The 70809-nt window shown below is 46.2% G+C and overlaps 2 protein-coding genes across 10 annotated transcripts in view; both read left to right on the top strand.

Moving 5' to 3' along the window:
• Positions 1-2246, top strand: part of TIAL1 (TIA1 cytotoxic granule associated RNA binding protein like 1) — a 21099-nt gene extending 18853 nt beyond the window's left edge. For all 8 annotated transcript variants that reach the window (XM_022568611.3, XM_022568609.3, XM_022568612.2 and 5 more), the window contains 5 exons: positions 1-7; positions 117-201; positions 433-556; positions 894-1033; positions 1869-2246. The exon at positions 1-7 is cut by the window's left edge and continues 89 nt beyond it. In XM_022568611.3, the coding sequence (XP_022424319.1) occupies positions 1-7; positions 117-201; positions 433-556; positions 894-1033; positions 1869-1995 (483 nt within the window). In that variant the 3' untranslated portion in view covers positions 1996-2246. The remainder of the gene's footprint in view (positions 8-116; positions 202-432; positions 557-893; positions 1034-1868) is intronic.
• A 25546-nt stretch (positions 2247-27792) lies between these two features.
• On the top strand, positions 27793-68058 carry RGS10 (regulator of G protein signaling 10). Of its 2 annotated transcripts, none has more exons than XM_022568622.2 (5): positions 27793-27927; positions 38438-38556; positions 39950-40036; positions 49848-49991; positions 63750-68058. In XM_022568622.2, exons 1-5 carry the CDS (start codon positions 27879-27881, stop codon positions 63894-63896), a joined length of 546 nt encoding a protein of 181 aa, XP_022424330.1. In that variant the 5' UTR covers positions 27793-27878; the 3' UTR covers positions 63897-68058. The 2 variants fall into 2 exon arrangements, with proteins under 2 accessions (XP_022424330.1, XP_089754360.1); XM_089898234.1 differs by lacking the exon at positions 27793-27927 and adding an exon at positions 33237-33258.
• Positions 68059-70809: the final 2751 nt, after the last annotated feature.

Genomic DNA, 70809 nt, shown 5'->3' with positions numbered 1-70809 from the left:
TTAACAGGTACAGTGTCTGGTTTTTCTAATCCCCTTCTCTGGAGCTTCATCATTATTAGCAGCAATTTCATGATAACATGAACCTTAAATATTTTATTTGTATGTTTGTTTTTCAGATCAGCTTATGAGACAGACATTCTCACCATTTGGGCAAATTATGGAAATCAGAGTTTTTCCAGAGAAGGGCTATTCATTTGTCAGGTAAAATCCTACCTTACATTTGATCCATTCCTTTCAGTTATATTATTTGATCCCCTCAGGTATCAGAGTTTGTTATTTTAGTACTTCTTTGCAATGTAGAACTTTAAACTCCTACATGATGTACTTTAGGAAAATACCAAGTTGATACTTATAAATTAAGGAGTTTCTGTATTACTTACTAAGTACTTTAAAAAATAAAAAACAAAAAACTTCATTCTCATCTTCTCTTAGATTTTCTACCCATGAAAGTGCGGCCCATGCCATTGTTTCGGTGAATGGTACTACAATTGAAGGACATGTTGTTAAATGCTATTGGGGTAAAGAATCTCCTGATATGACTAAAAACTTCCAACAGGTAATCCAATTTTTCATAGCACTTTTTAAGGTCTCCTTCTTACATATCTACATAAAAGCTTTAGAAATTGTAAAAGAAAGCAAACAAAAAAGTAAAGCATATAGCTGCTTTCAGTTGATTTTATTAATGCTATTTCAAAAGTGATTATTTTGCGGTATTAACTGAATCTTAATACTTTCTTTTCACAGGTGTCACCACCCCAATAAACTTAGACAATGATAAATAACAGAGTCCTATTCACATAAGGGTGCTTAGTTTTTCTCTTCCTTGTCTCCCACTTTCTTCAAATACTGTGTTTCTTACTTGTTCCCTAAAACAGTAATTTGCTTTTTCCTAGGTCGACTATAGTCAGTGGGGCCAGTGGAGCCAAGTTTATGGAAACCCACAACAGTATGGACAGTATATGGCAAATGGGTGGCAAGTACCACCTTATGGAGTATATGGGCAACCGTGGAATCAACAAGGATTTGGAGTAGAGTAAGTTGTTTGAGTTTTTCCAGTATAGAAGCACATATAGTTCCGACAAAAGGAATTAAAAAGTGTGTTTTCCTAGGGAGAATCTATTTAAACTAAATACATTGAACTATGTGGCATTAACTATGTGGCATTATAAGCATTGTAGAAACCTTATGAAAAATGAATTGTAATGCTAAAAATTTGCTTTTTATTCTCTAGGTGGAAAGGGAGTTTGGGGTAACATATGATGTGTCCTCCTATCTCTATGAGCAGTTGGTAGAATTTGATTTACATTTCTAATACACTGTTTTATCTACTTGTTTATTTTTTCATGGAAAAGACCTTTGTCTGGATATGTTCAGCAATTTAATGATTTATGCCTGTTGGCTTGTGTGAGAAGTCTCTGAAATTTATCTAATATAAAGTAGCTCACTTTTTTTCCTTTATTGATAGATTGCGTTGGTCCCTTGTGCTTTTTCTAGCCAGCCCAAACCTTTGTTTTCACCAGTTCTTCCTCCTGTTTACAAAGTAAACTTGTGTTTTTAAAATTGTTTATAAATTGATATACCATGTGTGCAATATATGGTGGGTAGACGATGAGTTGAATCATTTGTCATTTTTAAAAAATCAGTTTTGAGATACTTTTCAGAGAAGTCATATGTTATCTTAGCAAAAATTTAAGACTAATATTGGAATATATATTTTGCATATATGGATATATATGATTTATTTCTTTGCTCTCTGTTTTAAGTATGTTGATTTCTTGTTTATGATTAGGCTCTGCTTGACTTTTGTATAACTGTATAGATAATTTTTTCTTTGCATTTGCTGAAGTTTTTTTTTTTTTTCTTCCAAGTCAATCACCTTCAGCTGCTTGGATGGGTGGATTTGGTGCTCAGCCTCCCCAAGGACAAGCCCCTCCCCCTGTAATACCTCCTCCCAACCAGGCTGGATATGGCATGGCCAGTTACCAAACACAGTGAGCTGGGACTCTAAACAAAATGTAATTCATGATAGCTTCAATTTCCTTGTGACACTCTGAAGACATGAAAGTAGACATCGGAAAATGAAAATATTTATTTTAAAAATTGAAATGTTTGGAACCTTTAGCACAGCTTTGCTTTGGTGAAGGACACATGTCTTCTAGTTCTGCCTTTTTAAGTTTTTGTTCATGATGGATATGAACATGATTTTTCTTTGTGTACAAAAACTACAATAAAGTCAATTAAGACAATTCTGACTACAAATTTTGATATAATAGGAGAAATGGGTAATACATTTTGATTCTTAGATACTATTCCATTTTTATCTTGCTGTTCAGTATTTTAACTCACTGTGTTTTTAAAAGAGCAAAAAAGGGAGGATCATGGAAAACTGGGAATCACAAATAAGTTCATCTTGAACCTTGATACTCCCCTCCCCTCCCCCAAGGTGGACCACATTTGAAGTCAGCAGAAAAAAAGTGTGATATTGAGAAGAAATGCATGATTTTGGAGTCGCTTTGGAGGAAATACTTTCTCTGTGCCTAAAGAAACTGAAGCCAGACTGATAAAAGAAATTTTGCAACCTAAATAAGGAACAGCATTGTCTGACTTACTTGAGCAAATATTGGTGGTCCAGATTAAGACATATTTTTAAAACTTTTAAAAGTGTTGATTATTAAAACTGTAGTAAATTACATTTCATTTTGGGGGGAGAATTCCAAGTATGGTGTTTGTATTAAAGTCAGACAGTCATTCTTATGCTTTTACATGAAGTTTAAATGATATACATTGTAAATATTGAATACAGTGTTTAAAAAGCATGCTTCAACATAGAAGTAGCAGCAATGTAATTATTTGAAGTAACACTTAACACACTCCACTGCATTGAATGCAGTGGATGAATAAGAATGTTTAAGACTGACATTTCCAAGGTTGGCTACTATGTAAAATTAAAATTATACAAATTACTATACAGAAAAAGCCTTAATTTTAATTTCATACAAATCTTTGATGCATTATTAGTACATTTTAAAATGTCATTGGAAATTAGATTTCTTTTTTTTTTTTTCCTTTTTTTGCTTTACATCATTTGGTATGTAAATACCTTGATTAAAACCTTGTAAACCTATTTCAAGGTTTCTATAAGTTGTATAGTACAGTGTTTTTAAAAAATCTTGGGGTGTTTTTTAAAATTAGATATATTTTGCCCGAGAATTTTTTTAACAAGATTGCTAAAACATCTTATTTAGACACTTTGATGTACCAATTTATAATTGGATATTCAACTTAAATAGTATACAGAGTTGTGACTTTTATTTTAATTAATTTTTTCCTTGTGGGTGGTGTGCATGGGATGACAAACCTGAACAGAGGCTGTGAGTTGTATGAGTGCAGAGTTTGTAAATGAATTGATTGGGTAAGATTGACATTTGCTTCTGAGGTATTTTTCAGGCCATGTGCATAAAATCTGCCTCAAATTTCTATCATAGCAGGTATGTAAAAGAGATAAAAATCCTTTGTTTTTGAGTTCTGACAGCTAGGGGGTGCAAATGTTTAGGCAGCGTATTTGAAATGTTCTGAGGTCTGGGCACCAAAATGAGAAAACTCTTTACAGTTAAGTAATAAGATTCAGCTAGCACCCACAGATTACTGTTTTTTAAACTTTTGACGTCTTACAGTTAGCTTTAAAATAATGATGGTTTTATAAATTGATCTCCACAATAATTTTGGTATTTTCCTTCTTCCCCCATTTAGAAATGTGTTGAACATGAAAATTTACAGGGTCTGAAGTTGTTCATCTTCGGGCCAAATTTTTTATGGCACTTTAGTTTTAACCACAGTACTCATCTATTACACTCTTCTGTTATAAAATTTACCCTTATTTCTTTTGTTCATGGTTAGTGTCTTTGGGGGATGTTATGGAAAAGTTACTTTATATTTTATAAGGAGAACACTCAAATTAATTATACTTCCTAGTTAAAATTTCTTAAATATATATGAAACTTGAACTAAAGATTTTTTTATATATATATTGAGAAAAGCCTATTAAAGTCTCAATTTACCTTTTTTGGTCTGCCAGTAAATTAAGTAGCTAAATACAGTACCAGCTAAATATAGCTGCTTGTATATTCTATGATTTAATAAAGTGATGCAGACTAGTTATATTGCATAGTAAACATACGACTGAAGTGTCCTTCATCTTATCTGAAAGAACAAGATTACATGCTCAGTTCAATTAATGGAAGTTATTTCATTTTAAATGGTTTTTAAAAAATAAAGCTACTTACCCAGATGAAATGCACCGTTTTAAAATACAACTGTCAAGCTATTCAAGACTATTTTTTAACACAAAGTGAAGTCAGTGCTATCTTGATCCAGTTTAAGCCTAAGAATCGTTGCATTTTCCATGTTCATTAAAAACAGCAGCAGAGATTCTTCGGCAGGCAAGAAAATGTTTATTTCATAATCACTCTGAGATTCATTTTGGTGATGTGTTTCTGACTGCCATCTTCTTTGCTCTCATCTCTCTACTAGTATTTCCCCCCGTGCCATTACCACTTGATTTTTATGTCTGCTGGCAGTGAGAGGCTAAAATGACTGGCCAACGTAAGCCAAAGCTGTAAACAACAGTTGAAGTAAGTCTTTCAATAAAGACTAGACTATATGATAAGTGGCTTTTTCTTATTGTCGTTCATTACATAATTATTCCTTGCAGCCTGCCATGAAATAAGTAATTCCATTTTCTTTTAAGTTCTTAGTAAGGTATATGGAGTATACATACATTCAGGACCTATTTCTGTGTTCTCTATAAGTGATAAAAGTCTGTTTGCTTTTGTTGGATTAAAATTTAATTTCTGGGCTTCCCTGGTGGCGCAGTGGTTGAGAGTCCACCTGCCGATGCAGGGGACACGGGTTCGTGCCCCGGTCCGGGAAGATCCCACATGCCGCGGAGCGGCTGGGCCCGTGAGCCATGGCCCCTGAGCCTGCGCATCTGGAGCCTGTGCTCCGCAACGGGAGAGGCCACAGCAGTGAGAGGCCCGTGTACCGCAAAAAAACCATAAGTAAATAAAATAAAATAAAATTTAATTTCTGGGTATGGAGGAGTAGAAATTTGCATCCTTAAAAATGTATGCTCTTGAATATTAATATTGTAAAATCTCATTAGAGACCACAAATAATGGGAACCATAATTTTACCGTTTCTAGATTGATCTTTGGTAGTACCTATGAGTAAAGATTGCACTCGACAAACAGAAAAAGTAGAAAAAGAATTTAATGAATTATCTAGACACCTTTCTAGCAGGTATACCCAAATTATCTCTTACCTATTCATTGAAAATCAGCATTTGGGCTTCCACTTAATACGTTATAAACATTGAATTTGCATTTTTAGTAGGTATTGGAAAGATGCAAAAATGTTTTAGGCTTTTATTATTATATAAGCCTTCTTAAGAGGTCCAAATGAGTGGGTTTAAGTGCAGATAAACTAGAAACTGTAATTCACAACATACTTTGTATAAGTATCTCTTTTAGGGGCGAGAATAACTTGATTTTAGAATTGCCCAAATGTGAATAGAGGAGGGGGAATTATATGTAGTCGTTTATCTTAGACAAAAAAGTGGGGCAGGGGGTGCTAATACTCATGGACCCTTTTGTTGAATTAGGGTTTTGTTCAAGGGAAGAGAAGATTAATTCATATGACGTTCATAGTTTGGCTTTTGAACAGTGTCAATTAGAGTAACAGTTGACAAAAGGTATGTATCCAGTAAATGATTTCCTTAGTGTTCCAACCTAGTTCTAATACATAATGCTGAATTTTCACTTTTCCAGATTGTTGCATTTTTCAAAATTCAATAACCATTGTTGCTCTGAGATATTCCTCTGGCAAAGTGATCCACATCTAATATATTGAAGTCAGCTTGGAAAGTTTGCCAAACATGACAAAAACCAAAGTGCTGTTGGATAGCTGTCAGAGGAAAGCCAGGATAATTTTACATTGAAAAGTAATCTCTTGGGGTGGAGCTGTCCGCTTGTCGATCTTGCAGCTGGGCTTAGCTTGCCTGTGGACCTCCTGTTTTGACTGTGTGTGTCGTTCTTGTGAACTGACAAGAGTTTGCAAACAGTGTGGTTATCAGGTGGTGCAGCAGAATTGTATTTTTGAGGTAAGCCAGGTTTTGCTGTATATATATCCGGTGGATATCATAACTTGCCCACCCGCAATTTTTTTTTTTTCTCCTGTTCCTGTATCCTTCTTCCTTGGGTTTTGGTATACCAATGAAGAGAGGTCCAAAACCATCTGGACAAAATGGGCGTGAAATACGTAGCCATATGCAACTGTGCCTGTTATGAAAATTGATACTAATATTGCATAAATTTCAAATTTTCACAGTTCATTTTACTGGTTAAAAGTGAGTTGAGGGCTTCCCTGGTGGTGCAGTGGTTGAGAGTCCGCCTGCCGATGCAGGGGATGTGGGTTCGTGCCCCAGTCTGGGAAGATCCCACATGCTGCGGAGCGGCTGGGACCGTGAGCCATGGCCGCTGAGCCTGTGCGTCTGGAGCCTGTGCTCCGCAACGGGAAAGGCCACAACAGTGAGAGGCCCGCGTACCGCCAAAAAAAAAAAAAAAAGTTGTGAGTTGAATTGTTCCATATGTGGTTTATATGATTGCTTTTGCTCACAAAAATAAAGCCAATTCTTCAATCTTAACATAACTAAACAAAATAGGTACAGTAATTTTAGTTAGCTTCTTTTTTTTGAAAAGGACTAAACTTGGAAGAACATTTTTAACTTCCTTTGGCTAGGTTGTATTTTAGCATATTGCCCAGCTCATCCTTGGTTATCTGTTTAATGAGATTGGGAAAGGAGTGGTGACTAGGGTAATGAAGAGGGGAGAAGCCCTTGATTCTGAAGAGCGTTGACATGGGAATAGAGAGTCTTGGGCAAGTGTAGTAAAGCATATGCATGATAATCAGAATTTGGGTGTAGATGTTTAACGTGTTAGCTCAAACTGCACATTTTGTCAGGAAGGCTAGGAGACTTTACCAGGTTATTGAAAAAGTGTTACCAACATCTTGGTGTCATTTACTGGCCCTGATCATTTCTTTTCAATTTCCTTTAATGTGTGTTTTATTTTTGTATCTGTGTATTAGAATGTTGGGCACATGCTGCTGTTTTTAAAATACTGCCTTTGAGCATTTTCAGTAAAATGATGGGATTACAATATCCTTCAAAAGCCACATTTAGTTTATTATAACCAGGAATCTTTTATTTTTAAAAATGGATAACTTCATTCCCAGGTTGCTTCACTATTTTTCTGTCTTTGGTTATGTCAGTTTTCCTCCATTAGAATGTAAGCTCCATGGGGGCAGGACCTTCTAGTAACTACACAAACCCTAGGACTTACATAAGAATACTTGGCACATGGTAAATACTCAGTAAATGTTTAATGCATGAACATGATTGAGGAAGTAAAAGTAAATGAATATTTTAGTCTCCCTCTTAGAACCAGAATACCACTTGGTGTTCTACTTGACTAGAACTTGATCAGAATGAACTGAGTGCTTGTTAAAATGCAGATTCTGAGGCTCCACAGTTGTGGGTGAATGTAATCTGAAATAAAATTCATTGGCATGGTTTCCTTCCTTTTCTAGCTGTTGTCAGGGGAAGAAAATCCCATGGGTAGTCGTCACACATTTCCCAGAAAAACTAGTTTTTTAGAGTGTATGATCACTATGATTGCTACCCAATATAGTTTGTTAAGCATCTTTCAAAGGTGATTAGAATGTACACCTGATGGTAATGTACCTGGATGTACCAGGTAGGAACCGTAGCTACTCCTGTGTAGCACTCTTCAAGGACATGAGTGATACTGGGCCATGGTGTCAGATAGTTTGGGGAGCATTATTTTCTCAGAAGAGGGGCTACCAGCAAGGCAGAATTGGGTTCCTGGCCACGCAGCATCTGAGTATAATAGACTACTTGGAAATAACCATAGGAAGTGACACAGTTGCGATTCTTCAAGTAGCGATTATGTATATAATTGCTATATATATATATCACATAGACATCTAAAGTTTGTGTGTGCTTCAGCAATACTGATAAACTGGTTAGGACATAAGGAAATTTCCTAATTATGTGAGAATAAGACAGTTTATAAAAGACTTGTAGGAAAACAGTAGGTAATAATTTTAATAGTGTTGGTCTCTCATGGTATGGTGTCACCTGCAAGTGCGCGTTTAAAATAGTGTATTTAAAATTCAGCCTGCCCTTCTATCACGAAGGGTAAATGTTTATTGAATGCCCTATATTCTGTATTTCTAGTTTGATTGGGTCTTAAATGTGTCCTGAAACTAGTGCTGTCAAACGCAAAGGTTTTAAATTCTAATATATCTGGAAATTACTTGTGTTTACTCCCAGGACTTTACAACCTTACTCAAATTTGTTAACCTCATTCAAGCAAATGGCTTTGTCTTGACTTTCAATTTGCTGATGCTTTTATTAGACCTACTAGACTGGTGACAAAATGCAAAAGCAGGAAAAAAAAAAGTAGATCTCACTTTATAAATCTCGTCTTTACTTGCTCTATTTTTTTTTTTTTTTTGCAGTACGCGGGCCTCTCACTGTTGTGGCCTCTCCCATTGTGGAGCACAGGCTCTGGACGCGCAGGCTCCAGACGCTCCGGCTCAGTGGCCATGGCTCACGGGCCTAGCCGCTCCGCGGCATGTGGGATCTTCCCGGACTGGGGCACGAACCCATGTCCCCTGCATCGGCTGGCGGACTCTCAACCACTGCGCCACCAGGGAAGCCCTGTTCTCTATTTTTATGCTAGTTTAACCTACCATCTTCGATTTCGACTACTACAGTAGCTTCTTACCTGGTATATATACTTTAAGAAGTTAGGACATGACACACAGAAGTACACACACGTGTACAGCTCTGAACTTTTACAAAGCGAACACGTTCATGTAGTGCCACCAAGATTGGGAAATAGGACATTGACAGCAGTTCAGAAGCCTTCATGCTTTTTTCTAGTCTCTGACCTCCACTCTTCCCCTAAGATAACCACTAGCCTGATTTCTATGATCTTAAATCAGTTTGCTTGTTTTTGAACTATATAACTGTGGAATTAAGCAGTGTATATTCTTTTGTTTCTGATTTACTGTTAATGGGTTTCTTGTTGCATATAGCTGAGTTTTTCAGTGTGCTAGTAGTGTGTGAATGTGCTACAATTTATCCATTCTACTCTCCTTTAAACACTTGGTTTTCCATTTGGGAGTTATGTATAGTGCTGTAATGAATTTTTATAAATCTTAGGGAACATAGTACACATTTCTGTTGAGTATACCTAGGGATGGAAGTCTGGGTTATAGGATATGTGTCTGATCAGTTTTAGCAGATGCTCCCCAATAATTTCCAAAAATGGTTGCATCAGTTTGCACTTGCATGCAGCATATGAAAATTCCAGTTACTCCCCGCATTTCCTCAACACTAGGTGTTATCAATCTTTTTCATTTTTAACTGTTCCTATATCTTACCTATGTCTTAACCTAAGCTTTTAACCCTTTTAGTCTTTTCTACACAACAGCCAGAGTGACTTTTTAATTTTTAACTTACTGTTATATAGGTAACTCTTTAAGTGTGATACATAATTCAAAAGATTAAAAAAAGGTATACAGGGGGTTTCCCTGGTGGCGCAGTGGTTGAGAGTCTGCCTGCCGATGCAGGGGACACAGGTTCGTGCCCCAGTCCGGGAAGACCCCACATGCCGCGGAGCGGCTGGGCCCGTGAGCCATGGCCGCTGAGCCTGCACGTCCGGAGCCTGTGCTTCGCAACGGGAGAGGCCACAAGAGTGAGAGGCCCGTGTACCACAAAAAAAAAAAAAAAAGGTATACAGTAAAAAATTGTTCCTCCCACTGTCTCCTAGCCGTCTAGTTCCCATCTCAGGAGACACTAGTGTTATCAGTGTCTTGTATTTTTTTCAGAGGTACCTATATATGAACATTTATTCTCCCTCCCTTTTCCACATAAATGATAGTGTATTATATACACTTTTTAAAAATTATTTATTTTTGGCTGCATTGGGTCTTCGTTGTTGTGCGTGGACTTTCTCTAGTTGTGGCGAGCAGGGGCTACTCTTCGTTGAAGTGCGTGGGCTTTTTCATTGCAGTAGCTTCTCTTATTGTGGAGCACGGGCTCTAGGTGTGCAGGCTTCAGTAGTTGTGGCACGTGGGCTCTAGAGCACGGGCTCAGTAGTTGTGGCACATGGACTTAGTTGCGCCGCGGCATGTGGGGTCTTCCCGGACCAGGGCTCGAACCCGTGTTCCCTGCATTGGCAGGCGGATTCTTAACCACTGCACCACCAGGGAAGCCCTGTATGTACGCTTCTGCACCTTTCTTTATTCACTTAATAAATCTTAGTATACAGTTGCATTAATTTTTAATAAACACTTACTAACATGTAGCCTGAAAATGCCTCAATAACTTCCCACTGGACTTAGCATAAAATCTCAAGTCCTTGCCATGCTTTAGAGCCCTGCACAACTGGGTGCTTTCCTACCCATCTAGCCCTTCTCCCCCTCCCCCCTGTTAACAAGCTCCAGTCACCCTGGCTGAGCTTTCCCACCTCAGGGCCTTTGCATATGCCTTCTTAGTCTAGAAAGCTCCTACCACTCTCTACTTGGCTATTTGTATCAGCTTGTCATTTTTTTCAGATAAGTCTTCCCTGACTGCCTCATTCCCACATCTAATTTAAGGATTGCCCAGTTATATTTTCATTATCCCTTATTTTTTTCTTTATGGTCCTTGAAACAATAGACATAGATAGTTATGTGATTATTTGATTAATGGCATTCTAGCAGATTATAAATTCCACGAGGGTAGTGATTTTGTCTCGTTTGCCACTCTCACAGTACCTATGTATCAGATGCTTAATGAATAGTTGTTGAGTGAATGAGTAAGTTTTTATGAGGTAAATTTGCAAACTTTACAAAGGGCCTAATGGCAAATAATGATGATAAAGTAGGAACAGAAGGGAAATAGATGCATTGTGTACAAAATTTGAGCATGGGTCTGGTTAGTTCTGTTAGAATGAGGGAAATGCACTGCTACAGGAAGCAGTGTGGGTCATTTATTATTATTATTCAAGGCACAGTTGCTGCGCCTTCCACCTTGTCACTCCCAAAGTCAAGTGGGCCGTTGAGAGCTTCCTCTGGCAGTCTAGGTGGCTACTGCTGGTGATGGGAGCCTCTCAGTTCTCAGCTGTTTTGGGGAAAAGGCAAGTCAGCTTCCTTTCAGGAGCTGCTGTCGATGTTCCTGAACGTGCTTGTGGCAGTGATTGGAAAGGAAATCTTCAAGAGGGAAGCTGGTCTAGGTTCCAGATCTGCCCTTCTGCCCTTCTCCTGTCATGCACACCCGCCTCATCCCCTTCTCTACCACTGGCAGCTGTTCCCATGTTTACAGTTGAATGCACCCTTACTTATCTTCTGCTCCCGGATGGGCTAGAATAAGGACAGTGTGTTCAAAAGAAAGAATAAGTAGAGATCTAAGTAAAAATAACGTGGAGTTTAAAACGTTTTAAGTTCTGGGAACAATGATCTAGTTGGCTATATACACTTTAAAATTTTGAAAATTTTTAGACAGTTATTTCCATTTTTCTAACTTACCTTAAACTGAAAACTTTACTGTGGACGTAAAAAGTATATAACTTTTTTTTTTTTTTTTTACTCCATAAAAAAGCAAAACAAAATAAATGTCGATGAGGATGTGGGGAAATTAAAACACTTGTGCACTGTTGGTAGGATTGTAAAATGGTGCAACCGCTATGAAAAACAATCTGGAGAGTCCTCAAAAAATTAAAAAGAGAATTACCACATGACCCAGCAATCCCACTTCCAGGTATATATCCAGGAGAGTTGAAAGCAGATTCTCAAAGAGATATTTGTACACCCATGTTTATAGCAGTGTTCACAATAGCCAAGAGATAGAAGCAACTCAGATGTCCATCGACGGATGAATGGATTATACAAAACGTATATATATATAATGGAATATTTTTCAGCCTTTTAAAAGGAAGGAAATTCTGATGCACGCTGCAACATGGATGAAGCTTGAAGAAGTTGTGCTAAGTGAAATAAGCCTGTCACAAAAAGAAAATTACCGTGTAATTCCACTTATACGAGGTATCTAAAGTAGTCAAATTCATAGAGAAAGAAGGTAAAGGAGAGGTTACCAGGAGCTGAAGGGAAGAGAGAAAGGGAAATTGTTTTATGGGTATAGTTTCAGATTTGCAGGATGAAAACGTTCTGGAGATCTATTTCACAACAGTGTGACCGTACTGAACTGTACACTTAAAAATGGCTAAGATGGAAATTTTTATGTTGTGTATTTTTGACACAATAAAGTATATAACTTTTGAATTTTATAGCTCACATTAAAAAATAATAAACAGAGGGCTTCCCTGGTGGCGCAGTGGTTGAAAGACCGCTTGCCGATGCAGGGGACGCGGGTTCGTGCCCCGGTCCGGGAAGATCCCACATGCCGCAGAGCGGCTAGGCCTGTGAGCCATGGCCGCTGAGCCTGCGCGTCCGGAGCCTGTGCTCCACAACGGGAGAGACCACAACAGTGAGGGGCCCGCAACCCCAAAAAATAAAAATAAAAAAAATAATATAATAATAATAAACAGAGTCGTTACTGCTTGGGCCTAGGCACTACTTTCCTTTCAGATTTGTAACATCTCAGAATTCTTCTCATTTTCTCTCTGACAGAATTAGAGTCTGTGTGTAAATTTACTCAGCTTTTTCTTGTTAGATGACTGTTCTTAGATACTTTTCCTTTTGAGAAACAGTACTCTTCCACATCTTTGCTTTGTCAAGTTTTCATTTTATGTGACAGAACTTAGTTATTTAAGACATTAGGTGAGTTAAGATCTCAGCTAGTCATCAGCTTATTAGTGAATTTCTTCTTACATTGCCTTAAGGTGATTTTAATCTGTCATTTTTTTAACCTAATGACATAAAAATATTAGACATGAAGAAATAAGGTAGGCCATCAACCTCAGCAACACTAGGAGAACAATGCCTGCAAAATGTAGCAGATAACAGTCTTCCTTAACTGCCGCGTATCCATTTATCCTATAAAGTCAGGAATGTGGTATGTTCGCCCTTGGAGAATTTACTGCTGATTATGTTAAGGGTGAAAAAACTTTCTGGTGACCCTGACTGAAAAAGGTTGAGGGTAGTAGTGGCTGAGAACAGACGTGGCCTCATCTGGAAAGATTGTTCAAGGTTGTAAATAGTGCCTGGCTACAAATTTTACCTGTATCTGTAAATCCCTTCAAAATATGGACTGGATCAAAAATGGCACTTTATAGCCTATGATGTAAATGTGTGGGATTAGCAGTTATTAAAGAAGGTATTTTGGTATTTATGACTGGAAGCATGTAAAACTAAGTACTGTTAGTGGATTCTCCTGTTTTTATCAACAGAGATCATCTAACAATCCTGATAAACAGAAATTTGTGGTATTTGCCTCCCTATAAAGGTAACTCCTTTTTATGGGCCGAAAACTTTGGATCTGATGATTGCCAGATCTCTGTGTGGAACTAATGCCTACTCTTGAGAGGTGTAGCTGTGCAGACTATTTCTAAAGTGCATTTATCCAGTTGCTGGGCCAACAAAACGCACTGCTTTTCAGCTTGCTTAAAAACTCATTTAAATATGTATATATGCATACATGTGCATGCATATAGGTGAATATGTACATACATGTTCATTTGTGTATACACACGTGTATTTTTCCACCCCAAGTATCTTCAAGACTTATGGTTTTGTATATTATTTCAGCTTTTTTTTTCTTTTTGGTTTAAGGTGCAAAAACTCACATGTAATGTTCCTTTAAAATCTGATAAAAATATCAAACTTGTGAGCCAAAGTACATTTCCTGAGAATTTGGTCAGTGAACGTCTAAGAAGTAGTGATTCACAGAAGTTTCTATCTGGCTAAAATGTAGGCAAGAACGACAAGATCTGCAGTCCCTGTATTTTGTCAGATGATTTTCTTATATGTTTACCACCATTTTTAACATTTTCTTCAACTACATGTGAAACAGCTATAAAATAGCTTTTAGGTGAAATTTGATGGCTGATCAAATGGTACTTGGAAATGGTAAATGGGAATATCTTGATAAATGATCTGTCTTTTGAAGATTGCTTTCTACCTTGGTTAGGTTTTATGATTTTTAAAAGCATTTAAAAGAGTTCTGGAGATTAGTTTATAAGTGTAGATGAATAACCAGATACTTTTAATTAAAATCGTTAAAACTTTTGTGTTTTTCAATATCAATTAGGCTTGGGTTAAAAAATAATTTTTTAAATGTTCTTCATTGAATTCTGTCTTATGGAACTGACTAGTTCAAAAAATGTCCATTGTTTTTTACTAAGTACTAAGGAACATTTGTGGGTGTGTTATATGATGGCCGTAAACTTTAGTATTGTAACTTTTTGCTTTTATAAAATGAATTTCTTTTAATCATGCCAGATTTTATATATCCAAAATGTGAAGTATATATTTGTCTTAAAAAGTAGTCACCTGGGCTCCCCTGGTGGCGCACTGGTTGAGAGTCTGCCTGCCGATGCAGCGGACGCGGGTTCGTGCCCCGGTCCGGGAAGATCCCACATGCCGCGGAGCGGCTGGGCCCGAGAGCCATGGCCACTGAGCCTGCGCGTCCGGAGCCTGTGCTCCGCAACGGGAGAGGCCACAGCAGTGAGAGGCCCGCGTAGCACAAAAAAAAAAAAAAAAAAAAAAAGTCACCTGTAATCCTCTTGGCAAATGCTGATTCTTTTGAAGTCGTTTTTGAGATTGGTTTATAAGCCACACCCGTAAGTTGGCCCAGCTATTTTACAGCTGTGTATCGCAGCCCCCCACCAGCATTTCACCACTGTATCACCCATGTCATTCTGCTGATTTCCATCAAATGGCTTTTAGCAGTTTCCCAAAACTGGTGACGGCTGCATGATATTGCTCACCATTAGACGTACCCAGGGAGTAGTTTTTTTGTAAGGTCTGAGCAGTCGCAGCACCCCGTTGTCTCAGGAGTGCTGAGGAGTGTCTGCATGATCACACAGAATGGACCACATTTAGTGCGAGATGTGTGTTGCAATATGATTGTTCAAAAAAAAAATTATGTCATGGTCATTCCTTATTTGTGCATGAGTTTGTGTGCAAAAATGCACTTCTTTCTCCCTTTTTTTTTTTTTTGGCTTTTCAGAGAGCAGTTTTCATCTGGATTTTAAGGAAGGTCTGGTTAAGATACTTGAAAATGCCAAACCCTTTTCTCCTTTAACATTTAAAAATAAGATGAGGAACATGGGCAGAACACTCTATGACATAACTCACAGGAAGATCCTTTTTGACCCACCTCCTAGAGAAATGGAAATAAAAACAAAAATAAACAATTGGGACCTAATGAAACTTCAAATCTTTTGCACAGCAAAGGAAACCATAAACAAGAAGAAAAGACAACCCTCAGAATGGGAGAAAATATTTGCAAACGAAGCAACTGACAAAGGATTAATCTCCAAAATATACAAGCAGCACATGCAGCTCAATATCAAAAAAGCAAACAACCCAATCCAAAAATGGGCAGAAGACCTAAATAGACATTTCTCCAAAGGAGATATACAGATGGCCAACAAACACATGAAAGGATGCTCAACATCACTAATCATTATAGAAATGCAAATCGAAACTACAATGAGGTATCATCACACCAGTCAGAATGGCCATCATCAAAAAATCTACAATAAATGCTGGAGAGGGTGTGGAGAAAAGGGAACCCTCTTGCACTATTGGTGGGAATGTAAATTGATACAGCCACTATGGAGAACAGTATGGAGGTTCCTTAAAAAACTAAAAATAGAATTACCATACGACCCAGCAATCCCACTACTGGGCATATACCCTGAGAAAACCATAATTCAAAAAGTCATGTACCACAATGTTCATTGCAGCTCTATTTACAATAGCCAGGACATGGAAGCAACCTAAGTGTCCATCAACAGGTGAATGGATAAAGAAGATGTGGTACATATATACAATGAAATATTACTCAGCCATAAAAAGAGACGAAATTGAGTTATTTGTAGTGAGGTGGATGGACCTAGAGTCTGTCATACAGAGTGAAGTAAGTCAGAAGGAAAAGAACAAATACCATATGCTAACACATATGGAATCTAAAAAAAAAAAAGGTTCTGAAGAACCTAGGGGAAGGACAGGAGTAAAGATGCAGACATAGAGGATGGACTTGAGGACACGGGGAGAGGGAAGGGTAAGCTGGGACGAAGTGACATATATACCAAATGTAAAATAGCTAGTGGGAAGCAGCTGCATAGCACGGGGAGATCAGCTCGGTGCTTTGAGACCACCTAGAGGGGTGGGATAGGGAGGGTGGGAGGGAGTCGCAAGAGGAAGGGGATATGGGAATATATGTATTCGTATAGCTGATTCACTTTGTTATACAGCAGAAATTAACACAACAATGTAAAGCAATTATACTCCAATAAAGATGTTTAAAAAATAAAAATGGTCTACATCAAAAAATAAAAATATGATGAGGGAACAGTGTTACAAAGTAGACACCAGGAACAGCGATTTTTAAAAATCATTTTTTCGTGGATGTGAGGCATGTGTATAAAGAGTACCAGGAGCCCAAAGACCTGAATTCCAGTCCTGTTTTTTCAGTTGTACCTGTGACATTGAACGGTTGTCCAGACCTCTCTGAGACTCAGTTTTCTCCATCTTTATTCCCGTATCATGAGGTTTAGGGAAGATCAAATGAAAATGTGTGTGAATGTGCTTGTTTAATCCATGGAGACTCACAATTTTACTTGCAGCTGGATTAAGACCCCTTCAAGGGGTTGTTAAATGAGAACAGTATTTAAAACCGTACTTAGAACCGTGCCACACACATACAAACTGCTCAGTGAAATCTAGCTGTTATTGTTATTGGTGATATATCCAAGTCTTCTTACCTCTTTTGTTATGTACTAGACACGTGATGATTATTAGAATTTTTTTTTTTTTTGCAGAACGCGGGCCTCTCACTGTTGTGGCCTCTCCCGTTGCGGAGCACAGGCTCCGGACGCGCAGGCTCAGTGGCCATGGCTCACGGGCCCAGCCGCTCTGCAGCATGTGGGATCCTCCCGGACCGGGGCACGAAGCCATGTCCCCTGCATCGGCAGGCGGACTCTCAACCACTGCGCCACCAGGGAAGCCCTACTAGAATTTTTTAAATTAATTTTTATTTTAAAATGATATATAATAGCTTAAAAAGTCAAACAGTACAAAAAGTCAAGTCAAAGAGCACTCCCCTTCACCATCCTCTCCCAAGCTTACTCCTCAGAGGCCATCGTTTAAAATTTTTAACTGTTTCTTCTGATATTTACCTCCACATAACAGGAACAATATACAATACTGCTGTCTCTTAAGGCAACAATCTTAGAATTTTGCTGCTGACTTCCCATTATGGTAGATGAGTATTTCGCTGTCTTACTTTTCGTTCTCCTCAATCCCCCTCCCCCAAATGTATCCGTTTTCAGTTAAAAGCATTTATGACTCTGTCATTACTAATTACAAGTCGTATATTTTAGTTGTTTTCTTTCTTGTACTCTTTGGGGTTTTTCCTGGAGTTAATAATTGACTGATTTTTCTTTGCTTAGTTTTCTATAAACTTGTCACTAATTTTAGCCAAATAGAGCCACAGATGTATCAAATGCTTTTCAATACAATGTCAAAACATTCAGACTCATCAGATGAGGCTCCTGGAGCCTTTACTGTCATGCTTCCCTCTGGACTGGCTGTCCTGACTTTACCACATGCCCACCGGCATCCCAACAGGGACTTTGCCTCTCTTTGATGTTGGGTTCCCTGTTCCTAGGAGCCTGAGTTTTACCCTCTTTTTGCCTTTTCTTATATTGTTGCACCATATCCTCCAGTAGTTTTCCAAGAAGTCCAGTGACAATTTGACTTCTGAACCTTTGTATGTGAGCTGGTTTTGATCTTTGCAATTAAAAAAATTTTTAACAGTTTTGTTGAGATGTAATTTATATACCATAGAGCAAGGGTCCCCAACCCCGGGCCGTGGACCGCTACTGGTCCGCAGCCTGTTAGGAACCGAACCGTACAGCAGGAGGTGAGTGGGGGGCGAGAGAGTGAAGCTTCATCTGCCGCTCCCCGTCGCTCGCATTACCGCCTGAACCACATTCCCCCGTTCCCTGCGGAGAAAAAATTGTCTTCCACGAAGTCGGTCCCTGGTGCCAAAAATGTTGGGGACCGCTGACATAGTGTTCACCTATTTAAAGCATACAATTACATGATTTTAAGTATATTTACAGAACTGTGCAACCGTCACCATAACCTAATTTTAGGACTTTTTCATCATCCCCAAAAGAAAGCTTGTACCTATTAACAGTCACCCCCCCATTCCTTCTTTGCCTCCAGGCTTAAGTAACCACTAATCTACTTTCTGTCTCTACAGATTTGCTTACTTCGAACTTTATCTAAATTGGATCACATGTGGTATGTGGTATTCTGTGATGGTTCTTTCACCTAGTGAAATATTTTTCAGGTTCGTGCATGTAGCATACATCAGGGTTCATTCCTTTGTATTGTTGAATAATATTCACCACATCTGTTTATCCCTTCATCAGTTGATGGGCATTTGGGTTTCCACTTTTTGGCTATTATCAATAATGCTGCTTTGAACATTCATACACACAAGTTTTAGTGCAGACATTTGTTTTCATTTCTCTTGGGTAGATACACAGAAGTGGAATTTCAGAGTTATACGGTAATTTCATGTTTAACTTTTTGAGGAACTGCCCAACTATTTCCAAAGGGGCTACACCATTTTACCTTCTCAACTCATAGGTGATTTTACAAACAGCTTTATTGACGTATACTTGATATACGATGAAATGCACATACATAAAGTATGCGATTTAAGTTCTGACAAACGTATACACCTGTGAAACCATCACCACAATCAAGATAATGGACATATCCATCACCTCTAAACTTTCCTTGTGCCCCTTTGAAATGCATCCTTCCCACCTGACCCCCCCACCCCATTCCACTCGCTATTATCCCCGAGCAACCACTGATCTACTTCCTGTCACTATAGTTTAGTTTGCGTTTTCTAGAATTTTACATAAATGGAATCATACAGTATGTACCCGTTTTGGCTTTTTTACTGAGCATAATAGTTTTGAGATTCATCCATGCTGTTGAATGTATCAATAATTCATTATTTTTTAATATTGATTCTGTTGTATGTATATACCACAATTTTTAAAATATTGATTCTGTTGTATGTATATACCACAGAATGTCCATCTCTTCAGCTGTTGATGGACATTTGGGTTGTTTCCGGTTTGAGGATATTACAAATAAAGCTGCTGTGAACATTCATGTACAATCTTTGTATAGACATATGCTTTTATTTTTCTTGGGTAAATACATAGAAGTGGAATGTCTGAATTATACACTCGGTATATGTTTGACTTTTAAAGAAACTTCCAAACTGCTTTCTGAAGTGGTTATACCATTTTATATTCCCACCAGCAGTATGCTTTTTTGTAAGTTTTTTGGAAATTGTCTGTTTTGAAATTTCATGCTGGTGTACTTTGTTGTAGGTGTGTCATTGTGCCCACTTTGTGGGCTCTTTCAGTTTGGAGATGAGTTTTCTCTAGTCTGGACAATCTTCTTGAATTGTATCTTTAATTTCCTCTCCACTATTTTCCTTGTAATGTGTTTCTAGAACTCCTATTACTTGGACTGATTCTCTACTAGTTTTCTTTCTCTCCTATTATACAGTTTTCTTCATTTGTTCTACTTTTTAGGAGATTTCCTTGACTTTTTCTTCCAACCCCCTTTAAAAAATATTTTGTTTTTATATTTATATTCCAAGTTCTGTTTCTTGTTTTATGGATGCAATAACTTCACTCTCTCTCGGGTAAATACAGTTTTTAAAAAAGATTTATTCTACTCTCTCTATTGTCTTTCCCCTGAATTCTTATCTTGTTTGTTCTGGTCTCTCATGTCAGAGGCATTAAACGTCTGTGATCCTCGCATACCCCTCATATTTGAGAGGGAGGCATCAAAAGCTCTCAGAAGCTGTATGTGTGTGAAAGAGGCTTGTGGACGGTGTATTTCTTTATGATTAGTTAGATGTGATAACTTTGGGGAATCCCTAAACATTCATATCTATTATGATTTGTTTTATTTATCAGCAACTTGCTGCTGGCTTTCTGGATGCAGGGAGGGGAAGGGGCCTCCCAGTTCAGGATGCAGACCTTCACTTAACTGTCATACAGCCCAGAGTCTCATTTGCACCTCAGCCTGACCAGTGGTCCCTAAGTCCACAGCCTCTGTGCCTCCACATTTCCCACAACAATTTCTGGTTTCCTGGGCTAGGGTGGGAGGGAGGCTGAGTGAGGCCTCCTTATACAGAGATTGATCCAAAACCCGTTTTCAGCCCTTGCCTGCCCTGTGGTCCGGAACTCATGTGCGGCTCTGCAGTGTACACTGGCCCCTCACCAGCGCCCAGCTGCCCGCCTCCGGTGGTGGCTCCTTTATCGTGTTAAAGCAGTTTCTGCTGCTCCATCTGCTTTCAGATTGGTTGACATTTTATAGTATTGTAAATCAACTATACTTCAATTTAAAAAAGAAATATCTCTCCCATTATTGCCTCCTTGCCAGTACCCTCGTCCAGGCAGGTTTGTACCTTATTATAAAAATATACTGTATTGGGCTTCCCTGGTGACGCAGTGGTTGAGAGTCCGCCTGCCGATGCAGGGGACACGGGTTCGTGCCCCGGTCCGGGAGGATCCCACATGCCGCGGAGTGGCTGGGCCCGTGAGCCATGGCCGCTGAGCCTGCGCGTCCGGAGCCTGTGCTCTGCAACGGGAGAGGCCACAACAGTGAAAGGCCTGTGTACTGGAAAAAAAAAAAAATTATATATATATATATATATATTACTGTACTTGTAAGGTCTTTTCTGTCATCTTAGTGGAGTTTTGGGAGACAGGGGGTAAGTATTTCTCGTCTTGATTCACCAGCACATTTTTGTGGAGTGCTTACTATGTGACAAATGTGACAAGCACTCTTCTAGGTGCTGGGACAGCAGGGCTTACATTCTAGGGAGAGTGGAGAGTGGAGCGAGTGTAGGTACTGTACAGAGAAACAGACAATATACATACATAGGAAGTAAGTTCCAGCACGTTAGAAGGTGGTGTGCACTACAGAGAAACACGGCAGGAGTGGAGGAAAACGGGGCATGGAAATACAGGCGTGGGATTGCCATTTTAAACACTGATGGGGTGACATTTGGTTAAATACCTGAAGAAACTGAGAGCGCGCACCATGCATACCCTAGACAGAGGGAAGAGCCAATGCAAAGGTCATGAGGTGGGATTGTTGGAGGGGTGGGATTGAGGGATAGGGGGAGGTTTCGCTGGAACAGATGAGTGAGGCAGGAGAACGGGAAAGGAGGTCAGAGGGGAATAGAGGTCCCAGTCATGTGGGGTCTTGTCAGTCTTTATAAGGTCTTGGGCTTTCTCTTGGGGCCACATGGGGAGCCACTGCAGCTTTGAACAGAGAGTTGACATGGTGAGACTTCCCTTGTTTCTAAAGGCTCACTCTGGTTGGTGCGTTTAGAATAGACTATGGCAATTGGAAGCAGAGTGACCTGTTAGGAGGATGCTGTAGTAAACCAGGGCACTGGATGGTGACTTGGATGGGGCTGATGTGGAGATGGAGATGGTGCAAGGTGGGCTTCTGGATTTATTTTGAAGGTGGAACCTGCAGAGTTACTTGATGGACTAGATGTGAGGTGTGAGAAGAAGAATGATCAGAAGGGACTCCGAGATAGTTGGTCTGAGCAACTGCAAGGGTGGAGCTGTCTTCAGGGGAGAGGAGAAGGCTGCGGGTAGTGTGGGTGTGGGCAGGAAGAGGCGGATCCGTTTTGGACACACTCAGTTTGAGATGTCTTAGTCAGCATCCAAGAGGAGATGTCAAACAGGCAAGTCCAGGCTGGAGATGGAAAGGTGGGAGTTGTGTGGTCTGAAAATGGTATTCCAGGGAATTCCCTGACGGTCCAGTGGTTAGGACTCAGCACTTTCACTGCTGAGGACCCGGGTTCGATCCCTGGTCGGGGAACTTAGATCCCACAAGACAAGTGGTGCGGCCAAAAAAAAAAGTTAAAAATGGTATTTCACACGTACCTGGGTGAAAATGATGTGTCGATACAGATTCACCGCTTGTTGCAAATGTACCACCCTGGTGAGGTAGGCTGTACTGGGGGTGGGGAGTGAGGGGTGCATGGGAACTCTGTGTACTTTCTGTTTAATTCTGCTGTGGAACCAGAATTGTTCTAAAAAACAAAGTCTATTTTTATTTTTTATATTTTTAGCAGCGTTGCGCGACTTGAGGGATCTTAGTTCCTCGATCAGGGATCGAACCTGAGTCCCCTGCAGTGGAAGCGCAGAGTCTTAACCACTGGACAGCCAGGGAAGTCCCCAAAGTCTATTTTTTTTAATGGTATTAGAAGCCATGAGACTTGATGAGATGGTCAAGGGAGTAAGTGTGCAAGACGAGAGATCCTAAAATTAAGCATGCAGTGTTCACCTTTAAGTGGAAGGAGAGGTGGCAGTGGGGACAGCAAACGTGGTGGAAAGAACACCAGGAGAGAGTGGTGTCTTGGAAGTCAAAGGAAGAAAGTGGTTCAAGGGAGGAAGGCATCAACAGGGTCCGATGCTGACAGTGGCTCAAGTAAGACAGAGATGGAACTGACTTAAATTTCCCAAGGGGGATGCCACTGTGATTTTGCAAGAGCAGTTGAGTGGGGTGGTGGAGAAGCAAGCAGACCGAGAGGGCTTAGGAGAGTGGAGGAGAGGGATGGGAGACGATGAGTACAGACAACTCATTCGAGGCACTTTGCTGAGAAGTGCTGCAGTGAAATAGAGCAATAGAGAACTGCTTTGTTTTGTTTTTGGTTTTTTGTGTGTTTTTTTTGCTTTGAGATTGGAGAAATACAAGTATGATTGCATACTGAAATAATCAACCTGCCTTTGTTTAGCAGGAATCCCGACTCGAATCCTAAACGTACATAAAGGTCTTCCTTTTTCAGGTGTATCTTCATGGATGCAGCATGGTACAAGATAGAGTGTGCTGTGCTAGGAAGACCACTTTCCTATGACTCAGGAAACCTAGCATCACTCCTAGCCAAAGCCTGCTGGGCCTCAGTTTCCTGATCTGCAGCGTAATATGCCGATCTCCAAGGATCCATCCAGCTGTGATATGCCATGAATATGTGACTTGAAAAGCAAGGGAGATCAAAGACGGGAAAGGCAGTCAATGTCTGCTTGCTTCTTCCACGGGAGATTAAAGAAAGCACAACTAACGTTGTAAAGATGTGGGCTTAAATATTTGTAGATTAAACCTAGTAGAGATTTTGATGTTTCCAACTACTGATGCCTCCCCACCCCACCCCACTGAAAACCATATTCACTGCAGAAATTTTGTAAAACACGAAAATATAATAATGGAAATTAAAATCACCCATTATCCCATCATCTAGAGATAAATGCTAGTAACATTTGGGAATCATTTCCATAAAGCTTTCTATCCATAAATATACTATATTTCCTCTCCTCTCCTACTGAAAACTCTATATTTGTATCCTGCTTTTTTTCAATGACAGCTTCACAAGCACGTTCCCTACATCAGCAGTCCCCAAGCCTTTTGGCACAAGGGACCGGTTTTGTGGAAGACAGGTTTTCCATGGATGGGGGAGGGAGGGCGGGGGCAGGAGGGTTTGGTTCAGGCGGTAATGCTAGCGATGGGGGGCAGCAGACGAAGCTTCACTTGCTCACCCGCCACTCACCTCCTGCTGTGTGGCCTGGCTCCTAACAGGCCTCGGACTGGTACCCATCCACCGCCCGGGGGTTGGGGACCCCTGCCCTACATCACCAAATACTCTTCATTCAGTTCTTACAACTGTTCAATATTCCATCATAGGAATATACTGTAACTCAGTCATTCTATTAATGGACAGTTATAGCTACCATAAATAGCACTGATAAAAGAAGTGTTATGACTTTGCACACAAATCTTTGTATTTCTTTTCTTTCTTTGGCATAAATTACCAGTTGTAGAATTATTCACTGGTCCAATGGGTATAAACATTTTGAAGGCTCTTATGCATGTTGCCAAACATCATCTTAACACATCTGCCTCTCTTGCCTTCCAGAGAGGTCGTTAACAATTTACTTTCCCGCCTTCACTGTGTGTGTCAATTGCATCATGCTGTTACTAACCCTGCCAACGTCCTATAATTCCTTTCTAAAATGCCACTTTTCACCACATATAAGCTAAAGTTTATTATTTATTAAAACAGCGTTGTAGGGGGAGTGAGTAAGTCAGATTCCAGTACTTTTTTGTGTGCCTACATGTGCTGGGCACTATACCAGGTGTTTTCTTGTTTATTGCTAGTGAACACCACACCCTTAGAATGTGGGTGGCATCCTTTCCTTGTCCAATCCTAGGAGGCTGTGTTTAAAGACACACAGCTGGGGAATCCCTGGGAGTCCAGTGGTTAGGACTCTGTGCTTTCACTGCTGAGGGCGCAGGTTCGATCCCTGGTCAGGGAACTAAGACCCCACAAGCTGCGGGGTGGGGGTGGGGTGGGGTGGGGGGATGGGGTGTGGGAAGACACACAGCTGGTCTGCTATATGGCCAGGATTGGTAACCAGGTCTCTTGGCTTCAAGCTGCGCACTTATGTATTTACTTAGTTTACTATATCTCATCTGCTTCAAATGGCTGAGCATATTCTTTATAAGAGACTAAAATATATTTTATTGTAAAAGACTGTAATGTATTCACAGCTTACCAGTTGGTTTTTTTTTTAAGTTTTTGAGAATTAAAAATGTCAAACTCGGGCTTCCCTGGTGGCGCAGTGGTTGAGAGTCCGTCTGCCGATGCAGGGGACACGGGTTCGTGCCCCGGTCCGGGAGGATCCCACATGCCGCGGAGCGGCTGGGCCTGTGAGCCATGGCCGCTGAGCCTGCGTGTCCGGAGCCTGTGCTCCACAACGGGAGAGGCCGCAACAGTGAGAGGCCCGCATACCGCAAAAAAAAAAAAAAAAAAAGTCAAACTCTAGAGTCAATGATCACTCTGAAATTCTGCTTTACCAGAAGACATGTGAAAGTTATTCAACCAAAGGTGAGACCAGCAGGGGTAGGAGGGGGCCAAACCACTTGTCCTCTTCTTACTCAGACTGGCTACCAGTGTTTGTAAAGGCTTGAGATGAGCTACAGGAAGTGAGCAATGCTAGTTTTTCTTTTTTATATTCATTTATTTGGCTGCGCCGGGTCTTAGCTGTGGCACACGGGATCCTCGTTTTGGCATGCGGGATCTAGTTCCCTGACCAGGGATCAAACCGGGGACCCCTGCATTGGGAGCAAGGAGTCTTAACCACTGGACCACAAGGGAAGCCCCTGAGCAATGCGGTTTGGATGGAGAGTACCTTCAGCCATTGCAAACCACAGGCAGAACTTGAATCACGTGGGAGGGGTGTGTGTGTGTGTTTTCTTTTGGCAAGCCTTAGGAACTGTGAGGCTCTATACGTCTATACATGGTCTTCTGCACAGCACGTATTGAAAACTGGCTTTTGGATCTTCAGACACTTGAAACAGGTATTTATAGCAATTTCATAAAGACAGTCTTTTCATGCCCCGAAACAAATTTTAAACTGTGAACATTAAATCATGGGTCTTTATTTTTGTACTCACTATCTGATATGCTAACAGGACAGTAAAAGTGATTTGAAGCTGTTCTATTTTCCTTTCATTTCAGAAAGCTGTTCCAGCTAAGACTGGCCGCAGTCTTAGCTCAGGACAGATTCATAAGGATGTCCTAGGCCACAGCAGGTTTTTTTCTGGACACAGCAGGGGTGGACCTGGAAAGTGGCATAACATTTAGCTGTGCCTAACTTGCACCCATTGTGCCAGTCTCCCTACTTCCTGCGTTAGAATTACTTGTAATTTGGTCTCTGGAGACGCTTTCTGGGGAGGTGCTGCACAAATTCCTTGGTTATTGTTACCTCACTTGTACGCAGGACTCTGTAGAGTTTGAAAGTCCTACTCTTAAAATGGCTGAACATGCTGCCTGGAGTTTAAGCATCACGGTTCAATCCCATTATAACGGAGAGGAAGCTGGCAGAAGGCCGGCAACAGGAGACGCTTTAAAAACCGAGCTTTTCAGCTCGATTCTAACTCTGCTCCTGGTCACAATAGCCTGCCTCCTCGAGTTGCAGCTGAAAACCCGCAGCAGAGGGGCAGGGTGCTTAGAAACACTCTGAGTAAAATACTTTGAGAGGGGAAGGAAAGGTAGGGAGAGAAATGAGAAACAACCACAGAAGGCCAGAGATGGGGGTGGGATTGGGGCTGAAGGGGTGGGTAGAGGGAGGGAGGAAAAATGAGCGGAATGGGAAGCTTAGAATAGAAGACACAAAAGAAAATGCCAACTAGTGAAAATACTGAGAAAGGATGGGTGGAGGGGGGACCGACGACTGGGGAACAGTTTAGAAAAATAGCAATTAGTACAGCTAAAAATAAAGACTAATTTAGAGACAAAGCCAGATACACAGGAGAAAAGTAGGACTCGCCAGAAAGACAATTCCTCGTAAACCAAATCCTCAAGAAAATGGGGCTAACGATACCCCCTCTTGGGCTGTTTTGCAGAAGAAATGAGGTAATAGATTCGAGTGGAGCTGGCGGCCCTAAGCAGGTGACTGGCGGCGGGAGAGGAGAAATCAGAAGTAGAGCGCAGTGCGGCCCGAGTGATTCCGAGCGTTGAGCGCAAAGGCCCCGCCGAAAGGTGTGCCACGTGTCCCGAAAGTTAGTGTCTCCGGCCAGCCGGTGTGCGGGGCAGAGGCACAGCTCCGCGCTGGAACCTGAGGGGTTCCTACGGAATTCCCCCGAGGTCCGCCCTTGGAGCCTCAAGACCGAGGGCAGAAGGCGTCCAAATTTCGGCGCCCGCGCAGCGCGGCCCGGGAGAGGGCGCCCACCTGCTCCGGCTCGGCTCGCTCCGCCCGCGGACACCGCGGCCCGGGTCCTGGCGATGCCCCGCTGGCTTTCGCGGCCGTGGGAAGGCCCAGCGCCCACGGAGTCGCGGGACGGGCAAGCCCGGGCGCGCAGGGATCCAGGAACCCGAGGGCAAGGAGGCGAAGGCCGTGGGCCGCACCTGGGTTTTTCAGAACCACGAGGCCTCAGCTTTCCGGTCTCTGAACCAGGAGGTGACCCTCGCCGGCCGCCCGGCAAAAGCGCGCTGAGCCACGAAGCGCAGTGCGCTGAAGGCGCCGCGTCAGTTTCCCAGGGCTGCAGGGAGAGGGCGGGAGGCAGGGATGGACGCTGGAGCTGGGGGCAGGGTAGGGCGGGGCTCGGGCGGCTTCTCTGGAGAGCACCGCCGGGCGGCGAAGGGTCCCCGGGACCCGCGAACCACCTGGGCAGGGTTCCTAAGTCCCTGGCAGCGCGGACTACTTCCGAGAGAGTGCGCTCCGTCCTGGGATCTGGGCCGGGTCCCGGCGTTTGGGTGTCACCCGGGTGCGCCCTGCCCGCCCAGGCACCCCGGGGCGGGACGGCAGGGCCCCCTCCTGGGCGGGCCGGTAGGGCGCACGGAGCGCGCCACGCGGCGTCTGGCCGGGAGGAGGGCGGCAGGGTGGGGGCTGCACGCTCCGGGGCGGTGCTGAGCGGGCTCCTCCTCCTCGCCTTCCTCCGGCTCAGCCGCCGCGCTGCCCAGCGGACCCTCCTTCCTCCCTGGGTTGCCCGCGGCTATGTTTAACCGCGCCGTGAGTCGGCTGAGCAGGAAGCGGCCGCCGTCAGGTAAGCTCCCTGGACCCCGCGTGCTAGGGATTGGGGCGCCCGCAGGGGCTGCCCGCCCAGGGCATCCTTACTAGGCTCGGGCGCGGCTCTGCGATGCCGCACGGAGGGGAGCCCCGGCCGAACGCGCCACTTCTCCCTGCTCCGTCCAGCGCCCCTGCGGTCCCAGCCGCGGCGGGAGCGCAGAGCCCCGAGAGGCGCGCTGGGGAGGAAGTTTGTCTGAAAGGAGGAACAACAGCAGTTTTCTTTTTAGTGATGGTCTGGGAGAAAAAGGAGATCCAAAACACCTCCAAACTTTGGAGGTAGTATGGGCTCTAGATTCCGAAAGCAGAACGTCGCGCGAGTTCCCCCCCTCCCTTCGGGAGTCCTCTGCCTCCGCTGCGGGTGTTGGTGCGAATGATGCCCACGCGGCGCCAGGAAAGGCACGCCTGGACCCCAGGCATCCGACAGGGCTGTCAGGCCTTGGCTGCCAGACGCCTTCTGTTCTGCGCCGAGGAGCCGAACTATGGGGCAGAGAAGGAGGGTGAATAAATACCGGGTGAAGGGCGCATCTGCAGTTAGCGCCAGGGAAGAGCCGACAAAGGATACAGTTTGGCTGTCACTCTGGACCAGCCACAATTTGGAACGATTTGATAGGACAAAGAACCCGTGGTGAAGATGAAACCATGCCCTTGATTCCAACCATCTTACCCTTTTTGCTCCTAATAGCTAAGCCACTTTTGAGCGCTAATTGTGGGCCCGGGTCTGTGTTCACTCTGTTTTGTGAATTCTCTTTTCACCTTTAGGGCAACCCATTGAGATAGGCATTGTTCTCCCCACTTTACGGAGAAGGGAACTGAAGCCAGGAGCTATTAGGTAACGTGCTCCAAGTCACACTTAGGTGATGGAGAATCTTTCAAACCCAGCTCGGCCTGACTCTGGAGTTCAGAGGCTTTTCTGCCACCTCCCACCCCGAGACGCTTCTGCTAGTACCAAGAGGCTGTACGTGTTGGCCCGTATCTTTTTTTCACCTAATGTATTTTATGAGGGACACTGTGGTGAAGAGGATGCACTGAAAGTAGGTTGGCTGGGTCCAAATCCCACCTCCACCACTACTAGCTGTGGAGCCTCTCTGTACAGATAAGGATCCGCAAAATGAGAATAAAATACCCTTCTTTAAACACTAAATCGAAGCTGGTTTCTTATCCATCAAATTTTGCAAATTATTGCATTTACTATTTAGGACAACTCTAATAAAGTAGGACTTCATAGAGTTATAAATTGCTTATATTAGAGTTGGTGTTAGTGGTCATGTAAACCTTTCTGTGTTACCTGTGGGTCAAAGGATTCCCCTGTGGGCGTTCATTTTAGCCATTCCTTATTGTTAGATATTCACAGGCCTACGGAGTGGTGGTCAGAGCCTGGACTCTGAAGTTAAACTCCTGGTTCCCACCATGACTCTATCATTCAGCTACCTTGGGCAAGTTACTTTACCTCCGAGCCAATTGCTAAATTATTGGGAAATTTGGAAGCTGGTTGCTAAACCGTAGGTAGCTTGAAATTGGCTACCAGTGGCCATTTACACCTTGGAAATCAGCAGATGCTAAAAATCAAGCTTTTTTGTTTTTGTTTTTCCCTGGGAGAGCTGGTTTACCAGCACACCTCTGCGTCTGTTTTCCCATCTGTAAAGTGGGTTCAATAGAGCTGTGGAATCAAATACATGAAAGCATATATATGAAGTCCCTAGTACAGTGCATGGCATTACTGAGTAATAATGGTTAGCTCTTATCTTTTCTGCCTTTTCCTATTATAAATAGAGCTGCTTTGAACATCCCTGCACAGTTCGCTTTTGGGTTGAAGTCTTCCAAATAGAACACATGAATTTTGGGACATACATGGTTTTGGGGTGCTGTTGCATGTGGGCAGGTTGTACCCCAGAAAGACTGGTGGCAGTTTTAGGGACACCAGTGGAGTGTACCTCTTTCAGGGTAACACATTTTAAGTCTGATGAAATGTGGTTAGGTCACTGATAGAAAGATCAGTAGCTAAAAATCATGGATTGGTATTAAATGCCAGACTTCCAAGAGCCCGATTTCTTTATGATTTTTAGGTTTAATGTCTACCCCCTGATGGGAAAGAACAAATGAGCCCCTGCCAGTTTGGTCATCACCACCCAGCAGTGAGAAAGGGGGAATGTGGGCCCCGAGGCAAAGGCACTGGGAAGCCAGCCAAGTGACCCATGGGACCCTGGACTGATTTTTGTGTGTTTTTTTTTTGGTGATTTCGAATTATTTTTCTTAAAGTGGCTCTCCAGATTGTGTAAGTTTCTGGCCCCACAAAAACCGGATCCATCCCTGCTGGACCCTGATTTGAGCATGGCTGCAGTCCTGCCTCCCAGCTCCTTTTACTCCAAACCTTTCTTGCTTTTCTGCAAAATCTTATTGGAGACAACGTCTTTAAACTGAGGTTTGGTGCTCCCAACGCTTAATTCCAAGTTTCAAAGTGCGATTCAAAGGGCAAATATTCTCCTTCCTGAGCTTTCTCAAAGTGTGTTCACGAACCACAAGGGGGTGGGAGTGGAGGTTGGCTTGACAAAATGCAGCTTTCCAGGCCCCCCCAGACCCCGCCCCGTCCCGGATTCAGTCCTGCGGACCCGAGGTGGGAGGGAGAGTTGGCTGCATTTTTGACAGTCGATTCTTACGCCACTTAAGTGTGAGGACCCCGCCAAGGATTCTGTGCACCCACCCTGCCCCCCACAGCGACTTGCACTGTTGATGGTAAATGGGATGCTCTTCGCTTGAAAAGCAAAGCCAGAGCCACGGCCTTCCACCGCCCCCTACGAGCAGAACACGGGCTGAACCGCCAGGGGAATTCCCCGCTCCCCCGCCCAGAGCCTGTTATACATTATCCCATTAAACCTCTGGGACCAGTTTCAGATTTATGGCAGGGCTTAAGTTTTTATTTAAAGATGACAGTTGACATACAATTTAATGGCCGGCTTGGCTGCTGGGGGAAATTTTCCCTGCCGAACATCTCTGAGCCGGGCCTTCAGATATAGGGAGAACGAAGCGGGCACAGAGAGGCGGGGCTGAGCGAGGGGCGTGGTTTATACACGTGTGGCGACCTGAACACCACCGCGGGCAACTCGCGGACTGGTGGGTGCCGGGCGCTCGGGGTGCTTTACTTGCCTTCACAGACTGTATGATGTATGAACTGATGTCTCCTTTACTCACTGTTAGAAACTGTGGAAACCAGGCAGGTGCCTGGCTGGGCCATTTCCTAGGGCTTTCTGGGTGAACTGAGTCATTCCCCTCCCTGGGGTTGAGTAATCCCCTCGGCCCCCTGCCGCTGGGCTCTGGGAACTTGCTGTTTAAATTGTACTAAATTTACGCTCACCAGTTTCTTCTGCTTCCCCCAGATAGCTCTCCACGGCAGCAGCCCCGGGGGTGGCAGCGGGGGCCTAGGCAGGCGACAGAAGCAGCTCTTCGATAAGAGCTGTCAGGAGGCGCACACTGGAGCCAAACAGTCCCTTGCAGACTTCCGGGGACCAATTTCCCTTCTCAGTAGGTTCCCATCTCTCGAGGGCCCCGCCGAGTGCCTGTGGGTCGGCTCTGCTGTCCCCGCTCTGTGGTGGGCTCAGGGACCCCTCATCTGGCTTGCCTTCTCGCTCAGTCCCCTCACTGCCCGCCCCGCCCTTGGGTGGCTGGGCATTCCCACCTCTGTCTTGTGTCCTCTCCCAAAGCTCCAGGAGGCCCGCTCTTCCAGGCCTCCTGCCTCCCTCTCTGCACCTGAAATGCAGCCTGCCCATCTTGTCTCTCCCCGGACAGCTGCAGAGGCTGCCCATTTCAGAAGGGACAGACCAGGGGACTCAGATCTCTGACCGAGCCCAGAGCTGCCTACGTGACCTCACACAGTATCCAGTGTGTCATCTTGCTCGTGTGTATTTAGAGAGTGAGTGTGGAGCGGTGGGCTTTTCTCTTTCCTTCCTCGCCTCCCTGCTTCTCTGCTCCACTTCCTTCCTTCTTTCTTTTCTTTCTTTCTTTCTCCAGTTGGGACTTTAAAAACCAACAATACCATCATCCACTGTCTTTATCATCCCACAAATGAAGGATGTTTCAACACCCCAAATAGTAGGAGAGATATAATCTCACGTAAAGAACTTGTCCTGATACACAAGAATCTTCCAGAGGCTGTTGCTTCTAGGGGAGAGGCTCTGGGTCGCTGAAGGACAGGGGCGATAGGAAGACCTGTCCCACTGTGCTCCCTTGTGTAGCTCTTGTCTTTTGTACCCTGTAAATAAATGTAATTACCTACTTAAAAAAGACAACCCAACGCTGTCCCACTCAATCAGCACAGCTCACTTGGTAAATATTTCCTTCTGCTTATTCTCATTCTTTCATGGACCCGTGAAGAAAACTTCATGGCAGTGTGTGGCATTGCAGCCAGATGCCATCTGGGAATGCCTGGCTTCATCTTCTCAATTATTTTTAATTTCCCTGAGAAAAAGCACCCGCCTTTTATTTCTTGCGTCTTTCCCTGCCCTTCCCTTAACAGCCTCTGCAGCCAGACAGCCTAGGGTTGAGTCCCAGCTCATCGACTTCCTGGCTGTCCCCTTTGGAGCAAGTGATTTAACCTTGTTGTGCCTCAGTTTCCTCATCTGTAAAATGGGCCACCGATGGACCCAACCTCCAAGGGCTGTGAGGTTGAGATGGGATGTAGTCAGTGTTCAGTAAATGCCATCTCTTTTTACAACCGTCATCCTCCTCTCTGTTTTGTCCCCCGCTCAACCTGACAATCTATCAGAAAACAGCTATCACTGTAAATCTATACAAGAGTGCCCGGCACTGCAGACCCTGAGGAAGACACAGCTCTTACTCTCAAGAAATACACAGTCTACCCTACTGACACCGGAGGGAAAAAGTTACTTATTTTCCCTGAGGTGGGGGCCAGGGGAGAGCAAGGGCACATTTCCGCATAAGTCAGGTCCCAGAGGAAGCATGGGGGCTTCTGGAAAGTGAGAAGAAATACAGACAGGGTCTTCACTTTCACCTCCAGAATTGGGCTCCTGGGTAGTTTTTATTTTTTCTGGGCCTTTGCCTAGAAAGTGAGGATTCTAGGGGAGCTACAGATGACAGTCTGGCGTCCTTATTTCCTTCCCTCTGGTAGAAAGTGGAAACTGGGGCATCTGTTGTTTAGTCCACTCAGAAGAGGATGTTGAGGTTTGCTTTTCCTCTGGATCCAAAAGGGTGCTCTGGAGCCCCACAGCCCCCGTCTGTCTCGCACAAAGCGTCTCTGAGAAGGCAGCGGAGTTTTGGGCTGCGGGGACCTCCCCAGGCAGACCCCAGAGCATGGCACGTAAGGAAGGGTCCCCACCCCCTTGGCTATCAGATATGCCCTCAGCTCACCCATCGCTGGGTGCTGGCGGGCAGGGTAGAGGTAGGGGTGTGTGTGGTGCAGCTGCAGGTGCACAGGGGGCCTCTGGAGGGCTCGGCTGAGCAACTTGGCTTTTTCTGAGGCCTCAGATCTCGTGGGAAAACTGCCATGAGGCCGTTTCTGAGCCCAGCTGACCTCTCCAGCCTGTTGGCCTGCTCTGGTCTTTGATGCTTGCTATCAGTATGATTATTTCAAAACGATTTTATTTTTATTTTCTGCTAATGGCAGTTCATGCCAACCTCCCTACCAAGGGAATTGCATGCCTGAAGGCTCATTATTCTCAGAAGCTAGATACTGGAACTGATAAACACTTAAGTAATATTTAGATAGAGGGTTTCCATGACCCAGTTTCTCTGGAGCCTTGCATGGATCACCAGTTGTGAAAACGGATTCTCTGCTTCTAAGTGGGATGACTTTTTAAAAAAATGTGATGTTTGATGTGATATAGGTGATATGAGGTTTTAAATCAGTTTTGTGGGGTGTGTACTTTCCCTGATTATTTTAAAGGAGTATGGTGTATGTGTGTGTGGTACCAAACCACATTAGAATTTAGGGTTAACATTTCTGCCTTTTCCCGGGCTTGAATGTTTAGTTTGTTTTCTTTAATGTGCTGTGCTTTTGGGGGGTGCCTTTGACAAACCCTCTGAGGATGTAAGTTGACTCTGCTGTTGGAAGCTGGATATTGAGGGTTTACTAAAATCTTTGACTTGGGGAAATTGTCTATGCAGGACCATTAGCCAGACCTTCCTGAAGACTAATAGCAGGAATTTGTTCTGATGAGTGTTAGAGATGCCTTCTGAGTATGGATTTCCAAGGAATTAATGTCTGGAGAAGGTCTCTGTTAGATATGACATCATGGCATCTATAAATAATGCATCACACAACGTGCTGCAAGCAGCCAGCCTCAGCCCTCTGTACCTGGATGCTGTGCCGGCTTTGAAATGACAGCTTTTACCACACAGAACAGCGTAAACGTAAATGGAAAGCGTCTGCCCGTTGTGCTTATGTGCTGGATGATTCTGGCCCAGCCGTAGGTGGGTTTTTGTCTGCAAGGAATTGGGCTCTTCATTTTTGCAGTCTTCTCACACATAAGTGTTATCATTCTTGTTAAGGCCGTCATGTTCTGGCTTCTGTGAATGTGAAGATCAGCAGATATCAGAACTAACAATGGCAGCCCATTGACCTGGGCTCTGCAGGCAGGACTACCTGGGCTTGGACCGTGACGCCCCGTTTCTAGCTGGGTGCCCCTTGCGAGTTACTGTGCCTCCGTTTCCTCATCTGTGAAGTGAGGATAATACTAAGCACATCTGAGGGTCGTTGTGAGAACAGAATGATTTAACCCATGGAAAAAGCTTGGAATAGTACCCAGCACATTGTGAATAATTCGTTAAGTGTTAATGGTGATTATTAGCCAATGACAGATTCATCTGAAGATGAGTATATTGAAACGTAAGTATCGTGCCTGCAAAAATCTGAAGATCTAAAATGCTTTGAAGGGCCCAGGAGGTAAAAAAAATTATTTTTTTCATTGCAGAAATGTTTTACAGATGATCTAAATGACAACAACAAATGAGCAGGGCTGGACAAAATGGGAACAAACAAATGTCATCACCACCTGCTGCTTACTAGCTTGAGTGATCTTAAAGCTGCTAGAAAGATAGGTTTAACTCTTTTTCCAGCTGTGCATTCCCAACCTACCTTCTTGTGTAATCCATCTAAAATGGAAACTTTTATCAATGAAAAAGGAAAGAAGAGTGTTGGACCTCTGTGTTTCCAAGTGCCAGGAACTGGGAAGGAGTTGGGAAGCTGGGAACTCTTGTTTTTGCTTTATTCTTAAGCTCAGAAGTAAACTTGCTTGCTGTGAAGAAAGGTTATTTCTTTCTCCTATACATCATTGGACTGATTGTAACATTTAAAGTGAACCAAGTTGTCTTAGGAAGCCCTTACTTACATGCATCGGAAAACAGGGGAAGTCTACTTGTACCGACGAGGATCCTGAGAAATGGAAATGCCTCAGGTTAGTGGGCAGTCTCTCAGGGCATTGCCAAATGGAGTGGACCTCTGCCAGTCTCACTGGAGGTTGGGGATAATGACTTGGAAAAGAGAGACATCATTAAGTGAATGGAGTTTGCAAGTGTTGCTCTAACTAGAGATATCTATCTATATTGATACCAATCAAGAAGGATTTAAAAAAAAAAAGGCATAGCCAAAGGCCTTAATCAAAATTCAAAGACAATCAGGAAGTCTTGGCAAAATTCAAGTCAGTATTTCTGGAAAAGTGAAAACACATGGCAGTAGAGTTTGAGTAGAAGATTCCTATAGTAAAAGGACTGCTAGGGCAGAAGGTGAGCAGAAGGGCAAGAAGAAATTTCTCTTTATCCGTGGCACCAAAGCCGAAACTAATAACCATGGCTATGGGGATACTTTCTGTGTCTTGGTATGCTTTCTGGGCCAGCCCTGAAAATTCTGTGCCTCTGTAACAGTGTCAGCCATAGATGTATTTCATGACATTGATGGAAGGGAAATGGTAGCCGAGGAGGGAGCTGAAAGGAAGGGCCACCCATCTGCAAACTCCTGTGTTCCGAGGCACCCTGGGGTTCCATAGAGGTGGTCCTGGTGGGGACAATTGCCCGCATATTTAAGTCCCAGTACTGGTTCCATCCAGCAGTTCCTTAGCTGGGTCACCTTACCCTCTGGACCTTTATTTCTCAGTCTGTTAAATAAGGAGACTAGATCAGATGAGTGGGTTTTGAGTTGTAAAACTTTTTGTTCACACGAAAGCCAGCACAGAAACCTAATATGCAAAATGACTAGAGTATGAAATAAAAGAGGGGAGTGAGGGAGCAATTGTCTCACGGTGGGGATGGCTATCTTATCTCCCAGTTAACCAGAAGACCTAGTTAACCAGAGCACTCTATTGGCTAAATGGGAATCCACCAAGTGTATTTATTTGCAAGACAGTGAGGCCGTGAAAACCCAAATGTGGTTTGGTTTATTATTGAAAAGAACGTCAAGAGTTTTGGAATCACTACAGGCCAAGGTTGAAAAGTTATAGCCAAAGCAGTTGTTCTGCAATGGCGAGAGACATTTCTGGCTACCTACGATTTTTCCGGAACAGCGAACTTGTGTCTGTAATTTATTTACTCAAGAGAAGATCTGCTAGGGGAGTGGAGTAAACTGTCAAACTGTATTCTTTGGGTAGAGAACAGGGAGTAAATCTGTGAAATGCTTGGCAGAATGAACCCTGTTGCAGAAATTTCTTACGATAATGATCTTTTAATTTGATTTATACTTCATTGGGAAGAAATGCAGTGTTCAGAAGCTTGCCGTTTTAACATTTGCAAAGAGAGCAGAGAACTAATTTAATCCCCACGAACTGAAGATTCACTTTAGAGAGGTGTCAGGTCCATTTGTGATGTTTGAGTGAGTTTGCATCTCAAGTAAAGAAATGGATTTGTCCCAAACAACTCTCTTATGTGCTCCATCACCAATGCATATTGCTTCTGCTTTATTTAGCCCAAATCAGCCAATCAATGTATAGAACCCAGGTAGTTTTCCCAGATGCTAGGAGACCGAGTCTCAGCTGCTTGAGAAATTAATATGTTTGTTGACCTCCAATAGAATACAGTAGATCACAGAAGCTGAGTTACTTCCATGTTCAACATATTCTGATACAGCTTTCCTCCAAAAACATTTGAAACCATATGACCACCTAGCTACTTGCAGCAATTAATATTCATAAGACTTTTAAAATTTGTCCTTTTAAAATGATTTGTTTTGCTGATTTCTTAATTTAAAGTTTATTTTCTCCCAGATTCAAACTTTTCTTTAGAGAGACATGTCTCTACTTTGAAAAAAAAAGAAAGCAGTGGAGAAAAGAAGTATTAGCTATAAAAATAGTTCACTTGATAAATCATTATTTTAAGGAAGCAGAGAGAAGAACTAATATTTTTTGAGGGTACACTGTGAGCATCTAGGTGCCTGATGTGTTTCCTCCTTTAATCCTTCTGATAACCCCAAGAGATAGGGGGATTATCTTCATCTTACACAGAGTTTTGCCCATGTTCACATAGTTCGAATTGGCAAAACTGGCTTTGGAACCTGGGCCCATCCGAAGTGACGTTCCATGGATTTTCCCTTGACTCCAGGAAGCGGGCCAAATTCTGTAGATGAGGTGTGTTTGTGTTGTTACTTCCTCCTTCAGGCAAGTAGCCAGAGTGTGTTAGTTGGAGGTCCCCGTCCCCTTTCCTGTAGTCAAGAGGCTCTTTTTAGAGGTAAGAGTAAGAAAGTGCAGCAGATGTGCAGGTGCAAAGTCACTGATTCATTTAGCCTATGCCCTTCATAACAGCGTCCCGCCGAGACATATTGGAGCCTGAGAGGCACAAGGAAAAATCAGTTATAATGATCCTGTCTTTATTTAAATTTTTGGTATTTTGCTCATTATGGAATTTTTTGCATTAATTTTGATTTTTCAGAATATTGCACGAAAACCTCATTTACCTGATGCCTGAGTTTTTTGGGCACCCCCTTAAATTTTGCACCTCTGGCCAGTGCCTCCCTTTCCCCACCCTAGTCCCGGCCCTGGTACACACTTTAATTTATGTGCCAGGCAATGAGCTACCTGCTGGAGATACAAGATCAAGATGCAGAGGAGCTTTCAGACTGGTGAGAGCCGGTCATGCAGTCACAACACAGCAGGATAATTATAAGACTGTGCACAGAATGTAATGGGGGAAGAGTTGCTGTTGAGTCAAGGTCCCTGGGAGGAGGGCTTGAGGGAGACTTGAAGGCTGCCTGTGGGTCAGCCAGTGGACACGTGGGTGGGGGAAGGATATATGGGGAGTGTTGGGAAATGACAAGTCCCTTCTTAACTCGGAGCCACAGTTTTCTGCATCTGTAAAATGGAGGGAATAGCAGCATGCCCTTCATAAGGTTGTTGTCAGGACTAGAATGAATTCACTGTGTTAAGCACGGAGAGTAGATTCTGGCATATAACTTACTATTACATCTTAGCCATAATGGTGATGATAATGATCATAATGCCCGTTATAAGAGGACAGTATCTTTGGGCCACATACACAGTCTAAACTTTGCTTTGCAGACATCCGCGACAGTGATGGGAGTTCCAGCAGCAGCCACCAGAACCCCAAGAGCACAGACAAATGGGCGGCTTCTCTGGAGAATCTGCTTGAAGACCCGGAAGGCGTGAAAAGATTTAGGGTTTGACTTTTTTCGTTGTTCACCGGGCTTGACGCACATACAAAGAAGTTTAGAAGCCTGTGGGTGGAGCACAGGCCAGGTTTTAACACTGTCTGGCCCAACTTGAGAAGCAGAACTTCTCACCTGTCATGACCAAGATGGAAATGCTTTCCTGGGCAGTCATGGACCAACACGGAGGGGCGTGCACAGACTGTTTCTTTTTTTTTTTTTTTCTAATTATTTGGTTTCACCAGATCTTAGTTGCGGCAGGCGGGCTCCTTAGTTTTAACACATGGGCTCCCTAGTTGTGACATGCGAGCTCTTAGTTGTGGCATACATGTGGGATCTATTTCCCTGACCAGGGATTGAACCTGAGCCCCCTGCATTGGGAGCATAGAGTCCTGTCCGCAGCGCCAGCAGGGAAGTCCCTCTTTCTGGTTTTTATATAGCTGGATGGGAGCGGGGTGGGGTGATGAGGAAGAGGTACTGTGCTCATTGGCAGGATCTACAAAGAATTTCCAGCTCTGTGACACCTGGGAGGGGGTGGTCTGGGTCTCTCTGATGTGAGGGTTTGTTCACTTCTATGTTGGGGATTCTCAGGATACATATTAACAGAGTGAAAGAGGCTGGACATCAGCTGACAAAGTGAAGATGAACTCAGAGAGGAGAGCAGGTGGGTGGGGAAGTGTCAGGACTGCCTAGAAATGGCCTGCAGAAACTCCAAGTGTCAGAAGAAGCACAGGTGAATTTCAAGAATGCCTTGTATCTGCCTGAGTCCCACTGACTTCTGTCTTTTAAGTCTTGGGTCAGGCCAGGATAAGCCCTGATGCTGTTGGTCTCTGTAGCAGACTCCAGGGAGGGGGTAGCAGGCATTTCTGGACATAGGACCACCATCTAGAGCACCGTCTAGATCTCGGGGAGAAAACTTTTCTGTGCACAGCAGGATAGCTGGCTGTGCCACTAAGCCCCCAACATCTGCCAAAAGAAAGCACACCTCCAGCTTGAAATAGTTTTCATTGTGGCATTTTTAGACATGCTTAGTATGTTTTCTTTTCTTTTGTTTAAAAAAATGAGCCTGATTTTGAAGAAATGTACTTTGTTTAAACACCGTCTGGAAGGAACTAACATATCTTCCACTTTAATTTACTTTTTGGTAATTTATTGTCAGTTGAGAATTGTGAGTAGATTCCTACTTCATTTTTACTCTTTTTCAGAGTGTCAAACCCTTTAAGTTCAAATGCATATGAAATTCAAGCTTTAACATTAAACATACACTTTGTTTTCAGGGTGGAGCTTTTACAGGGTGAATGAACACCCTCATTTGTTGAATTTTGACTTAGTTCTTGAAGGGAAATGCATTATTTGTTTTTTAAGTAGAATACTGTTTGATATTTTTTCTTCTTTTCATCCATAGGAATTTTTAAAAAAGGAATTCAGTGAAGAAAATGTTTTATTTTGGCTAGCATGTGAAGATTTTAAGAAAACACAAGATAAAAAGCAGGTACTTCTACTCTATAATCACATTCTTGGTAATTTTCTTCTCTCCTTATAAAGTTATATTTGCCTTTCCAATAAATTTTGAAATTGCCTAGGGAAATCTGATCCATATTGGATTTTGGGGAAGATTTAAGCTTCAGAATAGCCTATGTGGTATTGATCAAATATTAACAATTCTTTTAAAAAGTGTGTTAATCTATTTTAAAAAATTAATTAATCTTTGGCTGCGTTGGGACTTCATTGCTGCACGCGGGCTTTCTCTAGTTGCAGCGAGCGGGGGCCACTCTTAGTTGCGGTGCACGGGCTTCTCATTGTGGTGGCTTCTCTTGTTGCAGAGCATGGGCTCTAGGAGCGCGGGCTTCAGTAGTTGTGGCACTTGGGCTCAGTAGTTGTGGCTTGCATCCTCTAGAGTTCAGGCTCAGTAGTTGTGGCTCACGGGCTTAGTTGCTCCGTGGCATGTGGGATCTTTCCGGGCCAGGGCTCAAACCCGTGTCCCTTAACCTCTGCACCACCAGGGAAGCCTTGTTAATCTATTTTTAAATGGAGCTGTTCAAATGGACAAATGTTTAAAGTAAAAATAACGATTTAAGTCATTGAGAGTTTCTTATCGAGTATGATTTCTTTTTCATGAATAAGTTGTGTGAATGCTTCCCCCAGAGTTTGACATGTCTGTGTTTTTTATGGACACCGTAAAGCAGATGTGTGGTGATAAAAGCACAACGCACATCAGACGGATTGTCAATTATTTAGTATATCTTTACGAAACACCTTGTAGTTGGCAGGCATTCCACATAGAAAGTTTCTGACTGCTCTCCTGGGTGGAGGTGGATGTGTGCTCTTTGCAGGAGGTAGCCTTTAGCTCCAATGCCAACCAGATTTTCTGCCACTGGAGGTTGGGTGTTGGGGTGGTGGAGGAGATTATGGGGAAGGAGGCTTGTGGATTGGGTGTGTTTACGAGGCTCATGCCTGTGTATTTCTAAGAGGTTAGTGGCTAAATGCCTACAGGAGCCGGTAATAATGTGCACGAGTGAGGTTTTTTGTATGAGGCTGCAGGGAGTCGTGGGGACTGGGGCCATTAGGGGGTGGCCTGCCCTGCCTCCAGAGGCTGTAGCTGGTTGTTTAGCTGACTTTGGCAGTGAACGCTTTGGGGTCTGTGGCCGTCTGAGCTTTCCCTGCTTTGGGTTCTACCCACCTAGGTCTTCGCTTGCCCACCCTTGCCCCAGAACCCTGAGGGACCTTGCTTCCTAAGGCATCTTCTCCCATCTTTAGTCTGATGCTGCCTGTTTTTCCAGAGAAGCTGGACATTTGGATTCTTATGTGAAACCATCCAGTTTTATAAATGATGGAACTAATTTTTTAAAAATGTAAAACCTTGCCTGCCAAAAAAAACATATCCATGGGCAGATGTGGCTTGTGGGCTGCCAGTTTTGAAGCCTCTGGTTCCAAAAGCTGGAATCCATGAGGCCAAAAGCTGGAATCCATGAGGCCAAAAGCCATTATGTGTTTCCAGAAAATGTCTCTCCTTGGTTTATTCAAAGGCTTTTCCACCTCAGACACCCTTTCCCCAAGATGGAGCAGTGTGACCTTCGCCCTGTCACCTTCCTCTCTGTTGGGGCAAGGATGGATTCCAAGATCCCTTGAGCTGAGCTTCCTAGGTCAGCCCAGAAAGCCATCCCGGGCATGATGCTGGGCATTTGCTTCCTTCCTGCTTCTTGACCCTGGATGACTTTATCTGAGCCCTTTGGGCTGGTGAATGGTCTCAGGTGTTGGCTGTGCCCCTTCAGGCAGGCATGCCCATCGCAATCCTTTGCCCCCAGCACCCAGCACAGGGCCCAGGGACAACTGTCAATAAATGCGGGCCTGGGCAATGGGTTCATCCGGCCTCACCCTAAAACCCTAGCTCAGAGTCAAGCAGGCAGACAGATGTCCATTTCTCTGCCTTCATTTGCGTGTTGGAGGTTAGAGGGGCTGACAGGTCAGCCAGCCACCCCTGCAGTGTACAAACCAGGCAGTTGAGGTACCCGCGCGGCTGAGCTGGGACTTGAACCTGCCCCATGAGCTGCCCAGTCGTTTTCACTGCACGTGAGGCTGACGTGTCCTTCAGTTCAGTTGAGTTTTTGCCAGATCTTTGCAGCGCGCCTGCTCGGGGCCAGGCCTTGTGAAAAGCATGGGTGACACACAGGGACAAGACAGATGAGACTCTTTAGGGAACAGGCCTCTAGAGGGGAAGCTGCTTGTTAAACAAGCCTTTGCAAGTGTGACGAGAACAGAAATGGGAAGTGCAGGATCCATGGGAGCACAGGCAGTGGGTGTCAGGAAGGTCCCTGGGGAAGTGACTCTCAAGCTGCCATCTAAGTGGAGTTGGGAGATGGGGGGAGTGTTCCTGGAAGAGGGGACAGCCTGTGGGGAGGAAAGCCTGGAGAGAAGAGCTGAAGGAAGACCAGAAGGCGGGAGGCTTGTGCTTGAGGGGTAGGCTGGGTCTGCTGTGTCTGAGACTGGGGCCACAGCTGGAGAAGCGGGGTGTCAAGGTGAACACTGAAAAGCCACGGGGTTGGATTGCACCGTCCCGTCCACATCCTACAGCCAGAGCTTCCAGAATCTGGCAGCCCCTCTCTGCGCCCCTAGCCCTAACACCTAGCATATGACTCCTTGAAGGTTTGTGTCCTGAGGCCTGGATGTTGCTTCTGGGCAATGAATGCTGCCTTGCCGTCAGCTGCTCAAGGATGCAGACAGAGCTGGGAAAGAGAGGAGCATGTGTGAGGCCTGCAGGGTCCACACCTTGGTCTGGGTCATCACACTCAGCATCGTGACAGTTCCCACCCTTCCAGATGCTGGTCTGTGGTCTGGGAGGTTAAGCTGTGGCTCGCCTGCAGCCATCCAGCTCGGTGCAGACAGAGGCAGGATGCAGCCCAGGTCTCCGCTCCAGACCATGTAGTGGGTCTGGCTGCAGGGGAAGTAGAACCAGAAGTAAGTTCTGTTTCACTGATTTTAAGAAGCAGAGAGGACATAGCACAGGGAAAAGTCAGCCCAACTGCATTTCGCAATGAGACTTATTACATCTGATCCAGCATGAAGTTTGTGGACCATTTATCTCTACAGTGAACTAAGGCAGTTGTGGGATTGATGCAAATCTCACTTTTGCATCTATTTAAATAAGACCTGTGCTGGTTGTTTTTTGTTTTTTGTTTTTTTTTCATTTTTTACTATCATTATCCAGCCAGATCTCTGGTACCTTGTATAATTTATTTATCTTCTGTACAGTTTGGTTTTCCCTCTATCATGCAGGCTCTATAAGGTTTGTGATCTTTGTCTGTCTTCTCCCCCACTGGGACTGTGTGCCTAGGACAGTGCCGGGCTCGCTGTTTGCTTCCCAATTTCCACTTAGGTCAGCTGACACCTGAGTATCTGCCGTGGGTAGGGTCCCGCCCTCTCGCTCACCTTGAGCTGCAGCTGCAGCCTGAGGGGTGGACTTGAGGGAGGAGCGTGCCATCCTTTCTGTTGGGGCTTTGCATTCTCAGAAGCTCCGAGCAGTGGACAGGTGCTGTGTCTTTGCTGCTTTCCGTGGTCTGTGCTTCGCCCCCTGGCAGACAGAAAAGCAGCCCTCTAGTTTGGGAGGGTCTCAACGCTCTGTGTTTATGGTGGGGATGCTGGGGCTCTGGGAAGTTGGGAGGGTGATGCCTCCCACCCTCCCTCCCTGGGGTTGTAATTGCCAGGTGTTCATATTCCACAATCAGCTTTCAAAGCAGTTCTCTCCCTTTGCTATTTCTTTGTGGTTTAACATTTTTCTATGAAGAGCCTCTTCCCCATGAATTAGCATGTGAGATCCATCTATCTTTTAACATCAAGCAACCTTTATGTCTTATAAAACCTCAGAAAAAGCTCCAAGAAGGTGTTCATTCTTTGGCTGTCCCTGAATTCATTCATTCATTCATTTGCACATGCATATTGGGCCTGTTTACTGTGTAACAAGGATTAAGGTGGATACAGCGGCTCGTACAGATTTGTAAAAACCAAACCGAGTGGGAGTGGGGAAGTGGTGGGGTGGTACAAGATGTCTAATAATCATAACTCTGAGAGCAACTTGCACTGATATTTAAATATAATAGTACCATGCATTTTTATAGTGTTTTAGAGTTAACAGTTATGGGGGGAGGGGTCTATGGTATTTATTAATTTTATTGTATTTATTTAACACTAAAACTTGATCCAGGGTTTTAGAGTGTTTGATGTCCTTATTTAAAGTAATCGTAAAGGTTTTCCTGAAAGGCTAAAACACCATCTTCTTTATTTAAAAAAAAAAAAAAATTACTTAAAAATCCAAAAGTGATGAGTGTTCCTTATATGAAAGTCATTCAGTTCACAAGCAGATGCAGTAAGAAGGGTTCATTCCCTCAGCACCCTCCAGGTTTCACTCTGTCTCTGGTTTGGGCTGTGTCTTTCTGACCTTTGACGTGGACTTGGCCAGGTCCAGGCGGGACCGGATAGGAGCTCAGCTGCTCACGGTGTGGGCTGGGGTCTGGCATGGGCCTGCCCGGCATCTCCGCTCCTTCCTGCCTCACTGTGTAACTTTCCAACGTCCTCTACTGTCTTCTTACTGTAACCAAGGTTTCACTTACTTTACATCCCTGTCTACTGCGTTTTCCTTATTAAAACTTTATTGTTTACTGTTTGCTGCTGAGCCAAAGAGGATGCTACGATTACATTTTTTTCTTCTTGGACCATGTTTTGCTTTTCTTATTTTTATACTCTCAGATAGCCCTTTAAAATGCTTCTCGATACGGTGTTACACAGGTCTCTCAGATCATCTCTGCAGTCCAAGTTCCCCTGGGGACTCCTCCCGGGGACCCCTGACTACCCCACCCACTGGGGCGCCCCCCTGTCTTCCTTTGCCACCAGTGGCCATTCCCTCTGTCCCTCCCCTGCCTCCTGGACCCAGATCCTCATCTGTCTGGAGTCACTCCCTCATTTTGGTATAGCATGACCAGCAATAGCTTCTTGAGAAAGGGTACATGGCAGGTAGACCTTTAAAGAATCGTATTGAGTGAAAATGTTATTTTTTTCCTCTTCTCCTGCGTCATGGATAATCTGATGGAGCATAGAATTGAATTCTAGGTTAAAACTCACTCAGAATTTTGAAGACATTGTCCCATTATCTTCCATTTTTGTTAAGAATCAGTATGTTACATGTAAGCTGTTTTGTTTTCTTTGCTTGTTCACCACCAGTATTCTAAAACTGTACAGTCAGAGGCTTAGAGCGGGGTGAGGTTCGTTCATCGTGTGGGGCATTTTGTGGAGCCTTTTAATCTGGAAATTTGTAGTTCTGGGAGATGTTCTTATATTGTTATTTTTATTATCATTATTATTATTATTTTTTTTTTTTTTTGCGGTACGCGGGCCTCTCACTGCTGTGGACTGTCCCGTTGCGGAGCACAGACTCCGGACGCTCGGGCTCAGTGGCCATGGCTCATGGGCCCAGCCGCTCTGCGGCACGTGGGATCTTCCCAGACCAGGGCACGAACCCATGTCCCCTGCATTGGCAGGTGGATTCTTAACCAGTGCGCCACCAGGCAAGTCCCCCGATGTGTTTATAAACTAAACATACCTCCAATCAGCTGGGTTGGGAGAAATTTGCTGGATGTCTGTGTGTGGAATTTCACTTAACCCTTGTGTTTGGTTTGGCATCTCTTCCTTGCCCTCCTTCGTGTCTCTGTCTGCAGCTTCCCTGAGTCAATTTCTTTAGAGAAGAAAACTCCAGGCTCTCGGGGGTGGGGCGTGGATAACTGCTCAGAGCTGGTGGTCAGGACCTGGGGGTCTAACGGCTTCTTTCTGCTGCCTTCTTCATCCCTCCTGCCTAGGTTCCCAGATGCCCCTGAGTTCCTGCCATTTTGGGACATTTCTTTGCATCCCCAGCCCTGCCGCCTCCCCTCACCAACCTTGCAGGCGCCTAGGTTTCTCCTTGCTGCTCTCTGCAGAGTCATTCGCTGTCCCTCCATCTGCTTTCCATTTCCTGAGTCTGTTCTCAGAAATATTCTCAAATCATTTACTTGACATTTTCTTTGCCTCATTCTCTTTCTGAAGTTGATATTAATGAAGGTAGTGGCTTGATCCTTTAATTTCCTTATGTGTCCTGTCCCATTGTCCATCTCTGGCAGAGTGATGGGGACAGAGGGGAATGGGCTGGCAAGATAAGCAAGACTCAGTGACAAGCAGGGTGCGAGGTGAGAGAGGCATTGGGGGATCACTGTTCCCGGCTTCCTGGAGTAGAGACGGCAGGACCCCCCTGCCAGGAGGGGCCCACTTCTTTCCTTGGCGTTAGGTGTGGGGTGTCTGTGGGACATCCAAGCCCACATTACTGGAAATCAGTTGGCTACATGGTCAGTAGCTTCGGGGAGAGGGTTGGGCTGAGATCTTGGGAGAGCATGTGGCTAGGAAAGCGTTCGGCCTAGGGCAGAACTTGGGAAACCCCAGAATTTATGGGGTTGGGGGGGAACAGAGGGACAGGAGCTGGTGAAGGAGACAGAAGCAGGGAGGTGTTGGGGAATCCTGAGAGGGCAGCGGCACTGAGCAGGGCCAGGGGCCAGAGAGCAGTCCAGGAGAAGGACGGCAGTGGGCTGGCAGGGTGGGCAGAAGCCAGGGTCTGGGGAGCAGGTGGGAGGGAGAAAGTGGAGACACAAATGCACAGTTTTTTCTTTTGAGATGTTTCAGTAAGAAGTCATTAACTATAGGGGGATGTGGGTAAAAGGTTTTGTTTTATTTTCCCAATGGAAAAATGTAAAGCACGCTTATTGGATGAGGGAGAGGAGGCAGAACGTGGAGAGGAGCGCTTGTCGGAGCATGGGCTGCCGATGCCTTTGCCTTTGTTCTGGGTTGATTTTTGTTTCTGGGACTGATACTAAAGGGAATTTGCTTCTCCTAAACGTGCACTTCCTGGGAGCAGCGTTGGAGTGCTGACTTCTGCTGAGCATCGCTGTGGCTGATGCACTGCCAGGCGGGGAGGAAGGTCCCGGGCTTGCGGGGTGTCTGGGAAGCAGACCTGGGTGTACACGCTCCCACGGGCATTCCTCAGGTTGATGCCAGGAGTCATCACACGGGCCCAGGGGGGATCCTTTTCCAGCGCCGTCTGGGGCAGGGTTGGGCGCTGGGCACGGCTGCTGTTCACAGCGGGGCAGCTGCTCTGGTAGAGTCTGTAGAGTCTGGTAGGAGAGCGGCTGACCATCTTTCCAGGTCACACCGAGGGTCTCAGACCCGGGCGGCCTCACCAGTGGGGCATGTTCTCACCCTGTCCCAACAGGAGCTGCAATAGGGTTAACCAAGCTCTGGAAAATGTACCAAAATAACTCAAGAGACCCAGTTCTTCTTTTTTGCTAAGTGTTCTTGGCGTGGACACCAGGCCTTCCCATGACCGGCCTGCGGTCAGCAGTCTCAGGGTTTCCCTTCTCAGTCACGCTTCCTAGCCCAGCCAGACAAGCTCTGCCCACGAAGCCGTCACTCTGAGTGATCAGTCAGAAATGAGGGTGGCCCTGGCCTGGGCGCCTCGGGGGCCCTGCACTCTTCCCAGAGACTCGGGGTGTTGGGGACATTCGGGGGGTGCTGAGAGGCCCGAGGCTGATATACCTACAGGCCCCGCCTCCCCGGAACCTGCTTCCTGTCTTCCCTTCCGCCCCATGTCTAAGCCTCAAGCTACTCGTTATACTTCTTCTTTTCAGAACCACCCAAGACAGCCTGCATCCATCTGGAAAACTGTGTGTGTGTGTGTGTGTGTGTGTGTGTGTGTGTGTGTTCAGGGGGGAGGGAAGAAGGAGGGGAGGCCTAAAGTGATTTCTCCTTCCAGGGCCTCACATGGAGTTTGCTAATCTGACTGGCTGAAAGTCTACTTTCATGAAGTATTGTTAAAACAGGAAGTGGTTTTCCAAAAACGTTCCTTCCTGACAGATGGGGGTGGTGGGAGGGAAGCTCATGGCTTCCTGGAGGGAGTGGGTCTTCAAGAGGCGGGTGGCCCCAAAGTACTGCCCCATCTGGTCTCCAGGCCTGTCCCCTGGAGTAGCCATGTTAAGGCCCCGACCTGGACGGTCTTCCTGCACGTCTTGTCAAGGCTTTCTTTCTGGGGGGATGGTAGGTGGTAAGGCCTCCATCTCGTGGGGTCGTTTGTCACCTAGTCCCGGTACCTAAAGAAGTTAAAGGACCGCTTTTTGCCTTCTTTCAAGCACCTGCTATTGAAGCCTTCTGGTGGTTTCCACGAGGCCAAAGGGTTTCAGAGCCTGGGGCTTCCTAAGCCAAGCTCTGCAGCATGTGTGAGGCCCCAGGTGGGCTCTCTGGAGAGAATGGCAGTTTCTAGGCAGACCCCGAAAAGCCTCCTTGCATGCCCCCGCAAATCATAGCTCCGTGGCTCCATGTCAGAGGCATATGTTGTCTGGCTTCCTCTGTAGGGTGAGCTAATACTGAGGCTCTAATGTTTGGAGAAAAGCCCCATATTTGCCACCTGTGAGGTGCGAGCACAGGAAGTCAGAGAACATAGAATCCTCAGGGGACGCCCTGCAGGACCCCAGCACAGAGGCCTGCTGTGTTTAAGAGCACCCGCCGTGAGGGCATTCCTGTACCAGCCACTGCTGGGTTTTGGTGCAACCTAAGTGCAGATGCGCACGCCTTTTCGAACTCCACTGACAAGCCCTCCCAGGGCAGCGCTTCCGTAGGGTTGATGCCTTCCGGCCCGATGGCACTTGGGCAGGCAGCAAGTGTTCTCTCTCTTGCTAATTCTCACACCTCCTTCCCTGAAAACAACCCCCAGCCCTGGAAGGCTGACTGTCCATCGCCTGCTGGGAGGATGATATGTTGCGCAGGCGTGGAACTGAGGAGAAATGCCAGGCTTTGGAGTCAGATGGTCCCATGTCTCCCTGTAGGCTCCCTGGATAAGCCACGTCACTTCTCCTGCCTCTGTGTCCTCATCAGGGATGTGGCACTAACAGGAAAAGTGGCACTTCATGGGCGCCCAAGGGATTAAGGAAATGGGACCATAGTTGTAAAACACCTAACGTGTCTGGCACATAGTAGGGGCTTGATCACTGGTTGGGATATGTGTTCATGGTTTAACTTGATGTTTTTGTATTGTGGTAAGATAGACACGACATACATCTTACCACGCTGACCATGTTTTAGGGCTCTCATGTTTACCATTTTAAAGTGTACAGTTCAGTGGCATTATATACACTCACAGTGTTATACATCTATCACCACTATCCAGTTCCAGAGCTTTTTCATCACCCCAAACAGAGACCCCTTACCCATTAAGCAGCCACTCCCCGTTTCCCCCTCCCCCAGCCGACCACTCATGTCTCTGTCTCTGTGGAGTTGCCTCTTCTGAATATTTCACAGAAATAGAATCATGTAACGTGTGGCCTTTCGTGTGTGGCTTCCTTCACTGAGCGTAATGCTTTCGGGGTTCACCCGTGTTGTAGAATGTGTCGGTGCTTTATTCCTTTCTTCTGCTGAATAATGTTCCCATGAGGCCTTGATTTGGAGCAGTCACGGGATGGCTGTGGATGCTACTGAATATCCCTCACACTGGGCTGGGATTCTTTCCGACATCATTTCGGAATGGATAGTGGTTTTGAGACAGGAGGTGTGGCCTACAGATGCATGGAAGGGGAGGGGAAGGGGCCAGGCTGACCGTGAGCCCCCCGCCCCCCGACCTCCCGTCCAGCTCAGCTCTGGAGCCACAGCCAGATCCCCCAGGGCTCTTACAGCAGCGCTCCTTCTGGGCTCAGGCCGGGAAGGGCTGTGCTCGCCGATAACAGACAGGCTCTCCGTGTCTCCCCCAGATGCAGGAAAAGGCGAAGGAGATCTACATGACCTTTCTGTCCAGCAAGGCCTCTTCACAAGTCAACGTTGAGGGCCAGTCCCGGCTCAATGAGACGATACTGGAGGAACCGCACCCACTGATGTTCCAGAAGCTCCAGGACCAGGTAACCTGACTTCCCTACATGCACCTTGATTGGAAAACTGGCATATTTTTCCCAGCCTGGAAGAATTCAGTTAAAACCAAATGTTCGACACCCTAGAAGCCGTCCCACCTGACCGTGCAGGCTGCGGCATGTGAAGGGGCCGTGGTTGGTGAAAGAGCAGGCTGGCCTGCCAGGCCCAGGATTTGACCCATTGGAGCCGCCCTCAGGCCTCGTTCCTCCTGGTCTACACGTAGTTTGACCGAACAGGGTTATCTGTCTTCTCAACCAGATGAGAAGGGAGGCTGGAGCTATTTGAGGAACCCACACTGAGGAAGCAACGAGTGGTAACCGCTGAAGGTAGGAGCAGCCAGAAAAATCTAGAAAAGCAAAAGCACGTGGACTCGGAGTGGCGGGGAACCTGGGGCTTTTGTGCAAACATCGCCTCCTACTTCAGTTGGCCCCATAGTCCTCTTTGCCAACGTAGTCCACTTAAAGCAGGAAAAGTTAGGTTTAAAAAAATGGACCTAGGGCTTCCCTGGTGGTGCGGTGGTTGAGGGTCCGCCTGCCGATGCAGGGGACGTGGGTTCGTGCCCCGGTCCGGGAAGATCCCACATGCCGCAGAGCGGCTGGGCCTGTGAGCCATGGCCGCTGAGCCTGCGCGTCCGGAGCCTGTGCTCCGCCACGGGAGAGGCCACAACAGTGAGAGGCCCGCATACTGCAAAACAAAAAAACAAAACAAAAAAAAATGGACCTAGAAGGGGTAAACTTTAGTGTTCTGGCAAATTTTCGTATGAGGAATGCCAGCAGTAAAATAGGCAAGAGGGGTGAAGTTGCATTGCAGAGATTTTTTTAGGCATGAATTTGCAGACGTGACTATTCATAGCATGCTCTGTTCTTATGAAACGTTGTATGCACACATGTGGACCATGGAACACTGACAGATTTCAAACTTCTGCTGGCCCTGTTCTTATTGGGGAAGCAAAGGCCTTACTTGGCACACAAGTGGAGACCAGCTCTTAGCTTAATTCAGCATTCCTCCAACATGAGCAAGCCTAGAGCCATCTGTTGTTAAAACAGAAGCTGGGCCCCACCCCCAGAGTTAACCAGTGGACTTGATGGTTCCCAAGTGGCTTGAGACTTTGCCGTCCTAACAAGTCCCCAGGTGATGCTCATGCTGCAGGTCCTGGGACTACACTTTGAAAACCACTGGCCCACGGCAACAGTTGGCATTTTTTTGATCACCTGGAGTATGCACAGAGCCCAGAGCCATGTCCCAGCATGCAGAAGGCCTCATTTGCTCAGCATCAGATAGAAAACAAATAGGTAGAAAATACAAATATTAGCTTGAGAAGGTTTTCCAGTTGGTACAGTGGCAAGTGCAAATTCCACATGAATTCTAAGTCAAATTTGAGTGTTGAAGGGACTCCAGTTAGCATGGGAGACTTGCTGAGGGCTTCCTGGAGGTAGTGATGTTGAGCCAATGGGAGGGATGCCATGGACATAGATTTGTGGAGGGAAAGGGATGCATGGTTAAAGGCAGTTCTTGTGTCTGTAGCCACACGGGGGTATCTGCCCCACCTGGACCTCAGAATCTTTTACAAACTTCCTAGGGTACTCTGAAATGCAGCCAGGACTGAGAACCTGCACTGAAGCCCCTGTGTTCTAGGTATTCTCAATAAGAACAATATCTACCCTTCAGGGGTGCCCTTCTGTGCCCCCTTGGCATATATTATCTCATTTACTCTCCAGTGAGTAGTAGTATTCCCATTTTGATGATGAGAAAAGCAAGGTTCCAGGAGACTAAGTGGTTTGTTAGCACAAAGTCCCATAGGAACAGGGCGTGCTGGAGGCCGATGCGCCTGCCTTCAAAGACTGTACTCCGCGCACGCTCACAGCCTGTGCAGCTGTCCCGCCCTCGTGGGCAGCCCCTCATGGCTCCTCAAAGCCGCATGAGACCGGTTGGAGCAGAGGGATTGCCACGCGAATACAGTCCTTTTCTGGGATCGCAGAAGGCAAGGTAGCCGCAAGGAATGAGGTGGGCTGCTGTCTCTCCACGCGGTGGGACAGCTCTCCTGTCCCACCAGCTCTCCTTGTGTTAGGCCTGCGACACATCTCAGAATGGAGCTAGGCCTCTGTGACCAGGGCACCCCCGTTGGATTCAGACTGTGGGAGGTTTAGCTGGTGCAGAAAGGAGGAAATAGAAGGGACCAAGGACAATTTTTTTAAGTGACAAAATATTTTAAAAATAACTTTTATTAAGAAAAACTTTTATTGACCTAACTAGAAAAATCATATATGCTCAACAAAAGAAACTTGGGAAACCAAAATATAAAGATAAAAACAATTCATAATTTTATGCGTGGAGGTAGCATTTAATGTCTAGACTTTCCATCATTTTTTTCCTATAAATATGAATGTGCACACACATCTAACAAATGTGGCACAATGCAGTTCAAACTACTTACTGCAAAGAAAATACTTTATACCCTGTTGTTAAAAGTCATTTATTTGAGGGGAAGACAGAGGTACTAACTGTTCCTCGGGCATAATTGGGTGGAGAGAAGGTATTTGGAATCTGAGCTGAGTCCACAGTGAGTCCCTGCGAAGGCCTCTGTGTTCTCTTTCACTTCAGAAACCTCTGCCTCTTGGGGCCCTTGCTGGCAACTGTCAAAATGTATGCTCAGCAGAGTCTATGGGTCTCTGCTCCCCAAAGGCCCTCACAAGAGCCCTGCTTTCCTAAGTGAAGGAGAATGAAGCTGAGGGGAGCATGTTTAGAACCACAAGATTTCACGTAACTTAAAAGCCTCCTCAGCGGCTTTGGCTTCGTTGAGCACCGCTTGGCTTTATCGCCGAGCTGTCTGAGCTGGCTGTTTCAGCACTGGCTCACCAGGAAAACTCCAGGGGCCTCAGCCCCTTCCCACGGCAGGCAGTGCCCCGAGCCCTGGAGGCTGCTGAGAGGGCAGCGTGGACTTTGGGGCACAGCTGGAGCCTAGAAGGATGGGAAGATCTTCCCTGAGCATCAGATGAGATGACCTGACATCCACGAATCTCATCTAAAGGAGAGCTTCTCAGGTCTTCATTCAGGTCCTGTTGATTCTTGGTTTACACACAGTTCTAACAGGTTCTGGTTTTTCAGTTCACAGCCCATTTGAAGCGCTGGTAGAGGCTGTGGAGTGAGGGGCAGCAAGAAGTGATGGCTGACAACCAGGGAGGAAGCAGAAAAATGATACTAAACACAAAACCACAGCACAGTGATTGGGAACCACTGAGCGTGGGGGATCTCACAGCCCCACACACCGCACTGGGGGCATCCCTGTGCTACAGGATGGTGATGCAGTTAGTGATCCTAATGACCCCAGATTATAAAGCAAAACTTAAATTGTGGTCAGCGTGTTCACTGAAGAATGTGTTAGGTGTTTTAATAAGAATTTCATCATAGGGCTTCCCTGGTGGCGCAGTGGTTGAGAGTCCGCCTGCCGATGCAGGGGTCACGGGTTCGTGCCCCGGTCCGGGAAGATCCCACATGCCGCGGAGCGGCTAGGCCTGTGAACCATGGCCGCTGAGCCTGCGCATCTGGAGGCTGTGCTCCGCAATAGGAGAGGCCACAACAGTGAGAGGCCCGCGTACCGCAAAAAAAAAAAAAAAAAAAGAATTTCATCATAAACGATATCTTTTTAAAAAAATTATTCATTTGTTTGTTTGTTTATTTATTTATTTGGCTGCGCCAGGTCTTAGTTGAAGCACGTGGCATCTGCATTGCAGCGTGCGGGATCTTTAATTGCGGCCTGAGGGATCTAGTTCCCTGACCAGGGATTGAACCCTGGCCCCCTGCATTGGGAGTGTGGAGTCTTAAAGCTGGACCACCAGGGAAGTCCCCATAAATTATATCTTAAGAGAAGTTGGGGGGCTTAAAACTTTGTTACCTGGAAAATTCATAATTAGAGACTGTTCTTTGATTTAATCCCGCTCTGCCAACGTGGCCCAGTTGTGTGCCCGGCATGTGAGGTAAAGCCAGGAGAGGTGAGGGTAGTACTGGGGGCATCTCCCTGGAGCTTTAGCCTACAGTCAAAGGCTGCTGTTGGACAATTTTAAGTTGTGGGAAGCAGGAAGGCGGAGGTGATCTTACAAAGAGCTGTTTTCTTCAATGGATTGCACTTCACTGCAGTGGCTTTTTAATCTTAAAAACTCCCCTGGGAGGTCTAGTTCAGTTCTGGTTGGTTTGCTGGTGTGTGAACTTGTTTTTTCTTTCATTCCTTTATGCTATAAATATTGATGCAGGGCCTCCTATGTACCAGGGACTGTGCTAGGAACTGTGTGTGCAGTGAGGAAATCAGCACCTGTCCACCCAAGAGGACAGACTAAATGCTAAGAAGGAGATAAAACAGATGACGGGTTAAGAGTGACTGAGAGGGGCCTATTTTGGGTCTAGTGGTCAGGGAGGACTCCTTGAAGAGATGCCTGAGATCTGAGTGGCAAGGGGGAGCTGCGTGAGAAGACTTGGGGGCAGGACCTTCCAGGGAGAGCCAATGGCAGTTGCAAAGGCCCTGGGGCAGGAATCCACTGGGTCTGTGCCTGCAGTGGAGTGAGCGAGGGAGATGAAGAAGCTAAGCTGGAAGGGACTGGCCGGGGTTAGGCCCTGAGGCCATGGCAACCAGTTTAATTTCAACAGTGACTATTTATAGAATGTGCCGGCTGGGCTCATAAGGTTTGGTTCTCTTGAAAGCCGGGCACCTTGGCTCTGATCCCCAGCTCCGGCTGTGCCCGTCCCTCCTCAGCCAGTCAGGAGAATGCAGATGACTCGGTGCAGATCCATCTCTGTTCTAGAAACTCAGCTGCGAACCCGCAGTCTCCTGACCATGGCTCATTGTTTGTACCCTGATGACCTAACCCCCTACCCCCTCCCTTACTCCTCCCTGCCCATCACTTCCTGGACGCTGAGCTCGGATTTACTGTCATTGTCACTGCATGTTAAGTAAGGCTGGAGGGGGAAGTGGGAGCTCATGTTCCAAGACTGCCTCCATCTGACCCCAGGTGGGTCCTGTTTCCTGGTGTGGCTTCTGTGGCCTCATCGGTAACGTGGGGCTTTCGGCAAACACGGCTACCTCTCCAAGCAGCAAAGCAGTCCACAAGCCTTCAACGCCCCATTTTATTAATTAATTAATTTATTTATTTATTTATTTTTGGCTGCGTTGGGTCTTCATTGCTGTGCACACGCTTTCTCTAGTTGCGGTGAGCGGGGGCTACTCTTCGTTGTGGTACGTGGGCTTCTCATTGCGGTGGCTTCTCTTGTTGGGGAGCGTGGGCTTCGGTAGTTGTGGCTCGCAGGCTGTAAAGCGCAGGCTCAGTAGTTGTGGCGCACGGGCTTAGTTGCTTCATGGCATGTTGGATCTTCCTGGACCAGGGCTCGAACCCATGTCCCCTGCACTGGCAGGCGGACTCTTAACCACTGCACCACCAGGGAAGTCCCAATGCCCCATTTTAAAAAATTGCTCCCTGATGGCCACAACCTTGTTTCCGTAGAGCCGACTTTTCTTTGACTTTAGAATTTAGCAGCTTTGAAACTTTGGCTAAGATGCCATCCCTCCCTGAGCCTCAGTTTCCTCATTTGTGAAATGCAGGTTATGATAAGGCAGTTGTGAGGATGAAATGCACTCATGTCTGTGAAACACTGACTTGGTGCAGCACCTGGCGTGCAGCCAGCCCTCCACAGGTGTTAACTGTGCATGTCCTTTAAATTGTCTTAATGCAGTAGTTCTTAACTGTCGTGGGACATGGGGCAATGTCTGCAGACATTCTCGGTTGTCGTGATCGGAGTGGGGGGGGGCTTCTGGCACCTAATGGGCAGAGGCCAGGTTGCTGTCAAAACACCCTGCAATGCACAGGACAGCCCTGAGCCCCCCCCACCGCCCCACGACCCCCTACACACACACGTATCTGGTCCAAAATGTCAGTGGTGCCCAGGTGGAGAAACCCTGGCTTAACGTAACTTTCAGAAATGTAGCAGAATCCACGTGCCTTACCCTCGCTAGGTCCCCACCTTTCAGTTTTCTACACTTCAGTGAATTCTGGGGCAACATTAAGGCGGAACCTCTTCACAGTTTACACTGTGCTTTTGTGTGTGCATCTTATCTGACTATCAAGTAGGCTTGGGGAAGGTGGAACCTGGCACCTCACTTTACGAGAGAAAGTTCCCTTGAGGGGAAGGTGACCTGACTGGCCTGAGGTCCCAGAGCTGGAAGAGGGGAAACGGGGCATGAACCCGGCGCTTCTGGTTCAGCCAGACTCCTCCTGCCACGCTGAGGCCCATGGTCCACGGGAAGCAGTTGTGTTTGTTCTTACTGTTCTCCTTCCGGTCTGTGCCGGCATCTTCCTTTCCTGGGCGCTGGTGCAGCGGCATGGTCTTTGGCGATTAAAGACCAGCCAACACTCTTACCTTCTTCTCCTTTCCCACCTTCGCCTCCCTTGCTCAGTTGTGCTCTCCTGTACCTCCAGCCCTGGCTGATTCTAGAATATTCCCATCAGTCACTAAGGCGCTGAGAGTCACCCACGACGTGAAGGGATCAAATTAGTCACAGCAGCCTAACATGTACAAGAAATGCCAGTGCCGGTCTGTTCTGGCCCTGTCAGCTTGGTGGCCTGGACACATGTGTCCTGCTCAGCTACGTGGCTAGAACTCCAGGGAGGAAGGCCAACACAGCCAGCACTAGCCACGAGCACATCCTGTTACTGCCTTGCCCAGGATTCTGGACAAGTTAATTTTTAAAATTATTTTTAATTGTTAAATTACTATATGCATTGTTAAGATGAAGAGAAGAAAATTCACATAATCCAAGAGGAGATGAAAAGCTAAAATCCCCCAGTTCCTGCCTCTTCCCTCTCACTTTCCGCCTTATGTTGTGTAGCCTTCCAGACCCTCCCCCGAATGTTTGAAAACGGAACACTTTGAAATCTGCTCAGTGACTTGAGGTTGTGCCATATGAAAGATTTAAAAGAGAATTCTGCTCCTGCAAGTTTCTGGGCGCCAATTTACACAACTTTCTTGCTCTGAAGCCTCTGGTTTGAATTCCACAGTGTAGAATGATGGGTTCCCTGGAATAGCAAGGAGATTGGAGAAGAGGGAAGGGTCAAGGTCATTGCTCTCTCGGACCATGAAACAGAAGCCTGCAGGTTTGAGTGGGGCAGGGGGGCTCATTCTTCTTCCATAAATCTTAGGGTCCCCAGTGCCTACACTTACTGCAGATTTTGCGTGTTGCCAGGATGCCCTCACCCAGGCTTCGGGGTTGGTGCTAAGTCTGGTCTGGGGAGGGCAGAGTGGAGGTGGTTTTCTCCACTGAAAAGGAAGTCCTCAACCTCTGATGTTTAAAAAAATATCAAAAGACTTCAGTGAGATGTCAGCACTCCCAGCCACATCCTTGACAGCGAAAGGAACCATGCACCAGGCCCCTTTTTAGCAGTGTCGTTTCTTTGAATTTCCCCAGAACCCAAGAAATGAGAAGTGCTTCCTTTGTAGACCTCAGTAAGAAGGGTTGGGCCAGCTGGTGAGGACCCAGGGGTTGGGGGGGGAGGGGCTGCCACGCCTACCAGGGTCGTCTAGGAGTCCACTCCCTCTCCTAGCCCCTCGCTTGTCCAAGTCTGCCTGTGGTGGGAACTGGAGCTGGACTTACTGGGCACCTCAGTCTTGGTGCCAGCTGCCTTTTGCTCTCAACGGTCAAGCCCAGTCCAGAGAATGACATGTTCCAACGGGCAAAGCCAGAAATAGCGGTTTGTGGGTTTTCATTCAAGTGGAAGGAGCATTGGATCCTGGCGTTTGCCATGGCCCTATGGCTTCTGAGGGTGGGGAGGGAAGGACAGCATTTGAAATACTTTGAGTTTTGGGGTTTTTTTTTACAACTTTAAAATGGAGTTTAGGGGAAGAAGAGGGGGTAGGGGACGGGTGCCAGAGAGCATTGAACTTTCTCCCTGACGGCCAAAGGCGAAAATAAAACGCCTTCACCCCACGTCGAAAGCATGTCATTTCAGCTTTGGATTTGAGTATTAAGGACTCCAGGAACAAGTGGACAAATCACCCCCCCTCCACCCCCTGACAGTGAGACAGCACCAAACCCATGGGTGTGCGAGCAGATTGCTCGCCGGGCAGGGGTCTCTGTCTCTGTCCGTGTTCGGCCTCTTTCTGGATTTCTGCTCTCACCCTGGCACGGCGTCCACCTCGGTGGGGGGCCTGTCCAGGAAGCAGCACTGTCCAGGCGACAGAACCTTCTGTGTGGCCTTCCCTGGTGCTTTGGGACAAGGGCTGGCCTGAGCTTTATCTTCTTACTTGCTCTCTGCCAGCTGCCCTCAGGCCTTCTCCCCCATCCCCCCATCCCCAGAGCGGGAGGTGATCTTCCATCAGGGGTGGGGACGTCCCCATCTGTGCCTGGCCCCAGCAGCCTCTGCGGCGTCCCGCTGATCCTTGCCTGAGGGCTGGAGGTGGAGGCTGGTTTTCTTCACACTTTGTGTCTGTCCGTGTGGTGTGAAAGCATGTCTGAGGTCTAGGTGTGCAGTTGCATTCTAGAACTGCAATTCATGGACAGTTAAGTGTTCTTTCAGTCCTTCTCATGTAAAAACTAAACCAGGTTCTTGAAGCAAATATGAAATCCCATTAATAAAATTTTCTGTTGCAGTAAAGGATTCATGTTTTTTCCTCCTGGTGTCCAGTTGAAATAACATGGTGGAGGGCTTTGAAGAGGAGGTAGGATGCGTGTTTAGTTTAGGTCTTTAATGGCCTTGTCCCCTAAGACGGGTTAAAAGATTTTTTAGGCTTGAAATGCACTTGAGACAGGGATGAAACCTTCACGGAGGGGCCCTCAAGGCTGATTAAGCTTCTCATTGTCTATATGGATGAACATGCGTCTGTGAGGGAGTCCTTTTCTGGAGCAGCAGACCCGGAAGAGTCTCAAATTGAAGCACCACGTGGATATTTTCCTTTGCAGAAAGGGGAATGCTAATGGGTCGCAAGGTCTGGGATCTGGGGAAGGCGGGGCGTCTTGTATAACAACTTTGAGTGGGGAGACCTCCTGGCAGGAAGACCCCCTTCTCTGTTTTCACTTCGAGTCCCACCGCCAGCAGCCTGAGGGTTGGCTCCCAAGGTCAGGACATTAAGCAATTTACAGTCCTGGCGTCCAGCCCCCAGATGTGGGGCTGCTGAAACCTGAAACCTGCTGGGCCACAGCTGTGATGGCCAAAAAAAAGGTAGGGAATGCAACTTAGCTGCCAACAAGTTTTCTGCTCCGCAGGCTGCCTGTCTCCCCGAAGGGGTGTTGGTCAAGGGGTGTTGGTCAGCAGCCTGCAGGCCCGGCCCCTGCCCACCTGGGTCTCCACCTTCTTCTTTCGCTTCCCTGCAGACAACTAGAGGCGCATGGTCAGGGGATGATCACAGCCCAGCCCCGGTGACGCCAGTCCTCCCTATCAGAGAGTCCTGGTTCTGTGGAACCTTCTGGAACCCCTAGGGCCATCTCATTTTCTGTGCACAAGCAGGAGTGAGGTGAAATCAATAATTTGACTGTGTTCATTTCCAAGGGCTGTCGTAATAGATTATTGTAAACGGAGTGGCTTAAAACAACAGACATTTTTTTCTCTCACAGCTCAGGAGGCCAGAAGCCTGAAACTGAGGTGTCGGCAGGGCTTCTAAAGGCTGGAGGGAAGACTCTTTCCTGGCCTCTTCCAGCAGCTCTTCCAGCTGCTGGTGGCCGCTGGCAGCCCTTGGTGTTCCTTGGCTTGTGGCTGCATCACTCCAACTCCAATCTCTGCCTCTGCCTTCACGTGGCCTTCCTCTCTCTGTGTGTGTCTCTCTGTGTGTTCTCTCCTTTTCTCATGACAACACTCCTTGGATTTAGGCCCACCCTAAGTCCAGGATGATGTCATCTTGAGATCCTCGACTACCCCTATTCCCAAATAAAGTCACATTCTGAAGTTCCAGGTGGACCTAAACTTGGGGGGGCACACCATTCAACCTACTATACTGACCTTTGGGGATGTTTATTTCCCACTTATACACACAAGCACTCGTTAAAGAACGTATTTGGGATCATTGTTTTTAGTTTACGTGCATTTTAAAAATTCTGTGTTCAGTCACTTAACACTCACGTACGTTTTTCCATGTTAAACTCCTATGCAATCTTCATTTTTAATGACTGCCTCTTGCTCTGCCACATGAGTGGCAGGATAGCCTGGAGGTTAGGAGTGTGGGCTCGAGAGCCGGACGGCCAGAGTTTGCATCCTGCATCCTTTTTGCACCCTCTTTTACTCACTGTTATGGGCTGAATTGTGTCTCCCTCAAATTCATATGTCAGACTCTTAAGCCCCAGTACCTCAGAATGTGACTGTGTTGGGAGATGGGGGTCTTTAAAGAGGTGACTCACGTTAAATGAGGTCCTTGGGGTGGGCCCTACTCCAGCCTGACCAGTGTCTTTATAAGGAGTGGAGATTAGGACATAGACACACACACAGCAGAGACCAGATGACCCTGGGGAAGATGGCCACCTACAAGCCAGGAGAAACCAACGCTGCCGTCACCTTGATCTTGGACTTCCAGCCTCCAGGACTCTGACGAAAGTAATTTTTGATTTTCAAGCCACCCAGTCCTTAGTACTTGTCATGGCAGCTGAGCTGACAACATACCAGCCACTGGGGCAAAACACCAAATCTCCAAGTCCTCCGTCCTTCCCCTGTGTGATTGGGGTCCTCGGGTTTGGTGAGGATTAGAGAGGATGCTCCATGCATTGCCTGGCGTGTGGTTTGAAGGTGCTCTTAGTGGGGCTGGTACCACCCTGAATTGTTTTGCCAACCCTCTGTCATTGCTCGGTGGGTGGAGTCTGTTCATTCACTGGGTGAATGTTTGTTGGACCTCTGTCATGGCTGTTTGCCCCATGATAAAGAAGGCTGTGGTCAGCAGCTGGGTACCTGGTGTTTGGCCACTTTCTTTCTTTTCTTTTCTTTTTTTTTTTTTAAATTTATCAATCACTTTGTTTTTTAAACTTTTATTTATTTTTATTTTATTTTTGGCTGTGTTGGGTCTTCTTTGCAGCGTGGGCTTTCTCTAGTTGTGGCGATCAGGGGCTACTCTTTGTTGCGGTGCATGGGCTTCTCATTGCGGTGGTTTCTCTTGTTGCGGAGCACGGGCTCTAGGCGCGTGGGCTTCAGTCGTTGTGGCACGCGGTCTCAGTAGTTGTGGCTCGCAGGCTCAGTAGTTGTGGTGCACGGGCTTAGTTGCTCCGCGGCATGTGGGATCTTCCCAGACCAGGGCTCGAACCCGTGTCCCTTGCATTGGCAGGCAGATTCTTAACCACTGCGCCACCAGGGAAGTCCTGTCCACTTTCTTGAAAGAGATTTTTAGGACATTCTCTATCCTCTAAGCCATCTTCACTGAGCACCAACCACTAGGAGCCCTGGGATGGGAGCTGCCTATTGCCATGAGCTCCTAGGCCAGTGCCCAGGAGACCCTTTGCTGGTGGCAGTGGAGACTCCGTGCAGAGATACCAGGCAGCTCACAGCCCCAGAAAATGAGACTCTTGGAATCAGCATCCCTTTTCTTCTTCGAATCTGTCCCAGTCTGATGGCTTCAGCTGCCACCCCCTGACTCGGCAGCACCAGGAGCTGCACCTGGAAGCAGGTGAGGGCTCGTGGAGAGGGCAGCCCCAGCCTGAAGGCCTTCACGGGCATCTCACACCCGCCCACGGCAGGGAGCAACCCGTCTGCTCTTGTTAAATAGCTCGCAGCCCCCTCCCCTCATGCTTGCTGATGCCAGGAGTGCCAAAGGGGCAGCCGAGCCTGTGGTGTCCTGGCATCTCCTGGAGGCCGAGTGAGTCCTGCAGCCGCTCGGCTGAAGCCACCTCCCCTTCTCCCTCCCCCACTGCCTCCGGCCTGGCCCAGGTGCCTCCAGCCCCAGCCTTTTTGCTTCTCTTCTTTGAAGAGCCACAGCAGGCAAACAGGATGTTCCACTCCCACACGTGGAGACTCAGACGAGACACTTGGGTCGAACCGCATCCTGCTGGCAGAGCTGGGTCCCATCCGCTGTGGACCTGGTCGGGATGGGGTGCGGGGCTGGGGACCAGGAGGGGCACTCGCGAAGCTGGTTTCATTAGTCACTTTTCGAGCGTCGTTCCAAACTGTGAACTTGGTGGGCATCGGTGGGCATCTCAAAGTTCCCTTTCGGGGCTCTTGTGCCAGGAAGGGCCGAATAATGCAGGTGGTGAGGGATGGCAACACCTGCATGAAATGATAATGGCATTCCTCATCCCCCGTCTCACCCCTGGCTATGATTCTAGTATTTTCTGGGAGGTGTTTTTTTTTTTTAATGAATAATTTCTCCAAACCGTAGCAAATCAGTCTAGGATTACAAGATGGCTACAAAATAGATGGCTGCCATGGAGAGGCACAAGGTGGGAGCTTACAGAGGCGTGGTCTTTCTGAGCAGTGAGATAAGACTGGAAGGACACCCAGGGAAGGGCAGGCAGTAGCTGAAGAGTTTAAAGAAAACCCAAACTCTGCTGAAAGCAAAATGATTTAAGCGGTTCTCCCATGGTTGAAGCCGTCTTGGGAAAATGAAGGTGTCAAGGCTGAGGTCCAGTTTTGCCAGCCCCCAGGTAGATGTTCTGAGTCCCTGGACACCATCAGACGTTTCATTTACAAAGTAGTTTGTGTGCCTGTTGAGAGAGGACAGATTGAAAAGACGTTTTACCACCCACTTGATAACCCTGCCTGGCAGTGAGCAGCATTCTAGACACCCCTGGAACTTTCCACTTGTTGAGCCCATTGGTGGTGCAATAAGTGAAGGCACCAGGGTGCGCAGGGCGGATTTTCGGTCTGCAGAATGCCCTGAAAGTTCGGTTGAAAGGTCTGAGAGAGATGGAGGGAGATTTCTCAAAAGAGACTGTATCCCTCGACCACCAGAAAGCGCTTCCCTTTTGCTTCTCCTCTTCCCACCCCTTTGCAGGGCAAGGGAGGAGGGTGGTGGCAAAGGATGGGGTGGGTGGAGAGGGGATGCTGGGAAGAGAGGGGGCAGCTCTCTGAGGACTTGGGGTGAGGCAGGCGGCAGCCCTCTAATCTGTCAGGGTTTCTCCCCTTGCACCTGATGAGCATGTACCTTGGAATGATTTCTCTCCCAGAGATGCACTCCTGAAACTGTGTGAGTAAGCAGGTGTTTGCATTCCGCAGCTGACCGCTATTTTCTTTAATTAAGGCCTGTTCCCGAAGCCTCTGCTCGCCAGGACTACCGTTTCACTTCCCTGACCTGCATTGAATAAGCCCCATTTTGTTTCTGGGCATAATGATAGGTTTGTTTGAGATCTTGGATGCCAGACTTCCGGGGGTCTTAACAATATTGACATCGTCTGATATGACAGTGACAGTGGCCTAGTACACTGTCGTCTCTACAGAAATGGTTTCTCTTCTGCTATCTCAAGTTCCTGGAGCAATACATCCCTGTATTATCTACCCAAATAAAGTGGAAAATCTTAAAGGACCTCTTGATACAAAGGTATAAATCAGTGCTGTGCGAACCTATACTTCCGTGGAAGATATAGATAGGTTTGTTTCGTGTGACTCTCTAAGCTCTTATATTCCATTGAGATAATTTCATAATGACCCCAAACATCCAGGAAATCCAGCTTGTCTAGCACACGACTTACTTAACTTTCTTTGTGTGTTTGGCGTGTATTTCCCTCAGCACATGACAGGTATTTAATAAATATTTGATTGGACGATTAGCCTCACCCTTCAGATTTTTTTTCCTTTTCCCCTTAGATCTTCAACCTTATGAAGTATGACAGCTACAGCCGCTTCTTAAAGTCTGACTTGTTCTTAAAACACAAGCGAACTGAGGAAGAGGACGAAGATCCACCCGATGCCCAGACTGCAGCTAAAAGAGCTTCGAGAATTTATAATACATGAGCCCTCAAGACACTGGCAGGACTGGCAGCTTTCGGAAGCGAAGGAACTCACTCTCAGGACCGTGCAGGGTTTATAACCTCTTTGTTTTCTGCAAGGACTGAAATGTGCAAAACGCTTCCATGGAATATGTGTATTTTATTACCTGCTTGACCAGTAAGTTTTGCATGATGGCTAATCTTACATAAAAAGACAAATAGCTTTGAAGTTTTAGTTCTCACACACACCCAAATGGGGGATAGTCCTTAAAACACTGGACAGTTTGAGTATTTCACAGCTTGATTAAGTGTCATGTGAGGCCACCAGCTGAATGTACAGCCACCTCTTACCTCTAAAGTCTTTGCCCTGCCTCTGTGGGTGGGTCACATGTGTCCACAGATTCACTTGGTGAACCAGCTCAAGAATGAATTGATCTGACAAGCTCAGGTCACTGGGGTTTTGTCTGTCAGGTGCCTCTTGGGTTAAATACTTCTAGAGAGTAAGTTCAGTGCTGGGAAGAGAAAATTCATCACAGCCTCTAAAGATCTGGGGAGCTGCATGTGGGTATCGTCAGAGGGCTCTTATTTCTTGCACGTGGGTTTGTTCTGGTTTTGCCCATAATCCGTGACATTACATGCAACAAAGATAAATAGTTCATTTTGACAGAAACAAGATCTCAACCAGGAAGAAAGACAAATGGGAGACTGTTCGGGGTCCCCATGGTGATGCAAGGTGGTACTGAATGGGATGGTGGCGCCGGCCCGTGCTGATGATGGAGCTGGGGGGACGTTCCCTTCTCTTGCAGCCCTTTTGGTGAAACCCTTTCTTCTTGATGCCTACCCCTTGCTAGACTTAACTCTGGGCTTGAGACTTCAACCAGAGGAAGGAAATGCTGTCTTTGGGAGCCTCCTCTTGGGTGAAGAGGCTGTGAGTGAAGTCCTGCTGGGCCCAGGCACCCCCAGCAGAGCCCAAGGTCAGGCACAGTTCCCTTCTGCTCATTGTTCCTGCCGTCTGCTGCTGCCAGACCTTCTCCAGCACGTTTGCCAAACCTTAAGCTCCTGTTTGTACAAACAAAGCAACCAGACTCTTCCTTGAGAGCCTTCCAAGTCAGACGTTCCCATTTGCAAAATTCCCTGCATGAGCATGACTGTATGATTCATCAATCAAACCGGGACACTTGAGACAGAAGGGGCGTGAGCTTAATCATTACACTGGGATAATAGGCACCAGCTGGTTCTGTTCCCGGTGAAACCAGTTTGCATAGTCACCCTACTGACCACCCTCTCCTAGGGCGGCCACTTGGGCAGTTCCCCGGATTCTCCTTGTCCATTCACTGTGTTCGAATGCCCCCTGTCCTTCCACCCCGGACCTGGGGAAGGGATGGTCTTAGGAAGCCATTCACTGCTGCCAGCCAAACCACCCAACTGAGCATTCATCAGAAACAGCAAATGCTTGATCCCCCCGACAGGGGGATTTCTGCCTCCCCCAGGTCGTCCCCGACATGCCTTCCCTCTGCCTGGGATGAGACAGTAATGCTGAGGATGACACCCAAGGGCCCTGTCACCTGGGAAATTCAGTCCGTCTTCAAGCAGGGCAGACTGATGCACTTGAAAGAGGAAGGCATAAAAACAACCTGGGTTCTCTAGCTCAACTTGCAGTTCACTAGCCAGAAAAGTGCAGGGATGCAGACCCACACCCCCACTGCACTGTCGCAGATGCAGGATAATTTCAAGGTGCCAGGGAACTGAGCGAGCTGCTTGGTGCTCTCTTTTGAGAGCCTGTGCTGGGCGGGTCCCAGAGACTGCAGGTGGGCTGGGAACCCTCTTTCTGGCTTTTACCCTTTTACCCCTGGGTTCAGAGGCCCTTTGAGGTGGTGAGCGCTTCATAAGCACATAAAGGTAACAGCCAGAGTTAGCTGGGAGACTGTCTGCCAGAAGAAAGCCTCTGGCTTAGGAGCTGCCTGAAAAGCTGAATGCGGGTGGGAGGGTGAACTGCCTATGTTCAGCCACGGCTTACTTCTCACAGCACTTCCCCCAGCTTGCTCTGGCCGGGCTGCCTGCATCCCTGCCAATCGCGGAACTGAGGCAGGTACAGAATTCAGCTTCCTAAAGCCATTGCAGAAGTGAGACAGAAGTGTAGGGAATCTGTGTAACCAGACCCATGCTTCTACCCAGCTTTTCACTTTCACCCTATGTCTGTCCATCCATCCATTTATTGATTAATATTTAAATTGTGTCTGCAATGTGCTAGGGATTGTGTTAGGTGCCAAGATTCAATGGGGGGAGTATAGCAGCCATGACGATTCATGCTCCAGTTCACAGGTGTTCTAAAATGTAGGTTTTATTATTATTCAGGTGTGGTGAGCCCAGCAGATCAGGAGACGACTATCATTGAAAGGATAGTTTCTAAGAGAAAGGAGCAGGTCACACCGTGCAGGGCCACGTGGGGAATCACCAGGGTCGGTCAGAAGGTGGAGAGAGTGGGGGAAACGTAGGCAAAAGCCTTTATTGTGGTTTCCTTGGAAAAGGCAGGGCAAAGGGTAGGTTTGGCTAGTTTGTATCATTTCCGTGGGCTCTGGGGCTTAGGGACTGTCCCTAACTGGTACCTGGGCCTGAGTCATTAGGGCAGGTGGCCCAGAGTGTGAGAGCCCCATAAAGAAGGGACCTGGGGATGTGAGCTCTGTATCTGTCAGTTGTTTTCTGTCTCTAAGAATCAGCTAGCACTGGGAGGGGCAGTCCCTCCAGTGCCAGCCAGGACCCAGAGGTCAAAGCATCAGAGTAAAACACACTTATGACAACAGTGTGCAGGGTCTCAGAATCTCAACCCCCAGGCCATAGATGTTGTGTTTGATGGGGCATGTGTCTGAAAGCTTTCAGTGCAATTGCCTTGGGCAGAGCGCACATGTAATCTCCAGTTGGCTACAGGCCCCATCATTCCCTATTGCCTTCTAACAGGCCATTCACATTTTACATTTTCTGCTGGCTCTACAGTTTGTGCCCTGATCTCCATCTCCTGTATGCAGAGAGCACGGCCTTGGTGACATTTTCCTCTGTGACTTTTCAGTCATTAATGATACCTCCAGATCCACTCTGCTGACCCGCCCAGCTTTCTCAGAGTCAGTTGCAGTTCACACTCCTGCACCATTTGCCTTGTCAATCACAGAACTCCCCTCCAAGGCAGGGCAGGGGTCACCTCACACTTGAAGAACACCTTTCCAAAGGCTTCTTTCCCATTGCTTCATACACAAAACCTTAAAAAGTGGGAGAACATCTATTTCTCCCATTTTAGAGATGGGAAAACCAAAACAAAGGACATGACTCACACGTGCTTGTGAGTGGTGGAGTCTGAGGCTGGAACCAAACCTTCCATCTCCCGATCCCAGCTCCCTTTTTGGTTCATCCTCTGACTGGACAGGGCCCCAGGGAGGCCCAGCGCTGAGGTGAATACTGGCATTTTGGTAAAGATGCTCCTTTACTCATACAACAGATGCTTAATGAGCACCTACTACATCCCAGGCCACATACTAGCTATAGGAATGTAGAGGAATTAAAGAGTGAAGCATGGAGAATTCCCTGGCAGTCCCGTGGCTAGGACTCCGCACTTCCACTGTAGCGGGCATGGGTTCGATCCCTGTTCAGGGAACTAAGATCCCACAGGCTGTGACGTGCAGCCATAAAATAGACAAAAGTCATACTATACACAGTTCAAAAAAAAAAGAATGGAGCATCAACCCTGCCAGCAGCTGGTCGGGAGATGAGATGGGGTTTTTAACCAAAAACTCCTCTGTAAGAAAGAAAGTGACCAGCCCCTGGGAGAGAGACTGAGGGGACAGGACTGGCTGGTTGTGTTCATCTCTTAAGTTTACATGCTCAGTTGTTTTTTCTTTTCCCTAAATGTCAGGGGGTTAATTAAGCTTCATGTTGACACTGGCGGTGAAGTGATTTCATTTGAAAAACATGAGAATAAGTACTCTCTGTTCTTATGGGGATGAGCTTTTTAAATTCCAGCCTCAGGTTAACTCCAGAGAATGAAGAATTAGTTAACTACATTTCCCATTACGATTTTGCTAATATGTCCTTTCTTGTGTTAGAGTCGGGAGCTGATGAATTGGTACCCAACTCCCAGGTCCCCGCTCTGAATTTGTGAGCACACTGTTTATACGCTTGGCAAATGCTAGGCAAGCGCAGTCATGACTCGCATTCTGTCATTATTTACTTTCATTTTGGCCGCGGATGTTCTAGAACTTACATTTATTTAAGTGCTAAATGGTCTTGTTGTACCATTAGCTTCCAGGGTTTTAAAACTGTGTTTCTTCTCATACACTGCAGTGAGCACTGTGAAAGGGCTGACGCCTGGGCAGGGAAGGGAGAAACCTCACACACAGATGGGGGCAGGGGTAGAATCTCTGTCGAAATTGTCCCCAAATGGTTCTCCTTGGATTCCCACAGGCACTGCAAACTTTGCAAGTCCAAAGTTGCTGAAGCAGAAACCGGGGGGTTCCTCCTTGGGGCCTCTGAGTCAGGGTCTTGCAGGGTACACTGGCTGGGTGCTTGCACGGGCATTCACAGTGTTGCATCCACCTGGAGAAAGGGGGGACCTTTTACTAACTCCCAGAAAGCCACTGGGTCGAGAGACCTGGAGGTGGCCTGAGGGTCTCCCCTTTCCTGACTTCTAGTCTGATCCATCAGCAAGTCCTCTAAATTCTGCTCCAAAATCTATCTTGAATGCATCCATCCTTCCCACCTCCACAGCCCTGGGCCCTGACCAATCTGCCTCTCTCGTGTCTTGCCCGATGGAGCCTCCGCACAGGTCAGTCCTCACTGCACACTCCCTCCCCATCTTCATCCAGCATACACCTTTTGAAAGCAAAACCCTGACCAGGTTGCTCACCTGGATAAGCCCTTTCTGGGCCTTTCTTTGTGCTCAGAATGAAAGCTCAGATCATGACCATGGCCTCAGGACTGCAAAGCCAGGAGAGCTGAGCCCCGCCCCAGCTCACCTTCTGTCCCTCTACAGCTCATTTCAGATGTGAGCAGGGCACGGACGCTGCTTCCTGCAGCCTCTGCACAGGCTGCCTCCTCCTGACCTCGGCTCCTTGGCTCTCAGGCCAAATGTCTCCTGGGAGAGGTCTTTCCCGAAGACCCCACTAAGCATCCCCCTGCCCGCTTCCCAGCGCCTTCAGAGCCCTGGCACATGGCTATTTCTCTGTTACCAGCTTATGCCCTCTCTCCCCAAGGACAGGGACGGGATGTGTTTCACTGAGTTCCCAGAGGTGAGTCTACTGCCTGGCCCCGAGCAGCCACATGGTAGGCCCTCCATAAATGTTCCTTGAGTGAGCAAAGGAATGTCAAGTGGGTCAGGATCTCAAATTTTGGTTGGTCTCATTCACAGCCTGGCACTCCAGTGTTGCCCTTTGGTAATGGTCAACCCTTGTGATTGCAGAATTAGGAGGCCCACCACTTCCTGAGCACCTCCCATGTGCCAGGCATTGCGCAAGGTGCACTGCAGATGGTGTCAAACTTGGGCAGTGGGTGTGGCCTCCACTATATCAAAGGGGGCTGACCTTTGGAGGCATTGAACCTGCACCGGGTCACCATGGCTCATGGTTGGTGCTGCCAGGATTGGAACCCAGGTCTTTTAGACCCCTCCACACACCCCCTCCCAGCCCACCATCTTTCTCTATACCAGGCTGGGCCAGATTTCAGCTCAGACAAATCTTTGGCCATTCCAGCTAAAAAATGGGACTCTCCTCCTGCTCTCTCAGGGACAAGGCCACCACGCAGCTGGCCTTGACCCATCCTTCTTTTTCCCTCGCAGGACATGCAGAGAGTACTTTGCTCCAGCAAGGGAGGTAGAGTCAAATGCTCCTTTAAAAAGTCTGGTTTGGTAGACTAGAAAAAAAAACAGTTTTTTTCCCCAGTTAGTGATATATCATGACCATCTTTCCATGCCAGTAAACATAATTATACACCATCCAAAAAAAAAAAAAGTCCAGTTTCAAGATTATCTAGGGAAGATAAATGTTTCCCTTGTGCTAATTCCAGCACAGTTTATATGCTATTTTGCAACGTGGGCAAACTGTTTCCTTCTTATTTAAGCATTTAAACTCTGTTTTTTAAACTGTTATGGCATACAGATCGCCTAAGAGTAACAGATGTCTGCTTGATGGAGATGTTCCCAGGAAAAGAATTTGCTGCTTCTTGGTCTCCAGAGGAAGGATGCCTTTGCAAGTATGTGGCTTTTGGTCCACATGTCCCCTCTCTTACCCTCGTAAGATGAATGGGGAAGAAATATAGTGCCACTGGCTGCCTTGTAAATATCTGTATTTACAGATCCTGGCGATTACAGAGGTGAGACCCTGGTCTCCCAGGAGGGCTGTCCCTTTCCCTCTTGGAGGCAGTATTTCTCTGAATTTTCTTGGGTGGTTAAGGTCATGGCCCATCTGGAGACATGAAAATATGGGTCCACTTCTACTAAATTTTCAGCTTTCCCCAGAATCTTAGCAGTGGAAGAATCTCTCTCAATTATTTTTATTATTATTATTACTTTTTTACTATTGACTAGCATGAGAATTTTGATTAAGATCATGTCATGGAGTTTGACTGCCTAAATTCTAACCCAGCTCCAACGTTTATTAGCTGTGTGCTCTCGGGCAAGTCACATATCTTTCCAAGCATAAATCTCCTCACCTGTTAGATGGGGATTACATTGACTCAATGAGATTTAATGAGATAATACATATAATGTACATAGCACAGTTCTTGGCGCATAGGGGGGTCAATAAATATTAATGATCCAGAGTCATGTAGTCTGTTCAAGGTCACAAAGGAAAGATGTAGCAGATTCCTAGTCTGGGCTAATCCCTGAGTCCTTGGCTGGGGCTCTTCCTCTATGTCATTTGAGTGAACATAGGAAGAGCCCCAGGGCCAGGGAGCTG

The sequence above is a fragment of the Delphinapterus leucas genome, chromosome 16 (assembly GCF_059928025.1).
Source record: "Delphinapterus leucas isolate spDelLeu-1000000601 "Yukka" chromosome 16, BTC_Dleu_Yukka2, whole genome shotgun sequence".
In the NCBI taxonomy this organism is placed as follows: Eukaryota; Metazoa; Chordata; class Mammalia; order Artiodactyla; family Monodontidae; genus Delphinapterus; species Delphinapterus leucas.
Note: the sequence above shows the minus strand (reverse complement) of the source record. Positions and strands in the feature narration are given on the sequence as shown.

Coding starts and splice junctions, on each gene's coding strand:
- RGS10 (XM_022568622.2), top strand. CDS start 27,879: ATGTTTAACCGCGCCGTGAGTCGGCTGAGCAGGAAGCGGCCGCCGTCA. Junction 38,557..39,949: donor AAGGCGTGAAAAGATTTAGG/GTTTGACTTTTT, acceptor TTTCATCCATAG/GAATTTTTAAAAAAGGAATT. Junction 40,037..49,847: donor AAACACAAGATAAAAAGCAG/GTACTTCTACTC, acceptor TGTCTCCCCCAG/ATGCAGGAAAAGGCGAAGGA.